Source organism: Lolium rigidum, chromosome 2 (assembly GCF_022539505.1).
Source record: "Lolium rigidum isolate FL_2022 chromosome 2, APGP_CSIRO_Lrig_0.1, whole genome shotgun sequence".
Taxonomy (NCBI): domain Eukaryota; kingdom Viridiplantae; phylum Streptophyta; class Magnoliopsida; order Poales; family Poaceae; genus Lolium; species Lolium rigidum.
Genome location: NC_061509.1, coordinates 210,761,652 through 210,833,740, shown reverse-complemented (window position 1 = coordinate 210,833,740; position 72,089 = coordinate 210,761,652). Strand labels below are relative to the sequence as shown.

The window sequence follows — 72,089 nt, the reverse complement described above, 5'->3', positions numbered from 1 at the left end:
ATGATGCTTTTGAAGTGAAAATTAAAAAACCTATGGAAGTTTGTCTGCATAATAGTGGTAGTAATGTTATTAGTATAAATTTTTTGAACACCATTATTTTTAATGCTATGGAAAAACCCAAGCTTGGGGAAGCTAGTTTATATAAAAATAATCTTTTTTGCTCCTCGGCTTTGGATGAAGTATTTTGCCTTGATAATGCTTTGTCTCCAATATGTGGTAATTCGAATGATGCTTGTGATATTCCAAATCCACCTGTTGAAAGTATTCCTTTTAAAATACCTATGAAAATTGTTGAAAGGGTTATGAATGATCGAGTATGTAGGGGATGGATCAGTCCATCCAAGTGTTCACTTGTCTAAACTTACAGAACTTTGTGAGTTATTTGAGATTGCAGGTTTATCAAGAGAAAATGTTATGAGGAAACTATTTCCATTGTCACTTAAGGACAAAGCAAAGGAATGGTATAGGCTCGCTGGATGAACAACCATCGAATTGGAAACAGACTTGAATCTCTCTTTTACTCTAAATTTTATCCTCTTCATGAAGTGCATCTACATAGAAATCGCATTTATAATTTTTACCCTCATGATGGAGAAAGCATTGCTCAAGCTTGGGGAAGACTAAAAACATTAATACTCAAATGTCCTAACCATGAGCTTTCTGAGGAAATAATTGTTACTAATTTTTATGCAAGGCTTTCAAGTCATTATAAGCATTATGTAGATGCATGTTCACAGGGTTCTTTCACAAGTAAGAAGGTTGAAGCGAGATGGGATCTTCTTGAAAGAATTCAAAGCAATACTGAAGATTGGGAGAATGACAAAGGTAAAGAATCAGGCATAAACTATGAATATGAATGCATTAAGTCTTTCATTGAAACTGCTGGTTTTCAAAAACTTAGTGATAATTATGGTCTTGATTCTCAAATTATTGTTGATTGTTGTAGAACCTTTGCTTCTCATATTAATGTTCCTAAAGAAAATTGGGACGTGTATCATGAACCTTTAAAAGACACTTGCATGGAAAATGAAATTGTTGTTAATGATTGCAATAAACATGCTCAATCTTCTGAAAATACTTTTTCTTATAATAATGTTAATTTTTGTGGAATGCATAGACCTAGTGGAATTAATCAAATCGAAGATGAATATTGTATCCGTCATAGGAATGAATAAACTAGAATGTAGTACAAGGCTCTAAAAGATCTTGGTGAAAAAGTTTGTGACCTCCATCCTTTTATTTGTGAACTTTGCTATGAAGTGGGTCATTTTAATTTTCAATGTTCTGGTCATGATGACAGTATTTCGAATTTGATGAGTACTTCAAGTCTATATTGTGATAACATGATCGCTCCTAATCAGCATGATGAACTTACTTTATTTTTGGGGTGTGAAGAGTTATTAAGAAAAATTTCTTTGTTACATATGAGTGATCTTGATATGAATAGTGTGTTGCATGGATGTTATCTCTATTGTGTTAATAATTTCCGTGTCAACACCTACATACAAAGTGTTATAAAGGATGGGACTTTACCAAAATATGACAGGACTAATATGTGTTTTGTTCTTATTAATGAAAGAGAGGTATCCTCCCAAGTTTCTTCTATTGTTTCTAATAATAAACCAGGTTATGTGGAGAAGCTTCCTTTCAAGCCTCTCCCTCCTAAAAAGGAAAAGAAGAAGAAGAAGAAGGGAACGAAGAAGAAGAGGAGTAAAAGGAGAGAGGAAACATTATCTTCTCCAAAACTTGTTGGTCCTATTACAATTGATAATTATAATTCTGAATTCGATGATTCTGAACTTGATGATGAACCTATGCCTGTTATTTATATTAGTGATCATGATTGGGAAAAGCACACTTCTTTTGATATTGAAGATCTCTGGGACACTAATTCTGAAAATGATGATGTTAATAATTGCTATAGTATTAGTACTATCCATGTTTCTTCCCATGATGATATAGAAAGCTCAAGGCTTGGGGATGAGGTGTTTGAAAATCCTTTTGCTACTGATTATATGTTTGATACATCTTCTTCTAGTAATCATGATGGTATGTTTATAGATGAGCACACTTTGGAAGATAACTATTCTATTTCTTATGATGCCACTATGCCTCCAATCTTTGACAATTATTATAAAAAATACTATGACATAGGTTATAATTACAGTCATCCTCATGAAACTTGTCATAGTTATGGAGGGATTACCCAAAACCATCTCTCTAATATACAGCTTGTCTATCATATTCAAGTTCGTTATGATGATTGTGATATTTTCAGTCCATCTACTCTTGAGGATAAAATTCGTTATGATTATTCTATGCCTCCAATTTATGATGATATTAATGATGGATGTGATAGTTTTACTCCCACTATTACTAATAAAATTGAGTATGCTTGTGTGGAGAGTAATGATACTTTTATGCATGTGGATCATGATAAGAATGCTTTATGCGATAGCTATATTGTTGAGTTTATCAATGATACCACTGAAAATTATTACGAGAGAGGGAGACATGGTTTTATATATCTCAATAATATTAAGTCACCTCTCTTTTTGTTGAAAATTTTGAAGTTGCACTTGCTTTGTCTTTCTATGATAGTAGCTTCATGCTTCAATAATTTGTTTTCTTACAAGATTCGTTTGCATAGAAAGTGTGTTAGACTTAAATGTGTTTGGTATTTTCTTTTTGATGCTCTTTTATATTCAACTCTCATCTTTATAAGAGCATCATGAAAATTATCATGCCTAGCTAAAAGGCTTTAAAGAAAAGCGCTCTTAGGAGACAACCCATTGTTTTATTTCTGCAATTTTTGTTTTATATTTGAGTAAAGGTGCTTGTTACTACTGTAGCAATACCTTTGTATATTTATTTTCTTGCATTGTTGTGCCAAGTAAAGTCTTTGATAGAAAGTTGATACTAGATTTGGATTTCTGCGCAGAAACAGATTTTTAGCCGTCACGAATTTGAGCTGTTCTCTCTGTAGAAAACTCTAAAAATCTTGAAAAAATTCATGAGTAATCCTCAGATATGTACGCAACTTTCATTCAACCGGAGCTTTTCCATCTGAGCAAGTTAAGTGCCTCAAAAAATTTCGTCTTTACGGAGTGTTCTGTTTTGACAGATTCTGCCTTTTATTTCGGATTGCCTCTTTTACTGTGTTTGAGTGGATTTCTTTGCTCCATTAAATTTCAGTAACCTTGGTTAATGTTCAGAAGTGTTGGAAATGATTGTTTCCTTGCTGAACATGTGAATTTTTGATTATGCACTAACCCTCTAATGAGATTGCTTTGAGTTTGGTGTGAAGGAAGTTTTCAAGGATTAAGAGAGGAGGATGATATAATATGATCAAGAAGAGTGAAAAGTCTAAGCTTGGGGATGCCCCCGTGGTTCATCCCTGCATATTTTGAGAAGACTCAAGCATCTAAGCTTGGGGATGCCCAAGGCATCCCCTTCTTCATCAACAACTTATCAGGTCACCTCTAGTGAAACTATATTTTAATTCTGTCACATCTTATGTGCTTTATTTGGAGCGTCCGTGTGCTTTTATTTTCGTTTTGTTATCTTAGTTCTCTGAATAAATCGGATCCTAACATGCTTATGTGGGAGAGAGACACGCTCCGCTTTTTCATTTGAACACTGGTGTTCTTCGTTTTATTTTTCATGTTCATGGCAAAAGCTGAAAGCCGAACACTTATTGCTACTTGGTTGGAAACATAAAATGCTTCATGTGGTAGTTGGTATACTGTCTTGAATATTTTGATACTTGGCAATTGTTTTGAGCTCTCAAGTAGATCATGTTTAATCTCTTGCATCATGTAGTTTAAACCTATTAGTGGAGAACTACCGTAGAGCTTGTTGAAATTTGGTTTGCATGATTGGTCTCTCTAAGGTCTAGATATTTTCTGGTAAAAGTGTTTGAGCAACAAGGAAGACAGTGTAGAGTCTTATAATGCTTGCAATATGTTCTTATGTAAGTCTTGTTGTACCGGTTTATACTTGTGTTTGCTTCAAACAACCTTGCTAGCCAAAGCCTTGTACTGAGAGGGAATGCTTCTCGTGCATCCAAAACCTTGAGCCAAAACCTATGCCATTTGTGTCCACCATAACTACCTACTATGTGGTATTTTTCTGCCATTCCAAGTAAATACTTCATGTGCTACCTTTAAGCAATTCAAAACTTTATTACTCCTTATTTGTGTCAATGTTTTATAGCTCATGAGGAACTATGTGGTGTTTTATCTTTCAATCTTGTTGGGCAAACTTTCACCAATGGACTAGTGGCATATACATCTGCTTATCCAATAATTTTGCAAAAAGAGCTGGCAACGGGGTGCCCAGCCCAAATTAATTAACTTTCATTAATAATTCTCTTCACATGTTTTGCCCTGATTTATCAGTAAGCAACTTAATTTTGCAATAGACACTCCTCCATGGTATGTGAAATGTTGGAAGACACCCGAAGATTCGGTTAGCCATGGCTTGTGAAAGCAAAAGGTTGGGAGGAGTGTAATCTATAAATAAAACTAAAATACATGTGTAAACAAAAGAGAAGAGAAATGATCTACCTTGCTGGTAGAGATAACGTCCTTCATGGGAGCCGCTCTTTGAAAGTCTGTTTGACAAGGGGGTTAGAGTGCCCACTACCACTCGTTGACAACAACAAACACCTCTCAAAACTTTACTTTTATGCTCTCTATATGATTTCAAAACTTGAAAAGCTCTAGCACATGATTTAATCCTTGCTTCCCTCTGCGAAGGGCCTTTCTTTTACTTTATGTTGAGTCAGTTTACCTACTTCTTTCTATCTTAGAAGCAAACACTTGTGTCAACTGTGTGCATTGATTCTTACATGCTTGCTTATTGCACTTATTATATTACTTTGTGTTGACAATTATCCATAAGATATACATGTTGAAAGTTGAAAGCAATTGCTGAAACTTAAATCTTCCTTTGTGTTGCTTCAAAACCTCTTATTAAGAATCTATTGCTTTATGAGTTAACTCTTATGCAAGACTTTTTGATGCTTGTCTTGAAAGTACTATTCATGAAAAGTTTTTGCTATATGATTCAATTGTTTAGTCATTATCTTTTTGTTAGCAAACTATAGACCATTGCTTTGAGTCACTTCATTCATCTCATATGCTTTACAATAGTATTGATCAAGATTATGTTGGTAGCATGTCACTTCAGAAATTATTCTTTTTATCGTTTACCTATTTCAGGGCGAGTAGGAACTAAGCTTGGGGATGCTTGATACGTCTCCAACGTATCTATAATTTCTTATGTTCCATGCTAGTTTTATGACAATATCTACATGTTTTATTCACACTTTATAATGTTTTTATGCATTTATTGGACTAACCTATTAACAAGATGCCACAGTGCCAGTTTCTGTTTATTATGTCTGTTTATTGCAGAAAAGGCCCAAAAACCAAAGTGTTCGAAAAAATCTAGAAAAATCACAGAAATTCTATTTCGCCAGAAGACCCACGGAGCCAGAAGGGCCAGGCCAGAGGAGGCCCACGGCCTCCTCCCCATACCTTGGCGCGGCGAGGAGGGGGGCGGCGCCGCCCTATGGGGTGGGTGTAGGGATTCGTTGCATAGAAAACAAAAAATTTCCTACCGCGAACACGCAATCCAAGCCAAGATGCAATCTAGAAGACGGTAGCAACGAGGGGATTATCGAGTCTCACCCTTGAAGAGATTCCAAAGCCTACAAGATGAGGCTCTTGTTGCTGCGGTAGACGTTCACTTGCCGCTTGCAAAAGCGCGTAGAAGATCTTGATCACGGCGCCACGAATGGGCAGCACCTCCGTACTCGGTCACACGTTCGGTTGTTGATGAAGACGACGTCCACCTCCCCGTTCCCAGCGGGCAGCGGAAGTAGTAGCTCCTCTTGAATCCGACAGCACGACGGCGTGGTGTCGGTGGTGGTGGAGAAACCCGGTGGAGCTTCGCTAAGCGTGCGGGATGTGGTGGAGGAGAGAGGGCCGCTAGGGTTTGGGAGAGGGGGGGCGTCGGCCACTAAGGGGTGCGGCCACCTTGTGGTCTTGGGGTGGCCGGCCCCCTCCCCTTGGCCCCTCATTATATAGATGGAAGCCCCAAGTGTTGGACTACAAGTCTTCGAATAAGACCCGAACCCAAAACCTTCCATGTGATAGGGAAACCTACCCAAGGTGGGAATCCCACTTGGGGTGGGATTCCCCCTTCCATGTGGGGGGGTGGCCGGCCCCCTTGGTGGAGACCAAGGTGGACTCCCCCCTCCTAGGGTTGGCCGGCCATGGGAGGTGGAGTCCCTTTGGGACTCCGCCTTCCAAAGTGGTTTCTTCCGGACTTTTCTAGAACCTTCTAGAACCTTCCATAGAACCTTCCGGATCATTTTAAATCTTATAAAATGACTTCCTATATATGAATCTTATTCTCTGGACCATTCCGGAACTCCTCGTGATGTCCGGGATCTCATCCGGGACTCCGAACAAATATTCGAACTCCATTCCATATTCAAGTTCTACCATTTCAACATCCAACCTTAAGTGTGTCACCCTACGGTTCGCGAACTATGCGGACATGGTTGAGTACTCACTCCGACCAATAACCAATAGCGGGATCTGGAGATCCATAATGGCTCCCACATATTCAACGATGACTTTAGTGATCGAATGAACCATTCACATACGATACCAATTCCCTTTGTCACGCGATATTTTACTTGTCCGAGGTTTAATCATCGGTATTACTCTATACCTTGTTCAACCTCGTCTCCTGACAAGTACTCTTTACTCGTACCGTGGTATGTGGTCTCTTATGAACTTATTCATATGCTTGCAAGACACTAGACGACATTCCACCGAGAGGGCCCGGAGTATATCTATCCGTCATCGGGATGGACAAATCCCATCGTTGATCCATATGCCTCAACTCATACTTTCCGGATACTTAATCCCACCTTTATAACCACCCATTTACGCGAGTGGCGTTTGATGTAATCAAAGTACCTTTCCGGTATAAGTGATTTACATGATCTCATGGTCATAAGGACTAGGTAACTATGTATTGAAAGCTTATAGCAAATAACTTAATGACGTGATCTTATGCTACGCTTAATTGGGTGTGTCCATTACATCATTCATACAATGATATAACCTTGTTATTAATAACATCCAATGTTCATGATTATGAAACTAATCATCCATTAATCAACAAGCTAGTTAAGAGGCATACTAGGGACTCTTTGTTGTTTACATATCACACATGTATCAATGTTTCGATTAATACAATTATAGCATGGTATATAAACATTTATCATAAACATAAAGATATATAATAACCATTTTATTATTGCCTCTAGGGCATATCTCCTTCGATCTCCCACTTGCACTAGAGTCAATAATCTAGATTACATTGTAATATACCTAACACCCATGGCATTCTGGTGTTGGTCATGCTTTGCCCTAGGGAGAGCTTTAGTCAACGGATCTGCTACATTCGGATCGGTGTGTACTTTGCAAATCTTTACTTCTCCATCTTCGATGTACTCGCGAATCGAGTGGTAACGCAGCTTGATATGCTTCAGCCTCTTGTGTGACCTTGGTTCTTGTGCATTGGTGATGGCACCCATGTTGTCACAGTAGATGACTAGTGGGTTCAATGCACTAGGAACCACACCGAGCTCTACAATGAACCGCTTCATCCATACCGCTTCTGATGAAGCCTCTGAAGCCGCTATGTACTCTGATTCTGTTGAAGACTTCGCCACCGTGCACTGCTTCGAGCTTGCCCAGCTGCTATCGCAGCACCATTCAATATAAACACGTACCCGGACCGTGACTTAGAGTCATCGGGATCGGTGTTCCAACTTGCATCGGTGTAACCGTTTACAACGAGCTCTTGGACACCTCCATAACAAAGAAACATATCCTTAGTTCTTTTCAAGTACTTCGGGATATTCTTGACCGCTGTCCGGTGTTCCATTCCTGTATCACTTTGATATCTCGCTAGTCAAACTAACGAGCATGTGCGATATCCGGTCTAGTACATAGCATGACATACATGATAGATCCTACTGCCGAGGCATAGGGGATATTACTCATCCTTTCTCTTTCTTCTGTCGTAGCCGGTCCCGGAGTCTTACTCAAGACCTTGCCCGGTAACATAGGTAAGAACCCTTTCTTGCTTTCGTCCATTCTAAACTTCTTTAGAATCTTGTCCGAGTATGTACTCTGTGATAGCCCTATTAGGCGTCTTGATCTATCTCTATAAATCTTGATGCCTAATATATACGATGCTTCACCAGGGTCTTTCATTGAAAAACTATTATTCAAATAACCTTTTACACTGCTTAATAGTTCTATATCATTCCCTATCAATAATATGTCATCTACATATAATATCAGGAATGCTACAGAGCTCCCACTCACTTTCTTGTAAATACAGGCCTCTCCATGACACTCGTATAAACCCGAAGTCTTTGATCACCTTATCAAAGCGTCGGTTCCAACTTCTTGATGCTTGCTTCGAGTCCATAGATTGAACGCTGAAGTTTGCATACTTTGTCGACATTTTTAGGATCGACAAAACCTTTGGGTTGTACCATATACAACTCTTCCTCAATGTCTCCATTAAGGAACGCCGTTTTGACATCCATCCGCCAAATCTCATAATCGAAAAATGCAGCTATTGCTAACAAAATCCTTACAGATTTTAGCTTCGCTACGGGTGAGAAAGTCTCATCGTAGTCAACTCCTTGAATTTGTCGGAAACCCTTTGCGACAAGTCGAGCTTTATAGACAAGTAATATTATCATCAGCATCTGTTTTTCTTTTGAAGATCCATTTATTCTCGACAGCCTTGCGGCTATCAGGTAAGTCTACCAAAGTCCACACTTTGTTATCATACATGGATCCTATTTCGGATTTCATGGCTTCTTGCCATTTGTTGGAATCTGGGCTCATCATCGCTTCTTCATACGTCGCAGGGTCTTCATCATTGTTATCCACAATCATGAAATTTAGACAAGGATCATACCAATCAGGAGTGGCACGTTCCCTTGTCGATCTGCGAGGTTCGATAGTTTCCTCGTTCGAAGTTTCATGATCATTATCATTAGCTTCCTCTGTTGCCGGTGTAGGTGGTACAGGTACAACTTCCGATACTTGCGCTACTCGATCAACGAGTATAGATTCATCAATCTCATCGAGTTCTACTTTTCTTCCGAGTCACTTCTTTAGTGAGAAATTCTTTCTCAAGAAAGGTTCCGTTCTTAGCAACAAAGATTTTGCCTTCGGATCTGTGATAGAAAGTGTACCCTATAGTTTCCTTAGGGTATCCTATGAAGACGCATTTCTCCGCTTTGGGTTCTAGCTTGTCCGGTTGTAACTTCTTTACATAGGCTTCGCAACCCCAAACTTTAAGGAACGACTGACTTAGGTTTCTTATTAAACCATAATTCATACGGTGTCGTTTCTACGGATTTTGATGGTGCTCTATTTAAAGTGAATGCGGTTGTCTCTAATGCATAACTCCAAAATGATAACGGCAAATCAGTAAGAGACATCATAGAACGAACCATATCTAAGAGAGTTCGATTACGACGTTCGGACACACCGTTTCGTTGTGGTGTTCCCGGCGGTGTCAATTGTGAAAGTATTCCGCATTTCTTTAAATGCATGCCAAACTCATAACTCAGATATTCACCTCCACGATCAGATCATAGAAATTTAATCTTCTTGTTACGTTGATTTTCTACTTCACTTTGGAATTCCTTAAACTTCTCGAAAGTTTTGGATTTATGTTTCATGAAATAGATATACCCATATCTACTCAGATCATCTGTGAAGGTTAGAACATAACGATAACCACCGCGCGATGCTACACTCATTGGTCCGCATACATAGGTATGTATGATTTCCAATAAGTCAGTAGCTCGCTCCATCATACCAGAAAATGGAGTTTTAGTCATTTTTCCCATTAGACATGCTTCGCATCTATCAAGTGACTCAAAGTCAAGTGATTCAAGTAATCCATCGGTATGGAGTTTCTTCATGCGTTTCACTCCAATATGACCAAGACGACGAGTGCCACATATAAGTAGAATTATCATTCAATTTAATTCGCTTAGCATCAATGTTATGTATATGCGTATCACTACTATCGAGATCTAACAGAAATAAGCCATTCTTTTCAGGTGCTCGACCATAAAAGATATTAATCATAAAAATAGAACAACCATTATTCTCAGACTTGAATGAATAACCGTCTTGCATTAAACAAGATCCAGATATAATGTTCATGCTCAACGCGGGTACAAAATAACAATTATTTAGGCTTAAAACTAATACCGAAGGTAGATGTAGAGGAAGTGTGCCGACAGCGATCACATCGACTTTGGATCCATTTCCAACGCGCATCGTCACTTCATCTTTCAGTAGTCTTCGTTTATTCTTTAGTTCCTGTTTCGAGTTACAAATATGAGCAACCGAACCAGTATCAAATACCCAGGTACTAGAACGAGAACCAGTGAGATAAACATCTATAACATGTATATCAGATATACCTTCTTTCTTTTTCTTGACAAGGCCGCTCTTCAGATCAGCCAGATACTTGGAGCAATTACGCTTCCAGTGTCCTTTCTCCTTGCAGTAATAGCACTCAGCATCAGGCTTAGGGCCGTTCTTAGGTTTCATAGGAGGCGTGGCAGCTTTCTTGCCACCCTTCTTGAATTTTCCCTTAGACTTGCCCTGTTTCTTGAAACCGGTGGTCTTGTTGACCATCAACACTTGGTGCTCTTTCTTGATCTCAATCTCAGCAGCTTTTAGCATGCCAAAGAGTTCAGGTAACTCCTTGTTCATGTTCCGCATATTGTAGTTCATCACAAAGTTCTTGTAACTTGGTGGCAGTGATTGAAGGACACGATTAATCCCCAGTCTATTAGGAATCACTATTCCCAAGTCACTGAGTTTCTTCGCATGCCCGGTCATGGCGAGCATGTGCTCACTAACGGAGCTACCTTCTTCCATCATGCAGCTGAAGAAGTGTTTCGATGCTTCATAGCATTCCACGGCCGCATGAGTTTCAAATATAGCTTTCAGCTCATTGATCAACTCATGAGGATCGTGGTGCTCAAAACGTTTTTGAAGATCGGCTTACAGACTGCACAGGAGGGCACACTGAACTTGAGAGTACCGAGTTTTCTGAGTCGCGTAAACATTCTTTACTTCATCGGTTTCAGTTTCTGCAGGAGGGTCACCTAGCGGTGCATCAAGCACAAATTGCAGATTTCCGCCGACGAGGAAGATCCTCACATGACGGAACCGGTCGGTGAAGTTGCTACCGTTGCTCTTAAGTTTTTCTTTCTCTAGGAACTGGTTAAAATTGATTGGGGACGCCATCTCTACAACATATATTTGCAAAAGTTTAGACTAAGTTTATGACAAATTGAGTTCAAATTTTAATTCAACATAATTAAAAAATCTAGGTGAACTCCCACTCAAAACAATATCCCTCGCATTGTCTTAGTGATCACACGAACCAAATCCACCGCACCTAAGTCCGATCATCACGAGACAAGGTGTGATTTCAATGGCGAACACTCAAAGTGTTCATCATATCAACCATATGATTCATGCTCTACCTTTCGGTATCACGTGTTCCGAGACCATGTCTGTACATGCTAGGCTCGTCAAGGCCACCTTAGTATCCGCATGTGCAAAGCTGGCTTGCACCCGTTGTATGCACTTGTTGATTCTATCACACCCGATCATCACGAGATGCTTCGAAACGACAAGTCTTGGCAACGGTGCTACTAAGGATGAACACTTTATTATCTTGAGATTTTAGTGAGGGATCATCTTATAATGCTACCGTCGCGATCTAAGCAAAATAAGATGCATAAAAGGATTAACATCACATGCAGTTCATATGTGATATGATATGGCCCTTTTCTCTTTGCGCCTTTGATCTTCATCTCCAAAGCACGGACATGATCTCCATCATCTTCGGGCATGATCTCCATCATCGTCGGCGTAGCGTCAAGGTCAATGGCGCCGTCTTCATGATTGTCCTCCATGTAGCAACTATTACAACTACTTTGAAATACTACTCAACATGAAATTTAAAGACAACCATAAGGCTCCTGCCGGTTGCCACAGTACTATAATGATCATCTCATACATATTCATCATCACATTATGGCCATATCACATCACCAAACCCTGCAAAAACAAGTTAGACGTCTCTAATTTGGTTTGCATATTTTACGTGGTTTAGGGTTTTCGAGAGAGATCTAATCTACCTACGAACATGAACCACAACGTTGATACTAATGTTGTCAATAGAAGAGTAAATTGAATCTTCACTATAGTAGGAGAAACGAGACACCCGCAAAGCCTCTTATGCAATACAAGTTGCATGTCGAACGAGGAACAAGTCTCATGAACGCGGTCATGTAAAGTTAGTCCGAGCCGCTTCATCCCACTATGCCACAAAGATGCAAAGTACTCAAACTAAAGATAACAAGAGCATCAACGCCCACAAAACCATTGTGTTCTACTCGTGCAACCATCTATGCATAGACACGGCTCTGATACCACTGTAGGGATTCGTTGCATAGAAAACAAAAAATTTCCTACCGCAAACACGCAATCCAAGCCAAGATGCAATCTAGAAGACGGTAGCAACGAGGGGATTATCGAGTCTCACCCTTGAAGAGATTCCAAAGCCTACAAGATGAGGCTCTTGTTGCTGCGGTAGACGTTCACTTGCCGCTTGCAAAAAGCGTAGAAGATCTTGATCACGGCGCCACGAACGGGCAGCACCTCCGTACTCGGTCACACGTTCGGTTGTTGATGAAGACGACGTCCACCTCCCCGTTCCAACGGGCAGCAGAAGTAGTAGCTCCTCTTGAATCCGACAGCACGACGGCGTGGTGTCGGTGGTGGTGGAGAAACCCGACGGAGCTTCGCTAAGCGTGCGGGATGTGGTGGAGGAGAGAGGGCCGCTAGGGTTTGGGAGAGGGGGCGCCGGCCACTAAGGGGTGCGGCCACCTTGTGGTCTTGGGGTGGCCGGCCCCTCCCCTTGGCCCCTCATTATATAGGTGGAAGCCCCAAGTGTTGGACTACAAGTCTTCGAATAAGACCCGAACCCAAAACCTTCCATGTGATAGGGAAACCTACCCAAGGTGGGAATTCCACTTGGGGTGGGATTCCCCCCTTCCATGTGGGGGGGTGGCCGGCCCCCTTGGTGGAGACCAAGGTGGACTCCCCCCTCCTAGGGTTGGCCGGCCATGGGAGGTGGAGTCCCTTTGTGACTCCGCCTTCCAAAGTGGTTTCTTCCGGACTTTTCTAGAACCTTCTAGAACCTTCCATAGAACCTTCCGGATCATTTTAAATCTTATAAAATGACTTCCTATATATGAATCTTATTCTCCGGACCATTCCGGAACTCCTCGTGATGTCCGGGATCTCATCCGGGACTCCGAACAAATATTCGAACTCCATTCCATATTCAAGTTCTACCATTTCAACATCCAACCTTAAGTGTGTCACCCTACGGTTCGCGAACTATGCGGACATGGTTGAGTACTCACTCCGACCAATAACCAATAGCGGGATCTGGAGATCCATAATGGCTCCCACATATTCAATGATGACTTTAGTGATCGAATGAACCATTCACATACGATACCAATTCCCTTTGTCACGCGATATTTTACTTGTCCGAGGTTTAATCATCGGTATCACTCTATACCTTGTTCAACCTCGTCTCCTGACAAGTAGTCTTTACTCGTACCGTGGTATGTGGTCTCTTATGAACTTATTCATATGCTTGCAAGACACTAGATGACATTCCACCGAGAGGGACCAGAGTATATCTATCCGTCATCGGGATGGACAAATCCCACTGTTGATCCATATGCCTCAACTCATACTTTCCGGATACTTAATCCCACCTTTATAACCACCCATTTACGCAGTGGTGTTTGATGTAATCAAAGTACCTTTCCGGTATAAGTGATTTACATGATCTCATGGTCATAAGGACTAGGTAACTATGTATTGAAAGCTTATAGCAAATAACTTAATGACGTGATCTTATGCTACGCTTAATTGGGTGTGTCCATTACATCATTCATACAATGATATAACCTTAATAACATCCAATGTTCATGATTATGAAACTAATCATCCATTAATCAACAAGCTAGTTAAGAGGCATACTAGGGACTCTTTGTTGTTTACATATCACACATGTATCAATGTTTCGGTTAATACAATTATAGCATGGTATATAAACATTTATCATAAACATAAAGATATATAATAACCATTTTATTATTGCCTCTAGGGCATATCTCCTTCAGTGGGCCCCTCGGGCACCCCCTCGCGCCGCCCTTTCGCCTATATTAAGCTTCATCCCCGAAAACCCTAGAAGGACCGGTGATTTCTCTAGAAGAGTTCCGTAGCTCCGCCGCCACCAAAAACCCTAATTCGAGGGACAGAAGTCTCTGTTTCGGCACCCTGCCGGACGGGGAATTGCCCCTGGAGCCATCTCCATCGACTCCATCGCCATCTTCATCGCCGTTGCTGTCTCCCATGATGAGGAGGGAGTAGTTCTCCCCCGAGGTTGAGGGCTCTACCGGTAGCTATGTGGTTCATCTCTCTCTCCCATGGTGTGATCTTTATGTGATCATGAGCTTTGTAATCTAGTTGAATATGTAGATGTTACTCTTTTCTATTATGCACTCTAGAGGTTACTTTAATATGAACTCCGGAGTCACTCTCCACTGTGTGATGGTGACAGTGTGCGCATCGTGTGTGATTCCTTTATAACGTTGTGGAGCTTGTTTACTCCGGCTTGAGGTGTGCTTTTGAAGCCCTACACAATGAATGGTGTTTGTTATCCAACAAGAGAGTGTTTGAGAGTAGCATTTATTTATTCAATTATGTGATCATTGTTGAGAGTATCCACTAGTGAAAGTATGATCGCTAGGCCTTGTTTCTAAGCATTGAAACACCGTTTCCAACAAGTTCTGCTACATGTTCGCTTGCTGCCATTTTTATTTCAGATTGCAATTACTACTTATAATCATCCATATTACTTGTATTTCACTATCTCTTCTCCGAACTAGTGCACCTATACATCTGACAAGTGTATTAGGTGTGTTGGGGACACAAGAGACTTCTTCTATCTTAATTGCAGGGTTGCTTGAGAGGGATATCTTTGACCTCTACCTCCCTGAGTTCGATAAACCTTAGGTGATTCACTTAAGGGAAACTTACTGCTGTTCTACAAACCTCTGCTCTTGGAGGCCCAACACTGTCTACAGGAATAGAAGCGTGCGTAGACATCACCAATCTCATGCAACTTGGCCCAACACTACCGTATGAGTGGAAACTTGATTTGGGCTAGAATTGACACTATGTTTGGATGCCAACAATTTCGGTTGGGCTCGAGTGGAGAAACGAGAAGCACTACGTTTGGTAGGCTCTTTTGCGCTCGGAAGAAACATATTAGCGTTTTTGTTTGTGTGCGGAATGAGGAATGTGATCACCTCTTTTCCAAATGGTGAGGATACCAGCCCTTTTCAGCATCAAGCACACATTCTACCACGTACCAATCAAATATTCAACACGACATAACACACACATCTAGCAAGTACGACAATATTCAACATGGCATAGAAGACTCAGTTCGACAGACAGCAGACATGGTTCAAGACAGAATTAAACAGAGTATGACACAAATGCAGACAGAGAGTTCAGTGTTTAATCATGGCAAGGGCTGGATGATGGTGAGGACACCTCTGGACCACCTCAGTCATGATGTAGTTGAAGATGGTGACCTTGAAGATGTCGCCCCTCATCACCTTGAACGCCAGGAAGTAGCCGATCTTGATCTGGTGGGCAATGAAAAATCCAGGCCACCCCTAATCGAGTGCCCTTCATTTCCCTAAGGTTCACCATCCGTGAGCAGCCGGTGTTTGTCTTGAGGATGATTGTCCTGGAGACGGTGCCAAGGTAGGGTGGAAGCCTATCGGTATTGGCAACATTTCCAACCCCGAAGATAACACCATCTTGGCAAAGTGGGTTGGTCCAAGGTCGTCATGGAAATGCACAACCTTGACAGGCCTCCCCCTAGGCCTCTTGGCAGAGCTAGATTCTCCAGCTGCTTTGTTGGAGGTGCCCTCGCCAAAAGGGATGTCAGGTCCACCCATTAGCAGTTGGAGCACTTCAATATAAACAAACAATTTCAATGAGCACAACATTTTGCAGGCCAACCCTCATATGATCCTATGGTTGAGAGACCTAATGAGAACAAGACACAAAAGGGCTCATACCTATGAATACCACGACCAAAGGGATTGTCCGCAAACTATATCTAGTGTACAGGCAATGTTCTTGCACAAAGAAGCACTAGGTTTACGGCAAGCCCCTTGCCTATGTTTTGTGCCACATCCTAAATCACTGGCCAAAGGAGCAACAACATGCCAATAATGATGCAAGCAAAACAATAAGGCCTCATACCCATGAACACCATATGAAAAGGAATTGTCCCCAAACTAAGTCTAGTGTACAAGCAATGTTTTTGCACATTGGACTAGGTTTAGAGCCATCCCCTTGCATGTGATTGTGCCACAAATTAATCATTGGCCATAGGAGCAACATGATTAGAACAATGATGCATGCAAAACAATAAAGCCTCAAACCTACAATCACCACAATTGATGCTATTCAACCAAGAAAAGTGTTTGTGCTTTTCTAAAAGGTTTGATAGCATCAAACCTGATGTCATTTGGTTCACAAGTTCATATCATGGGCCATAACATCGAACATATGACATAAGGGATGACCACATGAAGTTATATCAAGTTTCAAAGTACAAACATTGGCTAATTATGGTGCATTACAAGTCAGGTTATCTTACATCACTCATTACAAATAGCCTTAATCCTCTTCAGTTTTTCCAAGTTAATAGACCTACTTTAAGCAGGTCATACATGACATACTCTAGCTTTTTTCTTGTCTTGTTTTAGTGCCTTATTTTCTTCTATCAATGCATCCTCTTTCTCCCTCCCACTCCTCCTTCATAGCCCTCGATGCCTCTCTTTCTCCCTCGCACTCCTCCTTCCTAGACCTCAGGATTTGTGCTTGAGTTATGTGAATGTTCTTCAGCATTGCTATCTTGTTTTTCAAACCATCTAGTTAATTCATCTTGGCCTCGATTCTGAACAAACTAGGGTACGGTCAGGCCTCATAGAGCATATCACTAGCTAGTGGAAGAGATGTTTGATCAGAACCTTATGCAATATGGAACAACAGACTTCGATCATGGCCCTAGGTTCTGAAGAAACATCTCTCCAGTGGCTTAGCGCTACCGTGTAATCATTGACATGAATAGTATAACCCCAATCTATCACAATGTCAACCTAAAACCAAGATCTAGCTAGAACGACATGTTCTTTGCTACCAAAACAAGGTGCAAGAACATCGCTCTACCGATTTGAAGCCAGTAATGTAGCTAGAAAAAAATAAGAGCAAACTATAACCCAAATAGAATCAGATCTAAGATGCATGTGGCGAATAACCGTAGATCGAACACCGGCGAACAGCAGATCTATGAACAATCAAGCCTAAAAGTTTTAGATTAGGGTCTTACCGCCATGGATGTCGTTGCCGAGTAGAGCTTGAATCGGGAGAAGAAGCGGCCCGTCTACGCGAGGATGATGATGGCGTCCCCGAATGTCCTCTCCTCAGGCCTCCTCGCGGCGGTTTTGGATCTACCGGCAGCAGTAGAACTGCTGGTGGCAAGAGAGGAGAGAGGAGGGAGAGGTGTGGGTGAGCGAGAACCGCCAAGAGTTTCAGGGGAGATGTGCGGTGAGGGGAATTATGGCGCGCCTTCTCAAGGCGTCGTGGCATCTCCCGCGCTTCCCGACGCGTGCAACATTTCCACCTCCGGCGCTCGCCAGCGCCGGCTACGAAAAAAAGGCCGAATCAAGCGTTCTCGTCGGACCAAGTTTTTCCTACATCTAGGCTGCTTTAAGAACCGTGTTGTGCAGGGATTCCTTTTCCACCTAGGCTACCAAACTACCGATTTTAGAGAGTGGACTTTTAGAGCAGGTGCTTGGTGAATACCCATATCCACACCGTCTATGTTGCATCAAGATCCGTGCAAGTTCTTTTTATTCCCTTCTCAAACAATTTCTCATTTTTGTATCTCTCACACCACACATTGTTTGAACTCGAAAATTTGCAGATCACTTAAACATAACAATTGGAATGTGGAAAAAATATTTTAGATTTTTTATGTCATTATCTATATATGTATTTCAAGAATTTATTTTGAAATTTAAATAATTTAAAATTTAAATTTGCACAAAAAAATTCCGATATATTTTTCCGCCATTCTATTTGTTATTTTTGAATGACCTGCAAAAAATCAAATCGAAATATTACATAATTTGAAAGATACAAAAAAGATAAAGTGGAAAAATGTGAAGGTGCGCAGCTCCATTGAAGTTTTCCCTTTTATTGCCCAACTCATGCGAGGCAGGCCGGCATCAACTCGGCCATGGGCGACTGCTACCTGGTGTATGCTACCTGGTGTACGAGTACGTGAAGACCGCGTCACCCTGGACCTCGCCCACGGCCTCCAGTACATCCACGAGCACACCTGGCCGCGCGTGGTGCACAAGATGACAAGAACATCAAGAGCAGCAACGTCCTCCTTGACTCCCGCATGCGCGCCAAGATCGCCAACTTTGGCTTCGCCAAGACCGGCCACAACGCCGTCACCACCCACATCCTCGGCACGCAGGGCTACATCGCGCCCGAGTACCTCGTCGACGACCTCGTCACCACCAAGATGGACATGTTCGTATACGGCGTCGTCCTGCTTGAGCTGGTGTCCGGCCGCGCGCGAGGGAGAGGGTGTTCCGCGGCCGGGAGAAGAGGCTGGAGGCGCGGGCGGCGGCGGCGGCGTGAATGGACGCGGTACTCGCACAGCAGAGCTGCCCTCCCGCAGCCTGGCGGCCGTGATGAGCGTGGCCAGGGCGTGCCTGCAACGGAACCCGGCCAAGCGGCCGACCATGGTGGACGTGGCCTACACTCCTTCCAGGGCAGATGAGTACTTCGCCGACTACTCTGACGAGCTTGTACTACTCCGTCGTATCAATGAGCTTATGTTGTAGTACTCCCTCCGTTCATAAATAGATGATAAAGATTTATTTAAATTTAGATGTATCTATACACAAAATCGTCTCTAGATACATTTAAATTTAGATAAATTTTTGGCATCTATTTATGGACAGAGGTAGTATATATAAAGGTCACACACGTGGGAAACATAGTATGCAACTAGTGTAGGATAGGACCAGCTAATAACGGGGAATTCTATAGGCTAGTGAGATTATCATGTGCCCTATTGTAGCAAAATTCTGTAAATTAAGCAACGTGAGTAGAGAGTAAAGTAGGAAGTAGCAATTTTTAGCTTTGATCAGGTCTGCCAAACTCCATCCACGTACTCTAGACAGTGGTGGATCCAAGATTTCAGGTCGCCAAGATGACGACAGCTCTAAACACTCGCATAGCGAAATAATTCGGAGATTGTCTTCATTTGATGCCACCACTGCTACTTGTACACCGAATTTGAGTATTAATTCGTTCGTTCGCCGGTGAATTATTAATAATGGAGTTAATTCTCCATAGCGTGAGTAGGTGGCCTGTTGAGGCACAACTGGCCTATATATGTGCTCCCTTGCATAAATCAAGAGGTGAGCAGTGAGGGTGGGGAGAGATGTCACGGAGCTTTGCATTGTTTTTCGCTGGTCGGAGATATGTGTAGTATTGGTACTAGTTGAATGCCCGTGCGTTGCCATGGTTCAATAAATTTAAATCTACGGAAAGATCATTTGTCATATTTAAGATGTTATTGCTTTTAGGTCAGCGACACTTCCCCTACTCCCGTGTATGGAGTCCCTCTTGCATGTATTCCTATCCATGCAATATCTCACTATGTATCTCTCTCCCACATTCCGGGGTTATATACGGTCCTCCAACTATAACTCCCAAAATTATGTGTTGTTGCATCCTACTAACCCTAATCTTTACTATTAAATTGCAATAGGTGACTGGCTGGTGTCACAAACGGGCCAAAGTTTTTTTTCTTTAGGCCCGATGTCTCCTGAATATCCTAGGCCCAATCTCTACTATTAAATTGCTATCCGTCGTTCCTAGGTGTAAGTCATCCCTGTTTAACGCGGTTCATCGCTTCTTCCCGCGAGCACAGACGGGCCGTGGCCGAACAAAACTCTGAATCGTTTTCCCCAATCTACTCCTCTCTGTTACATTAGCATCGTGGATGCCTCGGTGGCGCTGGCACCTAGCACCGACCGGACGGCTCTTTGCCGCGTACGACCGCACCGCTCTTCAGATAATCCCGCGTCTCCGTGGACGGCGAGTAAATCAACTCAACACACAACAGCTAGCTGCTCATGCAAAAGCTAGCTACGTAGAGAGAGACGTAGAAAACTGATCGATAAGAATTGTACTAGCTGGTCAAGTACAGCAATGCATGGCCCAAACATGATCAATCAATCACCCCGTTCAATCTTTCCTCTCCTCATCATGCCCAAGCTAGCTACTCTGTTTCTCGTGTCTTCTGGCCAGATCGATCATAAGCCTTACAAGATGGAATGCAATGATTTATGCACCTCAAGCTGCACCTTTGGGTTTGCTCGGAATTTTGGGTCAGCTAATTCAGGTTTTTAGAAGTGACGCCTCAAATTTGTCCAAACTGTTTGATACCTGATAATTCGGGTACTCGGAGAATAGGTTTCGAGTTCATGTAATACTGAATTACCCGAGCCAAGATGCAAAGCGTTTGATCTAAAGATGGACGACGACGACACATCGGCAAAGTTGGAGGCTTCACCTCATCGTTGCTTCGTCGCTAAGCTCGTCCTCTCGATTGACTGAGGGACTTAGCAAGAGGTCCGCCCAGCAACGGCTGGCGGGACAAGAGGGAGGCCAGTGGGCGCTACACCGCTCCACGCCATCACGGTTGTGGCCTCAAGGGAGGCGGGCAGTGTTAGTCAAGGGAGGAAGCCAGCACTGGACTTGTTGCTATCACGATGGCATCATGACACGAGGGAGCTAGGTGGCCGGCCAGCGGCCTCATTGCGGGCACTGGTGCCGGATAGATCTTGTTCCCGCGTGAGTTGAAGAGGAGGTGTAGCTTAAAATTATGTGAGATGGAGGGCATGGTGGTGCAGACCTTGGGTAGTGGCGTAGTGCGATGCTAGGGTTGGAGTGGGTTGTCATGCGGGTGTTTTTATTGTTCTTTGGCTAGGATGAAAATGCAAAGGTCATAACTGGCTACACTAAATTCGGGGCTGTTTGGGTATAGGAAGTACAAACCTGAATTTTCTGAGTAAATTACGTGTATTTATGTCACCATTAGATATGGTGGAAGAGATGCACCTATCTGAAATTTCGAATTCAGGCTTGGGTATCGGGTTTTATGCCCACCATGACATGCACCTATCCTATTTCTTGCACCCGCCAAGTTATGAGACTGATATGCACTAGTGGAAAACAGGGCTTCCGTGGGAGCCTTTTGTCGCGGGCGCGCCTGCACCCGCGACAAATGGCCTGGCCACGTCGCCCCGAAACCATGTGGAGCGCGCGGAGGCTTTTGTCGCGGCCTTTTGTCGCGGGCCGTATTACGACCCGCGACAAAAGGGGTAGGAGCGACGTGGCCACCCCTTTTGTCGCGGGTCGTAATACGGCCCGCGACAAAATGTCCCCCCCCCTATATATAGAAGCAGCCAGCCACCCCCCACCTCATTTTTTCCTTGGTGGTGAAGGTGGAGGTGTATGCTAGCTCATTTTTTCTACATGTGCACAAGAGGTGTTTGATGGAATGCTTGTGAGAGGGATGCCACTTGGTTTTATTTGATAAGATTTCTCCTCTTTTTGATCCAAAAAGGTTAGCAACTATTTTCTCGACTATATATATATGCATAGTCCGTACAATACTAATTTTAGCAAGGTGATTGCATCTGATACATATATAATTGTACTTATGATGCAGATGAGTCATCCATGGATGTACGGTAGCCGATGTGCTCCCGCTTTCAGAGAGGGCGTGAATTCTTTCCTGCTTGTGGCCGAGGCCAACAAGTCGAAGCAATGTTTTATGTGTTGTCCATGTCTAAGGGCTACGGAACTGAGGAGGTCATTGAGTTTTGTGTTGACTTTCTTCCTGACCTTAAGCCGATTGGTGTTCCTGAATCTCGGTACGAGGGGAGGCTGACTGGAAAAGGCACACTAGGAAGGAAAGCAACGGTGTGGAGGGACAAGATTTCTTTCAATCAAGCGCACTACACAGTTCTATACAATTCCAGCTTGGTGGCTCCGTACATCGAGAAACATAAGAATGTTTTACGAGAAATAAACCCGGGCCAGCCCGAGTCCTTGATTACACGTCAACACATGAATACCTTCGGCGGTTGGTTGCAAAGACATCTCATTAATGACCCATCTGCGGTGGAGCAGCTGTACTTGTTGGCCAGGTTACCATCTTCAAACATATGTACATTCCAAGGGTACGAGATAAATGGGAATACATTTTACACGATCGATCAAGATAAAAAGAGCACCAACCAAAACAGCGGTGTCCGCTTCGATGCAACAGACGAGAATGGGCAGACCACCACATATTATGGATACATAGAGGAGATATGGGAACTTGACTATGGTCCCACTTTTAAGGTCCCTTTGTTTCGGTGCAAATGGGTGAAGCTCAGCGCTATACATATTGACGATAAGTACGGTATGATAACAGTGGATCCCAACAATCTTGCGTACACTGGACGAGCCTTTTGTCCTAGCCAGCGAGGTGGCTCAAGTTTTCTACGTGAAGGACATGTCTAGCAAATCAAGAAAAAGAAATCAACAAAAGAATACATCAATCGAGGAGCCAAAGCGCCACATAGTTCTTTCGGGGAAAAGAAACATCGTGGGAGTGGATGACAAGACAGACATGTCGAGAAGATTATAATAAGTTTAAAGAAATTCCGCCCTTCACGGTGAAAATTGACCCAAGCATCTTGCTAAATGATGAAGATTCTCCATGGCTACGGCGTAGAAGATCACAACACTAGATGGCGATGTAATAATGTATTCTTCATATATAGTTCCCAAGACAATCTCTACATTTATGTAATAATGAGAACCCTTTCCCCAACACTGTTAGAGGAGACATCTTCGAGAAGCTGCGCCACGGGAGATTTCCCAACCCTTTCCTTCATCCATGGGAATGAAACTGTGCTTGGCTTGTTGATCTGCTTGGCAAGGCGTATCGATGCTCCTTTTATAGGCACGACACCGCTTCTACTTTGTCTTATTCCTTCGACAGGCCGTCGTGCGCTACATGCTTTATCTCATCGAGCAGTGCGTCCACCCACGCGTCCTTATCCTCGCCGACACCTTTAGTCGCGGTTGCAGCCACCAACCGTGACAAAAGGTTACCGACACATCCTTATCCTGCCGACAGCTTTAGTCGCGGTTGCAGCCACCAACCGTGACAAAAGGTTACCGACACATCCTTATTATCCTGCCGACATCTTTAGTCGCGGTTTGAGCCTCCACCCGGGATGAAAGTTTCGCGCGCCACTTCGTTCCCGCCTATTTTCTTCCCGCATTCCCGCCATTTTTCCACTATATATATGTAGGCTTGGACTCTCATATCTGCAAACCTCATCACTCTCTCCCATGGCTTCCATCGTATGTCTAACACCCCGGGAGGCGGAGGCGCTTTGCGCCTCGAACTACCCCTGCCCGCCCGGCTACCGCGTCCCGACCGGCTGGTTGCCGAGCGTCGGAGGCGTACCGGTCCCTCCTATCCCTGTAGGTGTGCCACGCGAGATGGCCATCACGAACCACTACTATTTCGAGCTCACGCCCGAGCAGCGGAGGAATCCCCGGTGGCATCCCGACTACAGCCCGACTTGGGACAGCTTCTTCATCAATCGGCGTGAGAGGGCGGTTGCCGAGTACGAGGAGGACGGCCCGCCTCCTTCGAACTTCAACGAGGCCGGCCGTCGGATGTGGTGGCGCGGCCGGACTCTCCAGAGCGTCCTGGCCTATCGTGGCCCCCGCCTGCGCTACCCTCAATCCCAGCCCACGCGTGGTCATCCGCCGAGGTTCGACAACCGCGACCCCGATGCTAGCGACGATGACGTCGGCGACTTTGATGACTACAGTGGCGACGTGTATAGGACTAGGCACGACTATGATTGAATGGCTCCAACATTCAAATCTGGCCATGTATCTTATTTTTCAGTTGAGCTCGTACTTTAATTTCAGTTCAATCGTAATAAATTTCGTGTCAACCACTTTATTGAACAAAAACAACCGACAACGACTTTATAAACTAAATTTAAACTAATAGAACCGACAACGACTTTATTGAAATTACAATAAAATAGATAAATTACTAGTCTAGTCTCTACTCGTCGTCGGAGGTTGTCTCCGTCCAAAGGTCATCCCACCGAGGGTCGTTTTCGGTCCAAGTTGTATTCGAGTTCTCGAGCTCGAAGGCGGCGACGGCCCGACGGTGGCGCCCGTTGGACCTGCGTTGTGCCCTAAGGTTAGCAAAGAACGCGTCGGGGGACCGCGCCCTCCACCGGCGCATCAACCGCTCGTCGCGCTCGGCGATGGCGATCCTGCGCTGCACCCGGCGATGCCGGCGACGGTCCTCGTCGGTGACGAGGCACGGCGGTGGCGCGAGGAACTCCGCCTCCTCTAGCGATTCAACATCCGGGAAGTTCATGTCGTGCCCCGGCCGCCGAAAGCGCCACGCCGCCGCGTCGTAAGCGCGCGCCGCCTCTTCCGGCGTGTTGTACGTGCCGAGGGTGAGGCGGAAGCCACCGGCGCGTATCTCGGCGGTGAACCTACCGCTCGGATGCACTCGAACGCCACGGAAACCGGACGCCCCTCGACGACATGGAGGCATCCCGGAGATGAATGAGTGGAGGCGGTGGCAACTTGTGGTTGCGCCCGCACTCGTCGCTCTATATAGCGCACGCGGGGCATGGCACGTGTCAGCGGTGGCTACACGTCGCACGCCGGCGTCGGCGGGGTGAGGCACGTGTCAGCGGTGGCTACACGTCGCACGCCGGCGTCGGCGGGGCGAGGCACGTGTCAGCGGTGGCTACACGTCGCACGCCGGCGTCGGCGGGGCGAGGCACGTGGAAGAGGTGGCGACACGTGGCACGGGGACGCGACACGAGTGGATATGATGCGTTTTATATGATGCGAGATGCAAATAGTTATATGGATGTCATATTCATGTTCATTGGATTTTTCTGATCAATTTTCATATATAAAACTTTTCTTTTTGAGTTACCATTTAAAAGTTATTGAAATAATAGTTTTTATTAAAAAAAACAGAAAAACAAAAAACAGAAAAAAACAGAAAAACAAAAACGGTTGCAGGCCTGATCCGCGTCCAACGGCTCCAGGCCGTTGGATTCAAACGGCCGGAGCCGTTGGATGCGCTTCACGCGGATCGGCCGCCTCCCCTCCCACCCCTTTTGTCGCGGGTCGAGCCACGGCCCGCGATAAAAGGACCCCTTTGTCGCGGGTGGTGGCACGACCCGCGATAAAAGGGGGGCCTTTTATCACGGGTCGTGCCACCACCCGCGACAAAAGGGGTTAGGTATAAATACCTAACCCCGCGGGCGGAGCCCCCACCCGCGACACCCGGAGGCCATTTTCCTTAGCAAAATCGCGCCGCCAGGCTGCCCAAATCCACCGCCGCCGCCGGCCATCTTCGCGCCGCCGTCGCGCGCCTCCCTCTGCCGCGCCACCGTCGATCTCCTCTGCCGCGCCGCCGCCGCCGTCGCGCGCCTCCTCGAGCTCCCTCCGCCGCGCGCGACTTCCCTCGCCGCCGCGCGCCGCCGGCCGATCTCCTCTACCGCGCGCCCCCGCCGCCGCCACGTGCCCGTGCCGGCCCCGCCGCCGCGCCGCCGCGCCCCCTCCGCAGGTACAAGCCGCCATGTGCGCAGGCGCCGGCGCCCCCGGCCGGCCCTCTTTTTTTTTAATTTTTTTTTCTTAGTTAGATAATTAGTAGTAATTAGTTAGTTTATATTTGTAAGTAGTAATTAGTAGTAATTAGTTAGATAATTAGTAGTAATTAGTTAGTTTAAATTTTGTTGTATATAGACATTTTAGTATGTAATTAGTTAGTTTATTTTTGTAAGTATTTTGTTGTAATTAGTTAGTTTATTTTTGTTGTAATTAGTTAGTTCAAATTTGTAGTTTAAATTTTGTAAGTATTTTGTTGTAATTAGTTAGTTCAAATTTGTAGTTTAAATTTTGTAAGTATTTTGTTGTAATTAGTTAGTTTATTTTTGTTAAATGTAATTAGTTAGTTCAAATTTGTAGTTTAAATTTTGTTGTAACCGCCGACACCCCTCTCGCAAACACACCCCTCTCGCAAACACCCGCCGAGACCCCTCTCGCAAACAACCGACGTCGACTCCCTCCCCCTCGCAAAAACCCGTCGCCGACACCCTCCCCCTCTCGCAAACACGCGCCCTCTCCCGCTCGCAAACACGCGCCGACACCCCTCTCCCCCCTCGCAAACACGCGCCGCCGACACCCTCTCCCTCTCGCAAACACGCGCACTCTCCCTCTCGCAAACACGCGCCCTCTCCCTCTCGCAAACACGCGCCGACACCCCTCTCCCTCTCGCAAACACGCGCCGCCGACACCCTCTCCCTCTCGCAAACACGCGCACTCTCCATCTCGCAAACACGCGCCGACACCCCTCTCCCTCTCGCAAACATGTGTCGCCGATTAGGGTTAGGGTTTGGTTTGTGTTTGATTAGGGTTAGGGTTTGGTTTGTGTTTGAACATTTACTTATCTATTTAATTCTTTTGCAGAAACAATGGATCAATTCGAACGGGACTTGGAACAGGAAGACATATTCGCGGACATAATCCGCGATGGTACAGAAGCCGACCGAGCCGACTCCGGTGATGGAGAAGCCCGCGGCTCCGGTGATGGACAAGCCGACGGCTCCGGTCATGGAGAAGCCGACGGCTCCGGTGATGGAGAAGCCGACGGAGCCGGTGACGGAGAAGCCGACGGCTCCGGTGACGGAGAAGCCGACGACGGCTCCGGTGACGAGGTATTAATGGAATTCTATATGTACATATGTATTGAGGCATTAGTATAGAGGCATTAATGCAATTCTATATGTATTCTCTTAGGCCTCCGAAGATAAGATAGAGAAACGAGGCCCGGCAAAGAAGTTGACCAAGAAAGACCACTTCACAATTGAAGCTATATCACCGGAAGGCCAACCGGTGGTACCCGAGAATGTCGGAGTGAAGTTCAAAAATCAGTGCGGAGTTGTGGTTAGAGATCGTATCCCGATTACTGTCAGAGAATGGAACAAGACGAAGAATGTGTCCGAAAATCAGGTTGCCGATAGGTACAAAGACACACTTTTCAGAGACCTCATGGCACATTTCACTTTGCCAGATTTGGGATCGGAGTCTGAGAATGCTAAGCAGCGAGCGCTAGTGAAGAAATGGGCTCTTAAGAAGATGGGGGAACTTTTCCGGGCGTATAAGAACCGGTTATGGAAAAATTATAAGAAAGACAAGAAGCCTCCATTATTCGAGAACTACCTAGCGAAGCAGGAGCATAAGCGGGAAGAATTTGTGAGGTACAAAGAATCGGAGGAGGCTGTGAACTCGTCAACGAAAAACAAGAAGAATGCAAGCGAGAAGAAATATCACCATCATACGGGGCGAGGGGGCTACGGAAGAGCCATGCCTAAGTGGGATGCACAAGAGGCTGAGATGGAGCTGAACGGGATCACTCCAGAACCCACGCGAGAAGGATGGGACACAAGGGCTCGAAATTGGTTCCTCGCGCATGGCCGTGAGTATGACATGAAGACAGGGAACATTGTTGAAAGTGACACCAGGGTTAGGGTACCCGGGCAAAAATGGATTGAAGTGACGACAGATATAAAGGCGGGAAAACTAAAGTTTGCTCCCGATAGAGAGAAAGACTTGCGGACGCTTGTCCTCGGTAATCCTGAGAAGGGAGGACGAACAAGAGGCTTCGGCCCTAGTGTTCCGTGGTCGCTTGGGTTTCCGGCCGACGCGGAGACTTATAGAAGCCGAGCGAGAGCTAAACAACACCAGCTAGAGGTGCAGAATGACCGGATGGCCGAGTTCCAACGCCGACTTGACCAGCAGCAGCGGGAGCTTCAGCAGCAACAGCGGGAGATAAATGAACTAAAAGGACAGCGCCCGCCAGATAATACCGCTGAAATATCTCGGCGACGAGACAAGCAGCGTGGCCGACTCGGAGGCCCCTCCTACACGGATGATGATAGATGCCGGTCCTGGCGACCCCTTGGATGGAATCAAGGAGCAAACACCTTGTGATCTCCATGAGGTGTTCGGGAAGGTTTCGTTAAGGTGGCGGTCGGCTATGTCTTACCGGCATTTGGACCTGAAGGTGAGCCGGCAACATGGCATGGCAATCCGATTCCAGCTGGCTATGCTCGTGTCGGGGTGGATTCAGTTGTCCCGTCGTGGGAGACATTGGAGCTCGATATCCCCGGAGGTGATGGGGGGCTTACACTCGGAGAGGTCGTCGGGAGAAATCATTATCCGGGAAAAGAAGAACATCGAGCTGCCAGGCTGGGTAGCACCTAGTACCGGTCGTCCCAGCAGGTCACCATCACCTCCTCCAGGTGATCGCAGGCCACCATCACCTCCTCCTACTGATCACATGTCACCACCATCATCACCCCGTGGGTACGACGTCGACCACGACATCGGTAGTCCATCTCCATCTCCAGCGCCGCCGCCTCCGCGCGCTAAGACTCGGAATGCACCCAGCCGGAAGCGTTTCAAGAGTCCTGTCCGCAAGAGGTCGCCCCTCCCAAAAGTACCAAAGGTTCCTCCCCCCCGTCCTTGGGATCTTACTGTCGAGGAAAATGCGGCCGCTGTTGCGAAACACAACTATGATCATTTCCATAAGCCAAAACCTCCAGCACCGAGCCATACACGAGAGAAGCAAATAGAATATGCTACTAGTTTTCCGAACACACCATCGCGAGTATGAGTTACACGAGAAGAAGGATGACTATACACGCACTCTTGCGAAGGTAATTGACCAAAAGAAGGATGAAAAGGCTAAGGAGAAGGACATTGCTGGCACGAGCAAATCATCGGCTAGAAGTGCAGATGAGAAAAGGTCAAGTTCAACAAGTGCACCCCTCAAGGCCAAGCAAACGACAAAAGGCAAAAAGAGAAAGGAAGTTCCCCTCCTCGGTGCTCAGCCCAAACAATCGATCCCAGCACTCAAAGTGCTTAATGTTCCCAAGCTGTACCAGGAACATTATGGTGGTATCGATATGGAAGAAGCTGCAACCCTAGCGGCTGCCTGTAAAGTTTCCGTGGAGGAATTGCTGCTTGCAGCAGATGCTGACATACCCACTGCTGATATAGCTCCTAAATTTGTCTACGGGGCCGATTTGGTCAGCAGAGAGCAGCTGCATAAACTGCCAACACATATGCGGAATTTGCATCAGTGGTACCTTGATGCATGCAAGGAGAAAAAAATGTACATCGTGGCGAGTATACCATGGGAATATTACTACCGAAAGGAGGAGATCCATATTGAGATGAATGAACTCTGACAGTTATTCAATCTAGAAGCCCTCGACAAATCTCTCATGAGTTGCTATTGCTTGTAAGTTATTAACTACATATAAGTTCATTTTCATTCAGTTCATGTTCGTTTTCATTGCATATATATACTCACTATATCTTATGGGTTCTCTTTTGCGGCTGAAGATCGGTGAGTGCAAAAGTAATAATATTATCAATGTTGGGTTTGTTGACCCGGATAAAATACATGTTGAAACGGTGAAGCATAAACGCGAAGAAACGGGGGAAACCTACTAAGGTTTTTGGGGCAGCAATATTTCGTGATTCAATATTGTTTCCTTACAACTACGAGTGAGAGTCTTAATGATCTTTTATGCACATTCAATTTTTCTTACTCGATGTTAAGTGTAATTCCTGACGTATATGCATAACATGTGCAGCTTCCACTGGATTCTACTAGACATTCAACTCTGATAAGGGAATAGTTGAAGTAAAAGACCCATCGAGTAGATGCCTGGACGGGTTCCGGGACTTGCGAAGTTGCTCCAAGTGTAATTTCCTTCATCGCCGCGCTTTATCTTTCGTGAGATATCAATTAATTATCCACTCATTCAATCATTCTTTTGCACTGGCAGGGCTTGGCAAGCTTTGAAGAATGTTCATAAGGAGATTACCTTTGCAAAGAAGCTAACATTTAATCCGTCATCGTGCCCCCAGCAGCCACAAGGGACGAATCTATGTGGATACTACGTTTGCGAGTCCATTCGCATGTTAACCATCGAGAAGCAGAACAAAAATAAATTTGACGTAAGCAATAACATTCACAACTTTATTTATTATCATCAATATTTCGTTATCAAGACTGATATAGTCATACTCATCTCATTTTCGTATATAGGTCGACTTCATGCGGGACAGACTCCAACCAAAGGAACACGCACTAGGAATCGCGGAGGAACTGGCGGGACTTTTGGTTAGAGAAGTAATAAACAAGAGTAAAGTCTATAAAAAACCTTGAAGTCATAGATGGTGTCCGAAACGAACCTCAAACTGCAAATCCCCGAAATAAGCACCCTCAACTCACTAATCCCAGTTTATCCCTGCGTGATGGTATTCGAAGGAAAAAAAACGCTGACGTGGCGGGTTAGCACATGGATCGGTTGACTCGACGGGTGGTTGTCGTCTTAACTGCCATGAATCAGATCGAATCGAATCGAAGGGGGAGGGGAACGGAAGTAGGCTTTGTGGCTACAGAGTGAGAGAGGAGATTGAACAGAGGACTCTGAGCTAGCCGCCGGCGGCGGTGGCGGAGGATGTGGCGCTCGGCGATATTGTCCCCATCCAGTGCGTCTTCGCCGCGCAGCTGTGGCTGTTTGTCGAGGCGTTCGCCGGTGCTGTACCGGGAGGATCCCATGGCGCAGGAGCACATGATCCCGCAGATGAGGGAAGAAGCCATCGCGGTGGATTTCATGAAGTGCCAGGAACCCAATGAGACGTGTGCGATGGTGAGCTAGTTCATCTTCTCTATTCGTCTCTCTGAAAATGCTTCATTTTTTTAATTGATTTACTGTTAGTGTCTGTAGTTGGACAGACTGGAGGATGTGTATACGCTGAGTGGTGTGATCAAGCAACAACTCTATTTCTTCATGATTTGCTTGGCAATCTATGTGGAGGTTGCAGAGAGAACTTGAAGCTTGAGCTCAACCGAGACAAACGCTACTATTGCTGCACAGAGAGAGGAGAATGACTGAAGAATGCCCAGATAGATGCAATTAGGGAAAAAATTAAGAGTGCAATGTATGTCAGGTTTAGTCCGAGGTTTGACGTGAGGCTAGATGTAGCAATGTAATGCAATACTGTAATGTATATCTGGAATTGTCTCTGAATTTGCAACCTATGAATTCCGAATTTTCATTGAATTTTAGCAGAACTTGTGTGTATTGTCATTGTATGAACATTGCAAGAAACAATTGCAATATTTATGACACTGCAGCTTGACAACAAATAAGCTGACTTATCTCAAAAAAAAAAAAAAACAAATAAGCTGATATTGCAAGATACAATTGAAAGAAACATTTGGAAGAAATGGGCAACTTAAAAATGACAGAAATAAGATGGCATCTAACACAACATTACAGGTTCAGTTTCCTGTAACGTTACATGATCCTCGGATTGTCATCACAGGTTTAGTTTCAGACAAAAATAACAAGTATCTTAAATATTACATGATCCTCACATCATTGACAAAGGAATATCTAGTAGTTCCCAGATGCAGTAAGATATTCCTTCCATTTTCCATCAAGTAGTCTCTTCTTTCCTCTCTCTTTAGGGGCAGTAGCTCCCAGGTTGCTTGTGCTTCCTGTTGCATCTGCTGCTCTTTTTCTGGGACTAGTTCTGATAGGGGAATTTGATGTTGGTGTTCTTGTTGCTGCAGGAGCTCTTCTAGGACTAGTTCTGGTAGGAATAGCTGCAGATGCAAGTGCTGATCTGGTAGCAGGTCTTGGAGGCTTAAATTTTTTTGCTCCTGTTGCTTGTGCAGATGAAGTTGTTGCTGATGCGCTAGCAGCTGCAGCTTTTGCCCCATCCGTTTGAGCTTGCTGGAAAAAATGAAACACATAAATTGTCAAATTTAACAAGAAACAATTCACATGAACATGAAGAAGAACGGTTGACTTGTCAAAATTCACAAGATGAGCATTTACCTCTGATTGCTTCATTTTCTTGCCAGATTTAACAAGATGAGCATTTTTCTTTTTTCCCTTCTCGGGATTCTTATGACAGCCAGATTTGTTGTGGCCAGTAACACCGCAAAATGAGCATGTGATAACTATACCAGCCCTGCTCATTTTCTTCCCTTTTGGTGCTTCACCTTCTTCCCTTCTCCTATCATTCTTCTTCGGTCTACCAGGCATCCTGACATATCCAGGTGCTTGTGGCCTTGGCTTTGGTGATACTGGCCACTTGTCCTCTCCTTCAACAGGCTCAAGGCAATGCTCGTATATCCTGTTGAAAGCTTCAATGGAGTAGCAATTGTCAATGAATTCATCAATTGTCTTGCCACATTTGTAGATTGCACAAATTGCATGACAACATGGTAGCCCTGCCAACTGAAAGTAACCACATGAACAAGTTCTGTTCTGCAGATTTACAGTATATCTTCTTTGTCTCCCTTTGAGATGTTTTACTTCAAATCCTTCTTTCCCATTCCACATAACTTCCAAGAATTGGGTCATTTTGATGCTTATTTTGAGCTTCTTGAAGATTGCTGGGCAAATAGTGCCATGCATTTTTTCACCCTTCTCTCTCTGTTCTTGAACTCTTACAAAGACCTTTCCCCTGATCTTCTCAAGCATGGTAATAATTGGGTAGAACCTAGCATCAATTATTGCATGGTTGAAAGACTCACATAGCATCAATTATTGCCTTTTATCGCGCCTTGCTTGTCGCGGCTGGCCGCCCGCGACAAAAGGCCCTAACCACCCGGATCAAAAGGCCTGTTTTCCACTAGTGATGTATGCCTGGTTGGATATCCTACCAGCTATCAGTAAAAAATGGATCCAAAGTTACAAAAAAACAATCACACCGTCACAACTTTAAAACATGAGTGCATATGGCATTGTGTCTACATGAAATTAATTGAAAATTCGTAGCAACGCACGAGCACTCCGTTTTTAATTCTCACATTAATATTTGCTGGAAAAAGTAGGTCTCCTTTGCAACAAATGGGCACTGCCATTGTAATATACAATGCATTGTTGCCGATAGCCTCCCGGATCCCTTAGCTCCCAACCGTTATCATGTAACACTTTTAATCCACAACGACAGTGTTAATTTGTAAATATGATGTCTCTGACCATATCTCCCATTACTTACTTTTTGCATGACGAAAACTATATGCTTCTTTGTAGAGGTGAATCTATGTTTTTTAAGATGCCAATATTAGCACATATTTTTGGCGGTTATACTTACATTGTAGTTCCATATTTCAAGCAAAATTGAACAAACTTTCAATCTCATGTATGCAATTTTTATTATATAAGATCGATCGAATTAATAGATCACAATTGAATATATGGTGATGCTTTATCACTATATCCCTATCTATTCTATCTACATCCTTGTTTTACCAGACAGTCGTAAAGCACTTCTCTCGTGTACTCATGTAGCCAGTGCAAGCAAATCGTCCCATAAACTTAACTCGTATTCATGCATTCAAATTTGCACCATGACGGAAAATAACAGTGCTTAGATAATGCCATGCATACCACTCGTACAATGACACCATGATTAGTCACACACCATACGCTCTCTCTTTGTTGGTGAAATAGGAAAGCATACATATATTGTTTTTAGTAAAAAGCAGTCGTATCTGACGTCCGACGTCCGATTGGGTAGAAAGAGTGCTATATATACACAAAATGACCTAGTTTATAAGAAAAACCAGGTCCAAAAACCACACAAGTGAAGAGACCATCATCCACACAACGCAGCCACCAACGCATCAAATATACCACCGTGTCCGGGGCTGCCGCCCCGAAGTACCAGCCAGAACGAGCTCCGCATTGCCCAAAGACAAACCAGCCATGTCGACAAACTCGTTGTCCACACAGATATCTAAGTTGCCACCCAAGCACCATGCCTTCAGTGTCGCCGCCCCGACGTAGCAACCAGGACGACCTTCGCATAGCCCGAAGACAAACCAGCCGGGTCGACGACCTCGCCGCCCACGCAGCACCAGAACCGCCACCCAAAACCAAGCAGTGCCACGACCCAGCCCCATAGGACCGCTGCAACTGCACAGGAGACCAAGGCCTCCGCCTTGAAGAGCCATAACCGTCCGGGGCCGCCGACCCGAAACACACCTCCCCTGACACTCCTTCAAGAAGGTAACGACGCGTCCAGCGCTCCCGCCCGCTTCAGATGAAGCTTAGGTTTTCACCCGGAGGTCGTCGAACCACTGGCGTCGGATTTGATTTTTGCTCCACAATGATGCAATCAAGAAGGAGAACAACACCCGCAGGCGGCGGCACCGACCGAAGACGGTGTAGGGCTTTCGCCCCGAAGCTCAATCCGTCCGCAAAGCAACAGGAGAAGCAAGATGTTCAGTCCAGTCCTGCCGCCAACCACCAAACTCCACCACAAGACACCTCCACCGTTGCACCTAAAGCAACGGCAAACGCCATGCCCGGCAACGTCCAAGCTGCCGCCACCGCTCCGGGGCCGCCGCCCCGGCATCCTCGCCCGCTATTGGCAGCTCCCTCGCCCATGCCAAGCGGCCCTAGAAAGGGCCACCTCGTGCAGGAGATGCCCGCCAGCCTCGCATGGGGCCTCCTCGTTGCCCCCGAACGGAACCTCCTTTCCGCTCCCGCACGAACAACCGACCAGGAAGCGAGGCCTCGCCGAGGATGCCTCTAGTCCATGCCGCACGCACTCTGCCAGGCACAAGGCAAGCCGCCTCCAGCCCCCTCCAAGCGGTCGCTAAGAAGCAGAGGAGACGCCCAGCAACCACCATGGTCGCGGCCTACCCGGCCCAAGCAGATCCTAGATCGGGCCCGCCTCGCAGCCGCGAGCCGCAGAGCCCCGGGCCACCGCAGGCCTCCTCCGCCGCGACCTCCATCGCTGCCGCCCCCGGTTCCCCCTTCCGCGACATCCATCGCTGCCACGACCTTCTTCCTTGAGCAAGAGCTTGAGGTGCATCCCGATGTTGTGGGTTCCCCCTCCCGTGAGCATGCCTCCGCCGGCCGGAGAGAAAGCAGGGCCTGCCGCCACCGGCTCCGCGCGGGCTTTGCCCGGTGGAGACCACCGACGACGGCAAAGGAGGCGGTGGTGAAGAGGTGGTGGTGGCCGGCGCGATTTTCCACCGCCCGTGTCGCCCAGGAGAGGGAGCGATGTGGGGGGCCTAAATATGATGATACATTAATTATATTACATATATTTTCGATCGTAGGTGATTCATTTGAAATATAATCTTGAATTTTATATCATGTACTTTCTCTCCTTTAATCGACCTAACGAATGTAGGTATGTAGACCATTTGGTGTGCACGGCTCCCGTCAATTTATTACGACCGGAGAGAGTAGCACAATTCGTAGGGCTCAAAACTGAATCAAGTGGAAACGGAATTTTGTGCACAATTCTTTAGCATCCGAAATTGCAGCAGGTAAAAGGATTAGGAACCTCATTCACATCGTTGATACACATCTACACTTCCCCACACAGTTTCTCTAGTAGAGAGAGGCGAGAGAGCGCGCTGATGCGCAGCCTAGGATCAGGAACAGGCCGAGGAGCGGGAGCCCATGCAGCGCCGGGAATCAAAGAGGCATGACGGGAACCTATAGGCGGGGACTCTGCGCTCGCATCGTGCGCCTTTTTTTTGTTGTTGAGAAAATCGCATCCTGCGCCTGCCGCGCTCGCTCACTGCTGTAGGCCCGGGCCAACTTGGCTGCTGCTTGAGGCAAAACCGTTTTTTCTAGTGCTGGAATTTTCTTCTGCAAAACGTACAGCTTAGTTCGATCCCAATATAATAGTGTATAGATTGTGTAGTAATCCAGTCGGAAACTTACCATACACGAGTTCTTTTCGGAAACGACAGTGTGTGCATGAGTCGGGCTTTGAAGCTAGATTTGGATTTGGACTGTTTGCGATCTATGGTTGGGCCTGGAGAAAAAAAGCTCCTCAGCCCGTTTGTGACACCAGGCAGTCACCTATTGCAATTTAATAGTAAAGATTAGATTACTTAGACTACCCATAATGGGAGTATCATAGCTAGTATCATGCACCGCATGCATGCAAAATGCTGATGTGTCGCATCAATTAATGATGAAAAAGATGATAGTAGTATCATAAGTAGATACTGTATCATAGCACGTAGAACTAGAAAAATTAATTTCAAACAAATCTTGTACACATGTTTGTATTCAGATTCTACAAATCAATAAATATTGTAAGCTTATGATACTAGTACATGATACTATGCATTGTGGAGATAATATCATACGCTAGTATCATATGCATGATACTACATATGATACTTCCCATTGTGACTACTCTTATAGTGGGAGTATCATAGATAGTAACATCACATATTTCAATATATTTTTGCGACATAGCATAATAATAATTGAAAAAAGAGATTGATGTGGTAACTAGCTATATTACCATAACATCACACTTCTCAAGACAATATGAGTCTATAACCTATTAAATATGACCTTGCATTATACCACTGTTACTAGTATAGAGATAGTAACATAGAGTAGTAACACACTATGACTAGTCTAAAATTATTGTACACCGGATGTTTGGGCTCGAGCCACGGAATATGAGAACATGAACGCAATGGCAAATTAGTACAACCGGAGAAGCGCTAGGCCATTGATAATGCGTGTAGCCGTTGCAAGCTGTTGCACATGATTTGTACAATCGATGTAGTCGGCGGCTTGATAAACAGATCACATGTTGACTCATATCCCGGGTCGCTCTCCTCCCGAGCGACTCCGGAGGCACCCCGCCCAAAACCCTAAAGGGAGCCACCGAAGGTCGATCTCCGGGCCACCGCTTCTGCCGGCGGCGGCGCCGGCGCCCGTCCCGTCGAAACGATGGAGGGCAGGGGAGGTGCCCTTCTGCGGTGCTTCACGGGAGGATGTGGGTCGCCGGCAGAGGGCATGGGCGGCGCGGTCGGGTTGGTTGTGGCCTGAGGCCCTTCCGCGTAGCGTCCATGGGGTGATGGTAGCGCGCCGCCGGTCGTTGCGGTGACCGCGGCTGGGGAAGATCGGGATCCGATCTGGGCCTTTGGGCTTGGATCGGGGCATGTGATTCCCAACCAGGCCAGGTTGTGATCTGCCGGTGGACTTGATCTCATCGGTGTTCTGCAACTGTGCTCGGTGATGCCCTTTCCTCTGGTGACGTCCCGTTGGTCGGTGGCTGGCGGTGGTGTTCCCTGCCGGCATCTCTGGAAGCAACCATTGCCAGCCTGGAATGGTCGCCGGCGTGGGGGCCCGACCTAAATAAAGGCGGCGGTCCTAGGGCCTCTCTTCGGTGAAGACGAAGACCTACCAGAGGCCTAGACTCGCGATCTGGCCGGTGTGTTGAGTTCCGGAAGGTGCCGCCGGTAAGTGTAACAGTGCTTTTATTTTCTAGAGTTTGCTGGATCGGTGGTATTCGATCGTGCGCACCCATGCTTTTATTCCGACCGTTTGGTCTGGAGGGAGAGGCGCGAAGCTCTTTTCTGTATTGACACCAAGTGACAGCTGATCCATGGTGAAGTTAGAATAAGAGAATATCATGAAGGCAGGATTGGAGGACTAGCTAATGGAGGTTCAAATCTTTGCGCTGGGGCTTGCTTGGTGTTCCGGACTTCGCAGCAGTGGTATGGAAGTGGGGGCGGCAGCACATGCGAAGTTCGGAGTCTTACTTTTCAGGGTGAAAACTCAAGGTCTAGCCTTAACTGGTTGATAAGGGCATGGAGTCTATGTGGAGCCCAGATTCAGGACTCCACCAGCTTATTTATCCTAGTTTATGTAATGGTCATATGTGGGCCAATTAGGGTTTTTATTGTTTTGAGTTAGTTTGGTTTGGGCCTGTCCAACCCAAGTTAGGGAGGCCCACTTGGGCTGGCCGGCCACCACCCCCTCATATAAGGTGGAGGTACGGCTAGGGTTTAGGGTAGAACAAGTTTAGACTAAAGTTTAGAGTTTACCCCATTGCGTGTGTTCACGTGTATCATCCCTCTGGGGGTACGGCGCTGCCGTTTATCTATTATATCCGCTGCGAATGTTCCTGTGTTCATCAATGATTGTCTAGCTCAGGTTTGAGGCGTATCGTTCATCGATCTGTTGCTTGCTGGATTCGTCCCTCTTCTCCAGGCTGCGTTCATCGCGTTGTTGGGAGATTTTATCTACCATTGGTCTCGCTGTGAAAGATCGGGCAACACACTAGGTGGATCAGCTGGGATCTACCTTATCACTGGTTGTGCCTGGCAATGTCCTTGTTGAAGGCATTGTTTTGAGAACAAAGACTATCTTCAGGGTGAACACCTAAGATCTTTGATCGGGTGACGACGGCGCTGGTGCATTGTTCCCTTCTTGGAGGCGTCGCTTTTGAAGAGTCTGATTTTCGGATGTTATCTTGGTGGTGGTTGTATTACTGTTGTTAGGGTTGTGATGATGTAGCAGGACTTTTATTTCTTAGTTTTCTTTTTCTCTTTTTTGGCTGTGTGCATCCGTAATGTTTTAGGGCATTGCGTTGTTGTAGATGCTGCGTGTAATTGGCATCCTTCGATATTAATATATTTCCTTTATCGAAAAAAATGTTGACTCATATGCACTACATGTACTTGGTTACTTTTAGATGGCTGCTACATGCTACCACCCTCACTGACCCGTCAACTTGTAGGATCCATTGATCCTTTTGTTTTCTTATTGTACCAAACTACTTTAAAATAAAAATAAATAGAAAGTTATATGGATCAGCCGATGTAGAGGCTAGGTTTTCCCCTATACTTCCTCGGTCATGGGGAACCCCTGCTCCTGCCAATCCCCGATCTCATCCATCTAAAGGTATAAACGATGCCCCCCATAGGGGGACTCACAGCGATCCTCGATTCTGGATCGTCGGATCTTTCCATCAGCTAATCTCGGCCGTTCATTGTTGGCTCAGAATCTGCTAGCTAACCCCATGCAACGGCCAATTGTTACCCGCCTCCGGCTGCATGTGGGCCCCACCTTTGCCGGACCCGCACGTCAGCCACTGCGGCTATGATCTCTGGCGGTGTGCATTAGCGTCGGGAAGTGGATCTCCACCCCGCAGGGGTATTTTCGGTATTTCAACATTGTGGGTATAAAAGACATCATCCCACGGAGGAACCCTAGCCCACTTTCCCCCTAATCCCCAGCGATGGCGGCGACTGCGGTGGCGAGCGCGTTGCAGACGAACCTCCTCCGATCTGCGGCACGACGGTCATCACAGGCGATGGAGGATTCCTCCTCCTCGTCCATGGAGCGAGAGGGAGCATATCCTCTTCCGTTCCCATCCTCTCACTTTTTCTACCCATCCTCTAGGGTTTCTTGTGGGCGGCGGCGTGAGGAGGCAGAGGTGGGAGCGCAGCGACGGATGGTGACCAGCGGCGACGAGGAGGGGGCCGAGGTGGAGGTGTGCTCGGCCTTTATCCTCATCCCCTATGCAGTTCCAGTCTCGAGCCTCAAACTCTAGACGCCGCCCAGGAGAGGAGGCAAAGGTGATTCCAAGGACGACAGCGGCATGCCCGGTCGCGGCGGCGACCTCCTCTACCCCAGCATCAACACCAGCCGGCCGACCTCGAGCAGCACGGCGGCAGAGCCGGTCTCCTTCTCCACCTCGACCCCAAACCTAACCACGACTCCGAGCGCCCCGGCCTCAACATCTTCCTCTACCCCGACCCCAACTCTGAGTGTGGTGAGTCTGGATCCGCCCAGATCCAGGACTGTGAGGCCACATCCCCTCTCACTCTTGTAGTTTTGATTGATTTTTCTTTAGATACGCAAGTTGTGTGCAGCGGCATTTCTAAAGCATCCAAAGACTCCTAATGTCCTACAAGTGCACCTGCCATTTACTTATCAATTTGTATATTCTGAACATATGATGAAAAGAATTTGCATGGGCTAGCCAGAATTTCTTCGCAGGTAGTCTTATCAGATGGTTCTTAGCCTTTTTGTATAGAATGGAATAGGCACCAACTCTGCTTCTGGATCTTCTATGTTACTGTGTGATCTAATTTTAGATAACTTGATCTGGACTTTTTGAGGAAGCAAGTCTGGACCAGAACCATGATATGTCTCTTTTGGAAGAAGTTGGTTCCTCTGCATAAATTCTCTCTTGCTTCACATATCATGGGGCATGGTATAAATTTCACTCCTGCGTTCAGTTAGTTTATAATAGGTAAGTTAATTTTTTTCTTCAAAATGGGGTAGCCCCCTGCTTCTGCATCAATCGATGCATATGACTCTTTATTAAAATGAGTTTGTAAATTGGCCTTGTATAACTTCCCATAAGCTACACCATATGAAGTTGGATCATGCTGAACTACTATTTGTTCTTAGCTAGATTTCAGTATGCTCTTGTATATATTGTAGTGTTGTTTACATAGTTCAGCACTTCAGCTACCGGAAGAATGTGGAATACAAAGCTGTTTCGTTTTACCTCACATACTGCTCTTTTTACAGGTATGTTCACCAGGGCAAAGGAATGCTTCAGCGCCACCAGTTGCTCAATGAGTTTGAAGCCTTGTTTGAGTCTGACAAGGAGAGATATGCAAATTTTGAAGACATTCTCCGTGCTGCCAAGGTAACATTGGCCACATGCCTAACCCAAGTGCTTGCCAGTTGAAATTTATATACCAGCTAATCTAATTTTCTTCCTTGAGTTCAATGTAGGAAGCAATTGTGCTGCCCCATGGGTTTCCCTGGACATCAGGCCTAGGCGTGGTGTCTGGGACTATGTACGGGTGAATGTTAGCGAGTTGCCAAGTTTGTGCTTGAGCTTGATTTTGAGCCTTTCAATGCCTCCTTCCCACGTCCTTCCATGACCCATTGGAAATGGGGTGCAGTTCCTTAACCGTCACCTATCTACCAACCTGTTCCAGGACAGGGAGAGCCTCTACCCACTACTGAACTTCCTGAAAGCCCATAACCACAAGGCACGGTAAGCTTCCAATACACAGAACCTGCTAAGTGATATACACATCATAAGTTTTCATTGTGATAATTGCTTGAAATCACCTATGGGCCATGAATTCCTTTAAATAACCACTTTATGAGTTGATCCATGCTTCTTCAGTAACAAAATGCCGTTTTCAATTACAGACAATGATGCTAAACAACAGAATTCAGAGCCTTCGTGGGCTCCAATCAGCCCTTAGAAAGGCAGACGAGTATCTAATTGTTATCACCAGATTTTGGACAAATCCAGAGGTGGGCCATAAGAGAGATGGGCTTAGAGGACTACACGTGGAAGATCTCTGAAGCGGCCTTGCACGGAGAATTTGGGCTAGTTTGCCCGTGTATCTTTAATTATAGTAGGTCATATCTTAGATCAAGGTTTAGAATTTGTATCGCGCACGGTGGGATATTCCCACGTTAGAAAGTCCGCTGGACTATAAATATGTATCTAGGGTTTATGGAAAAACAACAACACAACGTTCACCCCAAAACAAACCAATCTCGGCGCATCGCCAACTCCTTCGTCTCGAGGGTTTCAATCAGGTAAGCGACATGCTGCCTAGACCGCATCTTGCGATCTAGGCAGCACAAGCTCCACGTTGTTCATGCGTTGCCCGTACTGAAGCGTCTTTGATGGCGGGCAACGTAGTTATCATAGATGTGTTAGGGTTAGCATAGCTCTTCGTATAAACATGCTTACGTAGTGCAACCCTCGCATGTCTAGCCGCCCTCACGCCTATCTCAGGCGTGGGGGCGGCACCCTGCTTGTTCATCATCTAGTAGATCTGATCCGTTACGATTGCTCCTTGCTCCGCAAGGATTAGTTTAATATCTGCAATAGTTAGGCCTTACGAAGGGGGGGAGGATCCGGCGGCACGTAGGGTGGCGTTCGCAAGTCCTAAACAGGATGTTCCGATGATCAACGTCACGTTGGTTGTGTGGCCTTGTTTAGGATCGGCTTACGAGCACCGTGCGTGGCCGCGAGGCCCAACCTGGAGTAGGATGATCCGATTATGCGGTGAAAACCCTAAATCGTCGTAGATCTCATTAGCTTTATCTTGATCAAGCAGGATCACCAAGTATTCGTGCACCCCGTACGGATCATGGGTGGATCGGCTCTTTGAGCCGATTCACGAGATAGCTCGAGAGCCGATCGAGGCTCGATTTAATGTTTACGTGTATGCCATGCGGGAACTAAGCGAGGCATCCCCATCACCTTCCCGACCAGGTATAGGTCAGGTGGCATGCCCTTGCACTTCGCATCGCCGCGTGTGACCGGAAGAGCATTGCGGGCCGTCGCTCGGAGGGGTCTCGGCCGGCCCGCAGCTCTAGGCTCTTCCCGGCTCTACCGTGTTGACGAGGCCGCTGCCCGCCGGTGGGTTTTGGCGATCAACACATTCTGGCACGCCCGGTGGGACCATCATCTACATCAACCACATCGCCATCTACATCTGAGATGGTGGCGGACGGCACGCCAGTCACCTACGAGGAGCTGCCTGCTGAGCTCAAGAAGAAACATGACGAGATCAAGGCCACCCTCGAAGCCGACCTCATCGGCTCTTTTCGGAGAACCCGTACCCATGGCATCGGATGGAAGGGGTTCTCACCACAAGGTGCACTCGATGGGATAGATCTCTCGCCCCGTCGGAGGAACGCACCGGGGCCCTTCGGCGAGGAGATCAACTACTTGGTGGCTCACTCGCTACACCGCCACTCGAAAACTTGGTCAACGTGTTGGAGCGTCTCGCTCGCGCGTGATCCAGGAGATCATGAGCCACCGGTACTCGCCGTCGGGACCAGCTCTCGGGACGCACCAAGGAGAGTTGCCACTCCGGTCCCGGTCCACCGCTGCCATACGCGTTGGCAGCACCAGCTGAAGTGCCGGCTACACCGGCATTCGTCGTTTACAAGATCGGTGGTGACCCTAGTGACTACCAGTTCTTGGCTGAGGCGCCCAAGGAGATCCCTCAAGGATACGCGTGCACGTATGTGCCAGATTGTGGCAACTGGCCACTCTCAAACCAGGCCACAACGTCAGGGACTCCGGCGCAAACAGGAGGAACGTCAGCAACAGAGCTTGAGAAGCAGACGTGGCTAACTAAGTACGCCACCCCGACGAAACTCCCGAGCCCAGCTCCTGCAGTTGGCTCAGAGCTGGAAAAGCAAACATGGCTGGCTAAGTACGCCACCCCGGCGAATCTTCGAATACATCTCCCTGCAGCCGGCACGGTGGATCGGATCGGTACCATACCGAGAGACCGGTTCGGCATTATGCCGAAAAGGAGGGCAATCGGCTATTCCAAGCCGTACCCCGACGAGTACGAGATGATCCCGCTGCCACCTAAATATCGGCTCCACGACTTCTCCAAATTCGGTGGATCGGATGGCTCCAGCTCCATCGAGCACATCGGCCGATATTTGGCGCAACTAGGACCGGCTTCGGTGTCGGATCAGCTACGCGTGAGGCTCTTTTCACAGTCCCTCACGGGATCGGCTTTTGGATGGTATACCTCTTTGCCGGCAAATTCCATCCGAGTCTTGGAAGCAATTGGAAGAACAGTTCCATACGCAATACCATTCGAAGCTTCCGAGTCTAGCATTGCCGATCTAGCACAACTACGTCGAAGCGCGGAGAAACGGTGACGAGTACATCCAGGCGCTTCAGGAATCTTAGGAACCGATGTTATTCGGTTCGTATAACTGAAAAGGAAGCGATCGAATTGGTAGTAGCTGGCCTTGCAACACAGCTCAAGGACATGGCCTCCCAAGCGAGATTATCCCTCGCCGGCGCACATGGTTCGAAACTATCGGCATATGAACAGCGCCACCCAGACCTGTACCAAGACAAGTTCAAGCGTGCAGTAGTCATGGTCGATACAGAGGAAGGTGAAGTGCCTGCGGGAGACCAAGAAATAGCAGTGGCTGAGTGGACTCGGGGAGGAACCCCCGTATCCTGCAAATGGGTAAAGCCACCAGGGCCGCCCAGGGGATTTGATTTTGACGTGACCAAGACTGAACAAATCTTCGACCTCCTGCTTAAGGAGAAACAGTTGACGATTCCTGAAGGTCTCAAGTTCCCTATGGCGCAAGAGCTAAACGGAAAGCCGTACTCGCAAATTCCACAACTCGCTTTCCCATGCCACCAACGACTGCAGGGTGTGGCGTCAGCACATCCAAGCGGCGATAGAGAAGGGGCGTTTAATTTTCAACCAATACGCCATGAAGGTAGACACCCAGCCCTTCCCCGCCGTTAACATGGTAGAAGTCATCTACCCCGAGGGCTGCCAGCCAGGTCCCACGTTCAGCATCAACATGGTGGGGCCTGGGAACCACTCTGGCAAAGATGGAGATGAGGGCAGCTGCTCTCATAGCAAGGACACAGAAGAGGCCGCTCCACGCGATCGGCTCCATCATGATGGCAAGCGCTACGTCACAGAGGGAGAAGTGAAGAACATAAGATATCGGCGACCTCTCTCCGATCACCTCCTCAACAAATATGTGAGTCAGTATGACCAACGCCGACGGTCCAACTATGATGATGAAGGAGATCGTCTGGCTAGAGAAGCCAGAAGACATCGTCGGCAGGATCGCGATGAGGAGGAGCACGAGCGCCGTGCCGCGGACAGGCCAAGGGAGCAAGATGACAACGCCAGACACTGGGATTGCCCTTTCTTCAGACACTGCTGGGATTCAGGAATGAGCCGATTGCCCACAATCGGCAATTGCCCAGAATGCAACAAGAAGAAGAAGGAGGCAGCCAACGTGTCTGTGTTTGAGCGCTTAGGGCCTCTCCCACCACCAAGCAAACGCGCTGAGTCACCTCGTTGGGCAGATCTTGAGGATTCAGAAGACGAGGGACTAGAAGAAGAAGAAGACAGGTACCACCGTCCAAGGTGGTGCCCTGACGGACTCAGCCGTTCACAGAAACGCAGGGTTCAGCGGTTGTGCGGCCTGGAGGAAGCCGAAGGGTTATACTTGCATACGCTAAGGAAGGCACGGCCTGATCTGGCTGCAAAGGTTCAGCGAGCCCTGAATGAAGAGGGTCGTCCACGGAGAATGGAGTGGCGTCCCAAGCAAAAGAAAGCCGATGATGAAACATCGGCTGGCACAAACATGGTGCTCGTCTTGCCGACAGAGCTTAGTGCTCCACGATTATACGATGCACTCAAGGTGGATGACAGCAGGCGCATCAAGTCAGAGGTTGGGTTGGTTTTATCCAGCCCTAACCGAGTAGCAAGATTAAACCAATGAGCAAACCGTGCGAGGCTGATCCTTGTGATCGGCCCCAAAAATTTTATGGAGGAACATTACAAAACCTTCATCGAGCAAGCAATGTGGAGGCCGATTCCCGCAATCGGCCAAAATTATCTTCTGCACATATTCTGTTTATGGTCAGCAACGATCTACTGGGCAGCGGCCACGTCGGCGAGATGGAAGTCAGCATGAATCTTTGCGAAGACGACGTGCAAGTGCAGTGCCCTGGCTTACCAAGAAAGCCGATATCTGCAATCATTTGGCAGATTCGGCTCGGGGGGCATGTAGTCAGATGAACATGTGCGGATAAACATGTGCAGACATGCGTGCGGTGGAACATTGGGGGCCGATTAGGAAAATTCGGCCAAACAAAAAAAAAAAAAACAACACAAAAGTTTAGCCGATGCAGATACGTGGCCATCGACTCAAGAGGTACAGCTACAGCTGTTATGAGCAGAAAGGGTCAACGGAGCAGGAAGTGAGTCACGAAAAGAGACTCTAATGGAAGAGCTCCTCAATTGAGTGACTTGATAACTTCGATTTTCTCTTCAAGAACCTCTGGTTTCCTCTTTGCGAGCAATGTGCGGATCAGGTTAAGGATGGGTTGCATCGGATCCACCACGGGGAGGAGCCGATCTGACTTGCAAAGCGCGAAAGTGGACCGAAGAAGCTCGGGGGCAGCTCACCACCGAAGGTTCTCTCGCTCTGGAGAGCCGATTTTGCTGAAATCGGCCGGTTCCGCGTCATGACTTGGAAACCGATGGCGACACATTTGGTTAGTCCATCGATATGCTCGCCTTGATAAAGGCTCGGGGGCAAGCGATGGCGCAGAATTTGCCGTTCTTAAGAAGCCGATTGAGATTTCATCGGGCTGAAAACACAATGGTATCGACTTCGGGATCAAGTCGTTTTCGGCGATAATTCGGTTCCCTCGTGAGAACATCGATTTGCCTAGTTGTCCGCCAGAACTCAAAGGGATGGGGCATTAAGTTACCGGTGCGTTGTCATCGGCTTGTTGGCCATTGGCTAAGTGACGATCGGTGGGGTCAGCAGAAGAGAGAATCGGCTCAATCAAACTCAGAAGAAATCGGCAGAATTAAGATTGGGGAAGAGTTCTTCAACGATAAACCAGATTTCTTACATAGAAGAGCTGATTGCTCTCAAAAGGGAGTACTAAGGGGATACATTGCCCCGTCTACTGTTGCTGATCCTATTCTAGAGGTCCTATTCTACGGGCCGTCACTGCCCTCGTCGTCACCGTCGTCAGCGCTGTCGGCGCTGCTCCCGGCGAGCTCGTCGTCGCTGCTGTAGCGGCCGCCGGCAGGACCTTCGTTGTCCTCGTCCTCCACGTCGTCGTCATCGTCGTCGCTATCATAATCACTGAGATTCCCTGGCCAGGGGCAATGGCGCTTGGCTGGCGGCGCGTCGGAGAGGCTGTCGTCGTCGTCCTCCTCTTCCTCTCCCTCCTCCTTCACCTCGGGGGAGGTAAAGTCATCCCAGGAGAAGCGATCGTCATCGCTCTCCTCTTCCGATTCCCCGTTGGCGAGGAAGCGGAGGTCGCTCTCCCCGTCCGTCGAGGATTGGTCATCCTCGGACCAGATGGAGAAGTCATGGTCTGACTCCTCCCCGGCCTCAATGGCGCGACGGATGTTGGCCGCATAAACTTCTTGTGGGCTCGGTGCTGGCATCGGCTCGGGAGAAGAAGACTCGAAGGAAAGTCCCGACGAGGCAGAGGAAGAAGAGGACATGGTGCGCAGAAGGGTTGTTTTTGGAGTGCCGATGGCTGGAACAGAGGAAGAGGATAAAGATGACTATTTAGTCGGCACGGTTAAATAATGAGAAACTTGGTGGGAATTACTGCCATCACAGTTTCCGAAGGGGTAATGTCAGAGCTGTCAAATTTTGCAGAGAAGCTGAAAGGACAGGGCATAATGATGACGGAAGCTGCAAATGGCTCTGTCCTGCCACGACATGACCCTTCGAAAGGAAAATATAATGATTTTGGAAAAATTATTTCCAAAACCAGGGGGGCATGTGTTATCACCAGATTTTGGACAAATCCGGAGGTGGGCCATAAGAGAGATGGGCTTAGAGGACTACACGTGGAAGATCTCCGAAGCGGCCTTGCACGGAGAATTTGGGCTAGTTTGCCCGTGTATCTTTAATTATAGTAGGTCATATCTTAGATCAAGGTTTAGAATTTGTATCGCGCACGGTGGGATATTCCCACGTTAGAAAGTCCGCTGGACTATAAATATGTATCTAGGGTTTATGGAAAAACAACAACACAACGTTCACCCCAAAACAAACCAATCTCGGCGCATCGCCAACTCCTTCGTCTCGAGGGTTTCAATCAGGTAAGCGACATGCTGCCTAGACCGCATCTTGCGATCTAGGCAGCACAAGCCCCACGTTGTTCATGCGTTGCCCGTATCGAAGCGTCTTTGATGGCGGGCAACGTAGTTATCATAGATGTGTTAGGGTTAGCATAGCTCTTCGTATAAACATGCTTACGTAGTGCAACCCTCGCATGTCTAGCCGCCCTCACGCCTATCTCAGGCGTGGGGGCGGCACCCTGCTTGTTCATCATCTAGTAGATCTGATCCGTTACGATTGCTCCTTGCTCTGCAAGGATTAGTTTAATATCTGCAATAGTTAGGCCTTACGAAGGGGGGGAGGATCCAGCGGCACGTAGGGTGGCGTTCGCAAGTCCTAAACAGGATGTTCCGATGATCAACGTCACGTTGGTTGTGTGGCCTTGTTTAGGATCGGCTTACGAGCACCGTGCGTGGCCGCGAGGCCCAACCTGGAGTAGGATGATCCGATTATGCGGTGAAAACCCTAAATCGTCGTAGATCTCATTAGCTTTATCTTGATCAAGCAGGATCACCAAGTATTCGTGCACCCCGTACGGATCATGGGTGGATCGGCTCTTTGAGCCGATTCACAGGATAGCCTGAGAGCCGATCGAGGCTCTGATTTAATGTTTACGTGTATGCCATGCAGGAACTAAGCGAGGCATCCCCATCACCTTCCTGACCAGGTATAGGTCAGGTGGCACGCCCTTGCACTTCGCATCGCCGCGTGTGACCAGAAGAGCATTGCGGGCCGTCGCTCGGAGGGGTCTCAGCCAGCCGCAGCTCTAGGCTCTTCCCGGCTCTACCGTGTTGACAGGCCGCTGCCCGCCGGTGGGTTTTGGCGATCAACACTAATGAGCATCCCTGAAGACACCCCGTCCTCTGAGTTCAACCACAGGTTATTTCTTTTTATAAATTACCTTCACCATGTAGCTTAGGTTGAACTACAAATGGAAATAGTTTCTCAAGATTTCGTCATGATTTGAGTGCAGGTTCCAAGAGCTATATGTACTGTGCGTAGCTATTTTGCTTTTGTTGGTTTGTGAAATGACTGTGTCCTGATGATTACTACTTTCAGGGTTACAGGGAGGACGAGAGGTTGTACCTTGCCAACGATTCAGATGAGCAGTCGTTGCTTTGTGACACCTTGATGCTTAGCATTTCAGAACATGTATAGAGTCTAGGGATCTTTGTCTTTAGTTAGATTACCTTGCTCACTGGAGTATTCAATATTATAGGATGGGGAGTGGCTAATTGGTAAACAAATAAAAGGACAAGAAATAAAGAGGTTGGTTGGTGTTTTCTTATTTTCGTCGATTCTTGTTATGAGAAATTAAATTATATTTTTTTGACTCTGCAATTATTCCATCTACAGATTATACTGTTGTCTAACCATCATATATTTGCAGGATGGTCAATGTGGTGGATAGCGTCAAGGAGGTTGCCAATACGATCGAGATAGTGGATGCGGTTCGGCAGAAGAAGAAGTTGTGTCATCATATTAGAGGTCGCATGGACTGTCCTTATGCCACGCTGTCAAAACTTGATGATGCTGGTGCGAGGAAGGACCCCATAGATTGAATTACCATGTCGGTGTGATTGTGAGAGTGCAATGCCTATATTCGTATTGGAGAGGGAAACTATTTGTTTCCTATTCGGCCATCTCCATTCCTCCCCGGCTAACCGCCGCTTGGGGAGTGTTCTCTCCATCTCCTCTAGTGAGGGGTTGAGGGCAACAAGCTTCAGCGGCTTCAGTTACTCATGTAGCATGGTAATTCCATCTCATCCCTGTCCTTTTGCTATTACTTTTCTATTGCAGCTCATTAATTTCGAGAATGCTCCTAGCTAGAATGTGTATTCTCTGTCATGTTCCATGTTGGATGTGTGTATGTATGCATGGAGATACTTGGTGTACGTTTGGTCTACTTTCTTTTAATGACCGGTGTATTGTGTGTGATATCATGTAAAGATAATGTCCATCGTCGTCTATATGCACATATAGCAGGGGGTTTGGTTCAGCAATGCTCGAGCTTTTTGACATGGTTTGAGGAGTAACCAGTAGATGGGTCTTCTTTTTCTTGCACACAGTAGAATCTAATATTGTTAGTTCATAATTTGGCTTTGCAATCACACTTCTGTTGGGTATAAAAACATTTTTGCCGGAGTAGGGTCAGCAAACTCCCTCGATCTTTTTCTTTAGTTTAATTAGTTGCAAGGTTGTGACCATTACTCATAGCAGAACTAGGATTTCCTAAAATGGCCTTGATGTACTATGGTTAATTTGAGGTTAGTCTTAGTAATATTCTTTTATCCTTTCCATTTTCTCCTTTCAAATTATTAACTTTCATGTGTTATTTGCATGACCTGCTGTTTTACTATGTTGGTAGATGCATGACTTGCTGTTAGAAAGGCATGACTTGTTGTTTTAAAGGAACACATGGACGACTCTCAGTCCTCCGCTGGAGAAGGAGCGCAAGGCTGCCGCTGCACCGCGCAACATCGAACTGATTCACAAGGTGCAGGTCCTAATTTCATATTTATCCTTGTTCTTTCATTTGGTCTGTATTTTTTGCACTTGTTGCTGCCAACAGTCAGGTCAAATTGGAACAATTTTTGTGTCTTCACATCGAGTTGCTAAGCTTAACCTTGACCATGTTTTATTTCTGTAGATTTTGTTTCTAAGCTGACAGGGCTGAGCTTTTCCTGCAATCGTTAGGTTCAACACTTGATCCATGTTGACTGTTTCTTGTTATATCATATAAGAAATAATCCATGAGTTATTTCAGCTATATACATCCCATGATTTTGCTCTTGGAGTTACTTTTAGTTCTTTCTGAGTAAATCTTATGGAAAATTCAGGCATGCATCATAGAGAAATAATAACTATAAGTGTGTGTTATCCAGTAGTCCAGAGAAATTTTTTGTTCATTAGGAAATTTTGCAGCTACGAATGTGTCTTCAAGTTATAAGCTTTATTATCTTAGGTAAAGTTGTTGATGGGAGACAAGTTTCTTTTCTATGCCGCGGAGGGTGCGCAGCTGTGAATATGGTGCATGGCATCAGTAACCAAAGGTAAACAATCTATCTCAAGGATTTTACCACTATCGATGTAATGAGCACACTTCTGCTTGGTAGAGGCAAAGCTCATCTATAAAACATTTATTTTCTCATTAACGAATACCTGTAGGGCAGGATAAGGTCTTTGTTCAACGAGGAACTTTTTTTTGGTTCTATACGTTTTTTCAAAGACGCTAATATTAAAAGAAAAAGATAATTGTATTCTGGTTTAGTATATCTGTATGTTATAGATATTTTTGTGAATTCAGCTTCTAGAATCCTCACAATTTCCAGTTAATGTTGAACATCTTCTTAATTTTGCATTTAATTCTATTTTTCTTTGCAGTATGTCTATTGATAGAAATGTGATGTAGAACACCTTACATTACCCTTTGTTTGCATCAGAGTCTCGATTAAATCCCAGCTTCACTGCTCAGGTAAAGGACTATTTTTCTCTTTTTCTATTTCATGTTTTTCTCTGTTGGTCACAGTACACCACTCTGAACGTGGTCCACCTAAATACTTAGTTGTTGCTTTTAGCTTGGTTATAGCTATACCCGTCAAGTAATGTGTGGTTTATATTTAGCTTTCCAATCATGTTCATGTTCCTTGATGGCACAGACCCTTCAGGACCAGATGTTATGCAGTAATGGCTACTCAGTGATTCAGTTTTACTACGCTTTGTGCTTCACCGAAGATATCTGTAGTTAAACACATACATCCCTAATTCATGCTTTGGATGTATTCACCTTTACCTTGTGGGCAGCGAGTATTGTCCATTCAGTATTTTTTTCTGTATCATTTCATTTCTGACATGCCTCGAGTTTTATTCACCTTTACTGGTGACAATGCCAGGTGAACCTATTGAATCTTCTAAGAAAATTGCATTTTAATTTCATGGATCTGTTGGCGTATAATTCATGGTCAATTATCCCTATAGATTAGAGAGTATAGAGTATGCACTGTCTTATTTACAAGGCATGCACATACTTCAGCTGGCCTCTCCTAAGAGTCATATTCCGGTACTTGAGGAGAAATAAGCTCTTGGCGATCCCTGAATCCCTGGTTTTATTAAAGTGTGAATTCATTGTTGCAGTACTACTTCTGATTTTGGTAGCAAGTTGCTGTACATACCCATCACGGTACAATCCTATTGTAGTGTTCCTGAAATGTTGCGTTCTAGGTTTTGGAATGGGCAAACCATAGAGATAATTTCCATGCTGAAAGTTGGGGAGCGGCTATGTGGGTTTCTAAAATGCTTTGATCTAAGGAAGTGTTGGAGTTACATTCCATATGCACTGATACCGCTCGATGGGGACTGTTTGCCAGGGTGCTTTATGTGGTCTACATGTCCTGATGTTTTTATAGCAGTCCTGATCCATCTGAAAATGTCATCAGCATGTTATTGTCTGTTTTCCTATATGCAGATTGTTGCACCGAAAAAGTGTGAATCAGATGCTTGGTGCTAATGTTGTTAAAGCTCACGAAAGGTAATACACTTTGGGACTTGATCCAGTTTTCTTTCCTGACTTGATGCAGTTGATATGTTGTCATCATGAATATTTTTGGGAGGTATTCCATTTGGTAGATCGTCATAATTATGCACCCATCTTTCCAGTTTTAGCACAGATATACAACATGTGATTCAGATCAATATGACTCAATCAATTGGGACTGTGAGGTTGTGTGTGATTAGTTAAGTGCCTTGGTATACTTATTTCTTTTATTTCTCTTATATGTAATTTTGCTTGTTATTTATGCAGAGAAGATCAGATTTTGATCATCAATTGCCCAAGTGCCATTCAATTCTTCTTATGTTTATCACTATCAATTGAAACCTAAACGATTTTTTTAGCCTGGCCTTACATGCCCAAATGGTACTTTAGTTTAGTGATTTGTGTCATGGTCTCTATAGACCATGCGGCAACAATAGCCAATGCAACTTAGGTGTATGTTTCTGTTAATGTTCTTTCTACACTTCTATTGCTCTTGAGTTTTGATAGAACCTTGAGCATTGGTTATTACAATATGTTATCCTATTTTCCTGATTGTATGTAAGAGTTTGCTACTCCATTAATAATATATGCGATTTATCCATATTTGATCTTATCGACTTTGTTTTTTAACCTAAAAAAATTTATTATTATTTTCACTTCTAAATTTTTTTGTCTTTATATAAAATGTAAACCGATGCAAATTTCACGGGCCGTGCGCTAAGGCGCACATCTATTACTTGATTAGCTGTGTTAGTGCTTAACATGCACACCATTATTTTCTATACATTTACCTAGCAAATGACTAAATTACAGAACTATCAGCCTTTGTCTACTGGCCTTACATTTAATCTTGATAGTAATATGTACGATGTTTAAATTTGTGCAAAGTATAACGGTGTATGGCAGATGTATTCTCTATGTAAACTTCCACTGATATTTCTTCTACCATGTACAAGATCAACCCTGAAAAACTATTAGTCAATTTTATCTTTCACAAGCTCATTAGATAACATTTTCAACCTAAAGTGAAAAATGCTAGAAATAGCAGGTCTTTTATGCTTTCTATTGTTCCTAATGTTAAGTATTTAACTAGATATATTTTTGTGCTTCAAAATCATAATGTTAAGTATCAATTGGCCAACCATTTTTTTTTTCATCATGAGTGGTTGTTGATGCGGATTGCTCGATGTTGAGTCCACCTGCTGAGGGGCGAGACAAGATGAAGGGGATCATGTGCCAAGTCGTGCACCAAGATTCATATTGCAACTACATATATACCCAAGGTTTTTTTGGGGTGCAAATTAGGATAGAGCTGTACTGTATATATTCCGAACAAGATCCATATTACAATTGTACACTGATTCGTAGAAAATTGATTACTTAAATAATTCCAGTCTCAACCAAAATTATTCTTCGAAGTTGATTTTTTTATCTTTGAATAATGGATCATATTGTATGAGATATACCTATACCAAATGTTTTTAATGTATATGTACTCCTAAATATTATCGACTTGAATAAATACTAATTTAATTTGTGTAGTGTACCGGTTTTATATTTGGCCGTAGATTTGAATTTGCTGAGAGATCCAAATATTTGATTCATTCATTTGTTTTAGAGTCCAATGTCTTGGCCTGTGATATAAGGGATCTGCTTAAACACCAAATAGGGTCTTTTGGTGGCCGACAGTACTTGTGAGTGTTGTAGAGAGCTACAAGTGTGCCCTTAGATTAATAGTGTACATTTAATATATGTGGTTTTTTTTCAAACGTGTAGCAGAATCAAGAATTGTTAGTTGCTATAATATATTTTTCTGGTTGTATAAATGTTTTTCCTTTGTAATTTACTATGGTTCGCTACATGTTTTGTAAAACCTAAGAAGATTATTATTATTATTTCATCTATACATGAGTCTCACGGGATCGTGCGCCAAGGCGCACATCTAAATCTAGTTAACATTAATCGTAGGATAGTAAGAGCATCTCCAGTCGCGTCCCCCAAACCGTCCCTCAAACCGCGCCGGATCGAGCGTTTGGGGGACGTGTTTTGTTCGTGCCGCGTTTGGGGGACGTCGCTCCCCAGCCGCGTCCCCCAAACGCCGCCCCCAATCAGAAATTCAAATAGATGCATTCAAAATAGATCGTTCCCGCCGATTCGTCGCGATCAGAGTAGCGGCGATCGATCAAAGTACTGGGCGCGCGATCATATTACAGACCGGTGGTGCATGCAAATTAGAAGAAGGGGTTGGTCGACGGCGTCGTGTCCTGAGTCGACGCAGGCCCGTCGAGCACGACGACCTCGTCGCGATCTGCCTGTTCCTGTGCATGGTGCGTCCGCTCCGTCGCCGACGCGGAGGCCGACGCAGGTGTAGCAGTAGAAGACGCGTCAGCCTGCTCTTGCTGCGCTGCCGCTGCCGCCGATGCCGATGCCGCTGCCAGGGCCGCCGCGTCCGCCGCCGCCATTTTGGCTTCGATTTCGTCGAGGATCTGGCCTTTGAAGAAGTTGTGCGCCGCTCGCGTCCGGGGAGACATTCCCTCTGTCGACGTTCTCAGCAGGGACATGTCGTCCCTGCGTTTCTTGAGCTCCAGCTTCTCCTCTTGCCTCTTGAGCAGCTCCGCCCACCATTGGTCGGCCTTCTTGTCGCGGGAGATAAAGGTCGAGGAGACGTCGGCGAGGCATTTCGTGATCGACGCCTGCGTCTTCTCAGACGACGCAGCGTCGGCCAAGGCGGCCTTGGCAGCCTTGTTGCCAATAGGACGCCCTGTCGAAGTTGCCAGCGGCGCGTCCCGGATCAATGGCGTCCTTCCCCTTGGACAGCGACAAGCGCGTCAGCCGCCATTTCTCATTCATTTTGAGCTTGCCATAGCAATGCATGAGCACGAAAGACTTGTGACCTTCCGAGTTCTTGGCGTACAAATCCATGGCCCGATCAAACTAACCAAAGGAAGCAGAGTCATTTCATCGAACACAATGTGGGCGCTACGGATTATGGAAGAAACAGTCGTACCAGTTGGGCGACGTCGGCGCCGCTGTCGCCTCTGGTCTCTAAGTCGTGATGGTACCCATGGAAGGAGTTCACCGACGCCTGGATGATGGCCCATCGCGTCGACATTGCCTTTTGGCTCCTCTTCATTGTCACTTTCTGGTAGTCGCTGTTGATGAGCTTGCGCTCATCGAACTCGGCCTTGATCCTCGCCCAATACTTCCCGCCTTTTTGGTTGGCGCCGATGATGGAGTCATGGCTCACCGTCGCCCACGACTCGCACAGACAAAGATCTTCCAGAGGCATCCACTTCGGGCCTCGTGTGCCCGACGCTTTCTTCTTCTTCTTCTTCTTCTTCTTCGTCCTCACGCCGCCCGCGTCTACCTCCACGAGATCATCGTCACCGGCACCCTCGTCGTCCTCTTCGTCGCCGCCCTCTTCGTCCTCATCGTCGTCCTCCTCGTCGTCCTCCACCCCCTCCTCTTCCTCGTCGTCCTCCTCCTCAACCCCGTCGTCCTCCTCAGCACCGGCGCCGTCGTATTCGAGCGGACCCCTGCGGCCGGTGAAAGGGTCGCCGTCCGGACCGGGTCCTGGCTCGCGCTGCTCGTACGCCGGGGAGTAGAGGTTGTTGGGGTTGAAGCCGCCGTGCGGCAGCGCATCCTGGTAGTGCGGCGACAAGTTAGGCGTCACGCACCCGGGAGTGGCGGAGGGGCCGTCGTTGTAGAAGGCGGCTTGCGACGGAGAGATCACTCCGGGAACGTACACCGGCATGGACGTACTCCATGGGCTCGCGTTGGTGGCGGCGATACACCCGGCCATTACGTGCTGGTGCTGGCGCGCCGCCTGAGCCTTCTTCTCCAGCTCCACCGCCCTCCGTCCTTTCCGCTCCGCCGTCGATAGCTTTCGGCGCAGGCAATCTTGCTGCCATTGATCTTCGGTAATTCCTTCAGGCTTCTTCTTCGCAGCCAGCGCCTTCCGCGGCTTCGTGAACGGCGCTTTCGCCCCTATCGTCGCATTGCCCGGCGGCTTCTTGGCCACTTTCTTCGCCATCTTTTTGGGGGCTGTCGGCGGCGCCATGGAATGGGGAGAGGGTAGCGGCGGCGGGTGGACGGCGGGAGGGAGAAAGAAATCGGCGGGATAGGAGAAATGAATAGGCGGCGGGATATGTTTTGGGAGGCCTGTGCGCGGCGGTATAGGCGCGATTTGGCGGGAGCGGCGGGATTTGGCGGGAGTGTGAGACGAATTTTCCCTGTGCCGCTGACGGGTCGGCCCCGCGTCGGTTGGCCTCGCTTTTCGCTGTGTCCGGCGTCCCCGGAGCGTCCCCTGTGGGACGGAGACGGGCTCGGGGCGCCGGACACCGAATGGGGGCGCGCCGGACAAAAAAGGGCTTTGGGGGACGCGGCTGGAACATATTTTCTGTCCGGCGCGCCCCAAATCCCTTTGGGGGACGCTTTGGGGGACGCGGCTGGAGATGCTCTAATGCTCCATAGTTGATCAGCAATGAGTTGATGATGTAAATGTGAAGGTCAGCACAAGTGATATACCCTAGCTGGTGGTTGAGATAGTTTATAGAAAGTAGCTAATAACGGGGCATATTATGTTATGTTGAAGATTAGTTGGATTATCACGCGGTCTGGTACCGACGTATGTGAATGTGAGTAAAATAAAGTAACAAAAGGCAAGACACTTTTGGTTTAGGTCTGACTACTACTCTCTCCCCATTCATGAATCATGAATCCTGAGGATTGCATGTTGCCAACTTGATTCAAAATATGTGTAATCGATAAAACCTCACTACAACAGGACATGGCTTTGGTAACACTGTCTTGTGTTACTACATATCCAAAATAGAGCTACTAGATCATGTAGGATGTGTTCCATTAGGCCGTGTTACTAAGTGGTATCGACAGTCACCAATAGTAGTTGTTACCATATGTTAAAAATTGTGTTACAATTTACATGATCGTAACATGCACACTACGTGTTACAACATGCAACGGTAACACCTTTTCATAGCTATAGTGTCACTAGTAGTAACATATTTTCTGCGGACGTAGAGCATTGGTGGTAACATATTTTGGTAACTCTAGTAACATAATTAGTAAAAAATAGCTTTGAGACACAACTAGTAACATAATATCCAAATATTATAACACTAAATTTACACTTATCAACTAACCTAGTAACTCAATTTGTAACTATCATAACAACTTGAGTAACACTACTACTCCCTCCGTTCCTTGATATAAGGTGTATAGTTTTCTTGCACGAATATTAACACAAGGCTGGGAGGGCAAATTTCGTTGCTTAATTTTAGACGTTAGTACCCCTAGGTAAAAAAAATTGAGGGGGGGGGGGAACTTTATCATAGCTCATAAGAGTTTACAGAGTTATGATTACATAAATCCCTAATAGCCACTGGAACCGGAGCATACCAAACACTGCTACTATTCCTGTTCCTAGCAAGTTGAGCTAAATTATAGGCAGCTCCATTACATTTTCTCCCGGCTTTAGGAACAACACATGATGGCATCAGCCTTCTAAAGACCTCAATGTTATTATACACCGCGCAGTCAGATTCCAGTATCGTAGGTATCAGGTTGTGAGCTACCGCGAGGTTCATGCCCTCCTAGATTATTTGAGCTTCAGCTTCTTCAGCGCTTGAGCAATTGCCTATGATCAGAATTGCTACAAGGATAATTGATCTGTGATGATCACGAAACTCAATACCATAGGTTGATTCTTGGGAAGAAATGCAAAAGGCAGAGTCCACGTTGACATTCAACTCGCCACTTCTCGGAGGGCTCCAAAAGGATTGGTTGTCCTATTTACTCCTAGGATAATCTTGTATTGAAGTAGGTAAATTCCTATTGCAAACAGAACAACCACTAGACAAACCTTGATCAAAGCTAATGTTCAGGTTATGGAGGAAGCTGTTGTTGTAGCCTAGAAGGAAGGCCGGAGATCTTGCAATAGTTTCCTTCCCCTCACCATGGAATATGTCATTCCTGAGGTGTCAAGACCTCCAGAGCAGCATTAAGATTTGGCTTCTCTGAACATGTTTAGCATTCATTAGAAGGATTTGCAGCCAGTCGGTGTCCGAATAAGAGAAGGAACGTTTCGGAGGTAACTGCCAGTGATTCCTCATCTCGAGTCTCAAGGCTCTCGCTTTGGTGCATTTGACTACCGCATGGAAGCAACTCTCTTCTTCTGAGCCACAGAAGGCACAAATGCTGACTGTTGCAAGCATTATTTTGAATTTGTTTTTCATAGTAGCAAGACTATCACATGCCACTCTCCACCCAAAAAATGTCACCTTTTTTAGGACATTGGCCTTTCAAATAACCTCCCAGATCCTCCTGCTATTGTCCAGGTTCTCGCTGTTTCCCGCTCTCCACCTTACATTGTTCTTCAGGTTATGCCAATCTGTAGGCGCTTTTCACCAAAATGATCCCATACGTCTCATAATTCCAAGCCACTAAGTCATCACAAGGCGTTACGGGCAGTTTTAAGTTTACGATCCAATAGGCGTCTTTCATGTAGCGAACTTTGTTAACAAGGGTCTCATTCCATGATTTACCATCCGGTTTCATCAGTTGATTAACACGCCGGATTCTTGACTTCGTTTTCCTTGGGGTGGCTTTCATCTTACAATCTCTCGGTATCCAGTTGTCCCTCCAAATGTTCACATTCTTCCTGCTGCCAATTCTAGTGATTAATCTCTCATTAACCAGCTCAAGACCATGCTCGATCCCATGCCAAGATGGTGAAGCATCTTGCCTAAAAAACAGTATCCATTATATTGCCACGAGGGTAGATAGATTTCAACTATCTTGCACACAAGCTGTCTGGTTTAGTAATTATTCTCCAACATTGTCCAGCAAGTAAGGCTTTGTTCATTAAGGCAGTATCTGTGAATCCTAAACCTCCCAGGTCTTTAGGGCTGGTCAGTATGTCCCACGCCGCCCAATGTACGTTTCTTTTCATTTCATCCTCTCCGCACCAAAAATTATGGACGAGCTTCATATAATCTTCTTGGAATCCGGTAGCCAGCTTGAAAATGCTCATTACATGAATGGGAATGGCTTGTTGATGATGTTGGGACTCTAAGTGTAGAGTGTTGTGTCAGCGGGGTATATTCCCCACAAGGGTGACTCGAGGGTTTATATCGAACTCTCGGTGAATGGGTAAATAGGTACCTCTCTCTCTCTTCTTCTAGCAATCCCACAAAATAAAATAAAGCCTGTGTCCCCAACTCCACCGTGGAATTATCTTTAGGAGTAGACATGACTTTTCTAAGGGCATGATATACCAGAATTGGCTTACATTATATACATGTCTTGACTTGTGTTATTAACGAAGAGTTAATGATTATTAACTACTACTTATCAGCTTCTATTTGGGCCAATATATAACAAAAACATTACAAGAATAATCAGTGCCTGGGCCAATAATAGTATCTTCTATCTCTAAATAGGAATCCCCCACTACCTTATTTCTCTTAACATGCAGGCTACCCACATCAGCATATCTCTAATTGGTCCACCTCTTATAGCTGATGCCATGTCATCTTCTGACGCCATTAAAAAAAATTGGGCGCGCCGTTCAGTCCGTGTCTGTTCGTTTCATATTCCCCACATGGAGGAGTTATCACCAAACGCAGCCACGCTCTTCTCTAACTCTAAAATTACTTTACCAATTATTATTTTCCATCCCCCTATTCATCTTCTACACCACCAGATCCCGTTTCTCTGGTGCGGAAGAAACTGGTGATGTTCCCATCTCCTTTATCTTCCACGTCTAAGAGCTACAGCACTAATTAATGGAGGGTGGCTCTCCAATATAAATTCTGCACTTGCTCCGTTTCCATCCTCTCCACACCTCCTGCTCGCCTCTTGCTCGAGAGCTGCTCCGTATCCGTCCTCTATTCGAGATTTTACAGATTCAACATATTTCTGTCTTTGGGAAACCACCGCTTTGAATAGACGAAATTGAAGTTCTGTCATCTCTCCCCACGGAAGATGGGTGTTTGGTCCTCTGTTTGGTTCAGCTAAGTATCAAGGGAAATGGGATAGCACCCTGCAAGGCTCCAAAACGGTACCAGCTTACAGATGTGCGTTTCACACTTTTCTTTCTTCTGTATGTTGTGCGATCCAATATTTAGTTTCTCCTTTCTTTCTGTGTTGTGACTCATTCATGTTATATGATTACTGATCGTCCTTCTGCACTGTAGGTATTCGACAGATGCCGCTTACAAATCTAATCGAAATTGTTTTTTATATCAAGCAATTTAATCTTTCACATGTCATAATTATTCTTGAATTGAAGATTTATCAGTGTTCCCTGACATTAGCTCCTTTGTTGTCCCCTTACAGGAATCCTCAGTTCTGTCATAGTTTGGCTGCTTAACCCTTTCCAAGTTCTTATTGACTATCTTACGTGTAACGATGTCAAGTTTCTTTTTAAGAAACATACAGGATGTGTCCCGGCCTGCATTTCAGAAACCATTTGCAGAAACAATATCGATGTTGGCACATGATGATTTCTCTACTGCCATAAGCGTGTAAAATTGTATATCTCCACGTTAGTGATCTGAATCTGTGTGATTCTGCTTTATTCCGGGACAGGAGAAATTTACTGTTACATGCAAACTGGTTGCTTGTAATTCATCTACTTTTGTATCAAATAAAATTTCAAGTATTTTTCACTCTCTCAGGGTGATGTGTATTGTATTAATGGAAGGTAAACTACATTGTGTTGTTCTTGCCTTTGTAGAAGAGATTGTTGAATATACCAATTGCATGGAGCTTGATACCTTATAAGAACTAAATCATACCAGCAATTTATGTGTATTACTTTACAATAGCAATGATGCTTTATTCTCACTTGCTGACTACTGTCATCGCTTATTTGTAAGTTTAAACAGTATACCCAACACTCTTTCTATTTAGCATAGTAGTCTATTACAAATAGATTGTGTTTGACACATTTGCTGCCGACTTTTCAAATGACCATGCTTTAACCAAATAGTTTATTCAAAATAATTTATATTATTTGGCTTCATTTCCGCAGCAACGCGCGGGGTGTTATCTAGTATCTAAATAGGAGCAACCCACTAAGTTGAATTCTCTCAACATGCAAGTATGCCACATCACTATTTTCAGTTTCTGATTAGTTCTATGCCACGCCAACTTCCTGCCACGTTCCATTCCAGCATTCTGTTTACCTATGTCTTGACGACACCAAGCATGCAGCATGCAGCCCACCATCGTGGAGATAGCAATCCATCTTTATTTTGCAGCCACCGAACAGCTGTCGTTCTGGCTTCATCTTCCCAATCAGTCTCCCTAGCTGATGGCGCTCTCTATTCCTCTCCATGAATTGATTTGGTCAGGGGATTCGAGAAGGTTGCGCATATTTTATTTTCCATTTAAATCACTGTGCTCCCGTATTGTTCCATACTTTTGGTGGTTCTTTAAAATGGGGAAAGAGTGAAACAGAAACGGCTGGTGCCAGATCCCTTCGTATCCTCCACTATGTCTACCAAAGGTATTGTTTGATGCATCAAGAGACATACAAGACGCCTGCTCGGACTTCACCCCATATATTGACCACCGTCATTGGCAGTAGCAACCTTTTCCGTTCTTCCTCCTCATTTATCGGCACCACAAGTACTATAGCATCTAACTCTGCCACCATTCCTATATATCAGTCGCCACGCGGTTTGGCTGAAATTTGGTGTAAAAGAAGCCCAAACTCTTGCTCGAGTATCTTTCACATAGAGCCTTCTGCAAGCTCGATCTGGACAAGCTCGGCTGGAGTCTCTGCCATCAAGGGATCGGCCACATGTAGCAACGATGCTTGTACAAGTTTCTATCTGGTTTCTCAGTTTTCTACTCCCCTTAATTGTTTACACTGTATTGATCTATACAGCCAGTTGTATTCAGAATACAGTATTCTTTCAAGATTTTTGAAACAGCACGTGGAGTACGGACAGGTGAGTACATCTATGCTTTCTGTGCAATGAACTGATGCTTCTACTAAGCCTACCTTCTGTAGTTGTGCTTTACGAAGAAACAGAACACTAGACCATTAGATGATTCACTGAAAATGCATGCACATGCTGCATTCTTTTATCATCGAAGATTGCATAGTCCACTCAGCAGTCTGGAGCATTTTACAAATGGTTTATACTTACATGTCCTATAATGAATTAATTAACTGCTACTGATTTCAGAAATTGCTGTTCACATGTTACTACCATGCAATTTTTAGTCAATGCGTCTCATTTATTTTGGTTTTTCAACTCCCCCGTGGTATGTATGCACATTCATTTTCAGCGCTAAGGTTCCAAATTGAAATGATCTTTTATCTACATATTATTGTAAGAAAAAATTACAACAATAATTGTGTAACTGTATTTTATGTGAAATTTTTTAGTCATGTTGATTAAATCTGACAATTTAGATATTTACGAAGTTTTCATCAAAAAAATTGAGTTGTTTATCTATGATATTTTTTGAGAATGATGATTCATTTTTCCGTCTATCAATGTTTAGCAACATATTTGATAATACGGCAGTGCAATTGTTTCCAAGAGGGAACCCATGCACTTACTCCAATGATTCTTATTTTCTTTGTTGTGCATAATTGTCCAAATATTCTAAACAAATATGCCGCCGCAACGCGCGGGGCATCATCTAGTATTCACAATCCTGAAGTCCTAGAATAATAAGTGCCTGGGCTAATGATAATATATTCACAATCCTAAAATCATACAGGAATAGTCAATGGCTGGGCTAACTATATCATAGATTGAGTGCTTTGTTTTCGCTTTTAGTTGGAGGTTTGTAGCTTCTTGTATAGTAAGAATGCCAACATCGTTGCCCATTATAGTTTTTTTTAGCCGATGCCGTGTAGCTAACAAAGGTCATTGTGACCTTAAAATAAAGAGAGGTCCATCATCTTTTTTTTGAGAGAGATATCCTTACGTTGTAGCTAACAGAAGGGGAAAAAGCCCATATCCCTTCCTAAGCAAAGAAGCCCATCATCTTCGTGTGAACCGCACGAGAGGAAAGGTTGGGTTCCCTTAGAGCATCCCACTCCTTGGCGCTCCCCACGCTTAAATCCGGCGAAATTTTCGTCCGGATTGAAGGAAGATTTGGCGTGGGGAGGAGTAGTTTCCCAGCCGCGTGCCCAGGCGAAGACGATGATGCGAATTTGAAAAACGGAAACTTGACAAACTACGGCTAAAAATGGGCGACTATAGACTAAATTTAATGATATTTACTATATAACGGGCGGAGTTCATACATAGAGGCCGAATTCTACTATATTTCGAATTCGGCTAGGGGAATTCAACTGCTAATTTTAAAACACGGCGCTCTACATGCCGAAATGGCGGTAGAACACCGTGTAGTCACCGCCATCGTCGTCAGAGCCGTCATCGTCGACCTGCGGCGGCGCGGCCTGGCTGCTGCTGCCCTGGCCGGCGTCTCCCCACCGGCCGCTGGTGCGAGGCGGGGATGGCTTGTACCATTCGTCGTCCGAGGCCTCGAGGTCGACGAAGGGGACGGCGACGCCGGATGGAGGTGTCGCAGGACGGCGGTAGCGCGCGACGTCGTCGGCGGCGGTTGGAGCGGCGCGGGCGGCGAGTTGGCGTGCGGCGGCCAGGTCCATCAGCCGCCGCTGCTGCTCCGCCTCCTCGCGCTCCCAGTCGCGCCTCGACCACGCCAGGGCGGCGTCCTCGGGGAGGGCGTTGTCGGCGGGCACCAGGTCGTTGAGCGACCTGGCGATCGCCTCCGCCACGGCGGCGTCCTCCGCGCGCTTCGCCTCCTCCCCGGCGAGCCTGTTTGCGGCGGCGTTGGTGGCGGCCGCGGCGTCCTCCTTCTTCGCCACCTTCCTCTTCCGCCCACGCTGCGGGGAGCAGGGTTGGTCGCGGATGACGAGGGCGCCGCTGTTGCGCCCTCTGGTCGGCGGCGGAGACGCCGGCTCCTTCTTGACGCGCGCCGGCGTCGACGGAGACGTCGCCTCCTTCTTCACCGGCGCCAAGGATGGCCTCGGCGCCGATCCGGAAGACGACGAGCTGGCAGCCATGCGCCGTGGCTGCCAGACGTTTCCCCGGCGGCGGCTCGCCGATGCCCTCGATGCAGGGGCATCGTGAGCACTGGGAAGTTTCCGCCCTCGATGTGCTCGAGGACGGCCTCGAGTGTCCGGCCCGGCGCGCTCCACCAACGTCGGCGGCCCGCGGCGTTGTTGCGCGGAGGCGGAGGCGGCGGGCCGTCGTAGGCCGCCAGCTCCCGCTCCCACCGCCGGAGGAAGTAGGAGTTCCACCGCGTGTAGTTGTCGGGGTGGTGGCGCGGGTCGGCGCGCTCCTCGTCCGTCATGGTCATCCGCGCCTCCTCGATGGCAACGTCGAGGGCGTGGCCCCGAGGCGGCGGCGGGATTGGTACGCCGCCACGACTTAGCCGCCACCCGCCGCCGGGAGGCCTCGTGTCCGGCGGGCAGGGGTACCCCGCCTGGTGGAGGAGGTGCCCCTCCCACGCGTGGAGCGAGCGGCGGGGGAAGCCATTGTTGGCTGCGCCGTCGTCGTCGGAGAACGCCATCGGGAAAGTGGACGGAGAGTGGAGGGAGATGAGAGCAGGGGTACGCGTCGCGGCGAGTGGAGCGGCCTATATAGGCGCGGCTGGCGCAGGGGATTAATGCCGCGTGGAATGCGACGCGTCCGCGGCGAGCTGACCGGCGGCAGCCTTTACAGCGCGCGGAAGACGATGCGATGAGGACGACGATCGGTTTCTCTCGCCGACAAGTTGGGGCCACCAGACGCGCGGGAAGTTTCCTCGGTGTTTCTTTCGTTTCGTCCGGACTCCCCGAGCGCTCCCCGGGGGGCCGGGGATGGCGTGGGATCGCCGGATGGATTTAGGCCCAAATCCGGACGAAATCGAGGAACCGGGGGCGCGACTGACCAAATTTCGCCATCCGGATGACAAAACGCGGTCCAGGGGGCCTCCAGGACCGCGTCAGGGAGACGAGTGGAGATGCTCTTACGCTGCATCAAATTAATGGCGACGCCGCCGCCGGATCAATTCAGCTTCTATTTACTGCATCTTCAATCGCGGCTGGGGACCCCTTGGCGCCAGGGAACCGGGATGGCCGTCCCGCTCACTCCACCCGCCCACAGGGCCGGGCCTGGCTCCGGTCGACGAGAACACCATGGGCAAGCTTAGTTCAAGGACAACTCGCCATGTTGTTAATTCTAATTTCAATAGTTCTTTTAGAAGACGCGTGTCTCATGTACTATCAAAGCAATGGAATTCTATCAAAGCTTCAATTAATCAGTTTCCTGTGAATTGGTAGCGCTAGATATGGTGAGTTGGAGCTTCACTGCTAATAAGTGTTTTTCTACCTTATCGGTTTATCAATCTTTTATCTCTAAATAGGAGACCCCCACTACATGATTTCTCTCAACATGCAAATATACCACATCATCAGTCATCCACCTCAGCAATTTGCATTCAACTTCTTATCTTTTATTTCTACCACGATTAACTTTGTTTAGCTTGACGTCATCTCCTCTACTGCGCAGACTACAGTTACTCTCCACGAAATGCAGAAAGGTTGTACCGTTCCATCTCCTCTGTCATCTTATTCTCTCACAAATGCAGATGAAACTGAACAGTTTAATTTCTCCCTTTTCATCTTCTCCAACGAAGCATCGCATGTTAACAGATGGATTTGTTCTTTCCACTATTTAAGCAGCCGAGGTACACCTGTTCCGTCATACCCATATTAGATGAGATCTGTGCCCCTACCCATCCCTATACCAGCTGCTCCCCCCCGTGATTCCCTTCTAGCAGTCCAAGACCACCACGCCTTTGGTTGCTTTTCATGCACTCTTGAGCTTGATTCCTTACAAATCTCATGCCGGAATGTCGGCCGGCGAGAACCGGCTACGAAGCTGCGAGCACTATGAATCGCCTCCTGATTTATGCACCCTTCTCTCTCTCTCCTCCTCAATCCTATATTCGTTGAACGATTTGTTTCTCTGATGTTGATGTAGATAAATTCAAGGTTTAACTGATGTTCCAGGTGAAGTATGGATCTATGATTACATTACAAATTTACAATTTTTAATATTTCTTTGATTTATGATAGCCACTGCATCCAAGGAAGTAACGTTATGCCAATCTAAATCCCTGACATTCTCATGTTTAATTGTGCAGAACTGCAGATGTTTTTTATTTATGAAGACAAGATGTTTGCTGAAAATCAAACAGACCCAGCTGAAAATCAATCTGGGTTATTTTTGCTCCACTATCTACTCAATATGTCCTTTAATACATTGTTGTCGTCCATGATAAGACATTCGGTTAGTGTACCTGTTCGTAATTAAAAATTTCTAAATAGAATGAGTTTACAGTACTTGTCTTCCAGGTCTGCGGAAACTCTTCAAAGAATTCTGGACGTATGTTGCTGATAGAGTTATATCTTATGATGTGGAGCAATACCTTTGTATGAGGAAAATATGCATACTAAATTGATTTGTATGTATGGAATTTGGGCATCCCCTTTATTTTTTAATTATTAGCTTCCACTTTCGTGCACATGTGTTTGTAGTAGAAAAAACAACTTCAGATTATTTCAGGAGAGGTAAACTATTTTCCTTTCAGTCTGCTTCTATCTTTTACAATATATCACGGTTTATATTTATACATTTAAAGTTAGCCAGAATTCTACAAGTGATTGTGAGTGTACTTGCATGACCAAGCAGTTATGTATGCTCCTCCAGTTAATTATGGCACATGAACCATTCATGTAAGTTTCTTCATGTAAGTTTCTCCATAACAGGAACATTTCTTAGGCTTAGGTCGGATTTCTTTAACTGTTGTCCAGCAGACATGTCTATATCACTATCCCTTTCGTTTGAGACATCAGCAAGTTTACAAACAAATAGTGAAGGACGGCCTTCATTATTCATGTAGTAAGGATGGCCCTTGGTACTAAAGGAAACCGCACCTTTTCAATTAATATCATACCCAGACTTCATTTGTTGGAAAAATGTCATGGAACTTCACAAATGAATTAGTTACTACAATTGTTTCATCGGTTTGACAAGCCTCATGTGTCGCTCAGTTTCTGTATTTGTAGTTTGTAGAACTAACGCAATCTGGTATAATCAATTGAGTATGGCAGTCACTTCACGACAGAGCCTAAATTTTTATTGACAAGCTTTCTTCTTATACATTTGCAAAAGCTCAACACTACAATAATTAGAGGTCAAATTCTTTGTGACATTTTTGCTATCTTTTTTTGTCCTTTAACAGTGCAGCTCATCACTTTGAAGTGTTTGGCTTTAATATCCCGCAGCAACGCGCGGGGTGTCGTCTAGTTATTAGAGTGCTGGCCCTCATAACAAATGGATTTGGAAATATTACCTTTAAAAATTAAGATTTCCCTATGGCAGTTGCTGTATGAAGCTATTTTGACTAGTGAGAATCTAAGTGAAAAAATGGACTGGATCACCAATCTATTCCTTTTGTGATAATATTGAAAGTGCCAATCATTCGTTTTCCTCTTGTGATGTGGCTAAAGGGTTTGGGATGTTCTGGGTTCCTGTGTGGGTTCTAGTTGTTGCCCTAGAAACCTTTGGTAAAGATTGGCATGGTTGTATTCTTACAGGTTGGGAGACAAGAAATTTTGACTTTAGTAACTGCTGCTATTTGTTGGTCTATTTGGATCACCGGAAACAAGATAACCTTTGTAAATTATGCGCTTAAGTCTCATGTGGTCATGATCTTCATTGTTGGTCCATTTCTGAATTATTGGGTAGGTTTGTAAGCTGATGATGAATCTAAAAAGATCAAGATGGGAACGAAGCAGCTGATCAGCAAGGCGGCAAGATCAAGTAGATTTTTTCAGGCCAAGACAAGTTCTAGTTCTGGCAATTCAAGGACCTTGATTTAGTTTCTTGTGTTTTAGTCATCTGTGGTCTTGGATGTTTGTATGTGTGTGTTCGTTAAGTTCAAACTCGTAGCGTTTGCTTGAGTGTCACAGGGTTTTTGCCCTGTAGTGGGTGGTCGATAGCGAACACCTGTTAGCGGTTTTCCTGGTGATGCAAAGGCGGCCTCTTTCCGGTTTCTTGTTTCCTTGTGTGTACTTTGTTGCTACAAAGACTTTGTATCTTTGTTATGCAGTAATGAAAAGGGGTTGCCCGTTTGGAAAAAAAAGATTAGATCCGTAGCTCAGGCAGGCATAGTTTTTTTGCGGGTATTTCTTTTTGCGGGTACAGGCATAGTTGAAACTAAAACTGAAATTATACACATGCATAGTCTCGCAAAAGAAATTGCATACATATTCTTGGCGTGCATATATAGCTGTGAAAACAAACGATCCCTAAATAAATAGCGGTTGCAGGCGACCAACTTAAGTGACACACTTACTAAACAGATCTTGTCTGACCTTTTAGAATTAGAATGGAACACCGGATCCCTCGTTGATACGGAGATGCTTAATCTAGGACTCTGCAAAACACCCAAGCGAAAAGAGCCAACACAATTGGTTAGCCGGTCCAAGAGGGAGGCTGCAGGAAGATCACCCAGAAGGTGTCATCCTTGTCTCGTAGCTGACACCTAACATAATCTTCTAAGCAAGTCATGAGCCTGGCGCCTTTTCCTCTGTCGTTTCGTTAAGGAGCACATGAGCCTGGTGCCCTTAAATATTCAGTAGCAATCTCGCTGGATAAGAAATTCGTCAGGTTATCATAGACATTTGTGTAGTCCGGTGGAAAGAGGGGAATAATGAACTCTTCGCCTTTCCCATGGCGTGTGTGTACTAACTTTCCATGGATATTACTCAAGTCATGGACGAGCTCCTCACCAGACAAGTGAATGGAAAACCACGCGACCAAATGCTTACAAAGAGTCTGTTGTGTCGAACCAACAACCTCTGAGAAACCGAGAGTGGTCAAATGATTGTGACCCGGTGGAAGCGAAGTTCAGTAGGAGAAGAAAGAGCGGAGCTTTCTCTCTCGAAAAAGGGAAGAACGGAGCTGTGAACTTGCGACTTCCTGCGATCCTCGCTCTGAAAGCAAAAGAATACGAAGAAGAACCTTCCCTTTTAGTTCTCAGTTCTCCAGATCAGAAAATTATTATGTCCTTACATCAAATCTAGTTCCCTTGACGAATTTATAGCTGAAAGGGGAACACCTCTTTATCGTTACAATTTATAGCCGCGATATGTGAAAAGGCTGTAGGCAGACTATAGCGGGCTATATCCGAAGGTGGCGTTTTGGCTCATAGAAGCAAATGCCCCCATTATACAAAACAATTAAAAAATAATTTTAAAAATGTCAAAAAATTCTGACATAATTTTTTTTGTGTATATCGTGACATTCTTTGTTAGTGTACAAGTTTTCGTGGAGAAATAACATTTTATGTGGCGTGTACAAAAAAGACAAAAAAATGTCCTGTACGTAGTCGTGTTATAGCATCAAAATTTGTCTTTTTTACAGGAGCCATACATTTTTTTAGTTTCTTTTGAAACTTGTGCACGAAAATAAAATGTGTAGAGGTACATGAAATTTTTTTACTTTATAATTTTTTGACACTTCAAAATATAGATTCACATAGTGGGAGCAAATACTCCTATGAGCCAAAGTGAATATCCCGCTATACCCACCTTTTAGCATGCGAATATCTTTAGCACATCTTGCTCGAAAGGTTGTAGCCGAGTTATATTGGGGCTATAGTCGGTTATTTAAAACTATATTACAAATACACTTCAGCACTCATTTTTCATACTTGAAGAGGGTATTTGATTTCCCTATACCTTAAGCTATAATATCTCTGTTTCAATGAATAACGCGCACATATTTCAAGATTAACTTTGACCTAAAAATTGAGCAACAAAATTTTGATTATATTATACATAATTAGTATCGCTAGATTAACTTTGACCTAAAAATTGAGCAACAAAATTTTCTAATAATGCTAGTTTTATATCAAGAATCTTTATATATTTGAAGTAACTTTTCATTAAACAAAAAAAACACGAAAAACGAGTGCGCGTTATTCTTTAGTGCATTATTCTTTGAGACGTGGAGTATATATCTAAAAGCATCTCCACCGGCGGTCCCCAAATAGTCGCCGGCAGGGGCGTCGGCACTGTTATATGGGGGACGCCGGCAGTGCATCCTTCATTTCGGGACGATGTTCCCACACCGGCACATCCCAAATGGCGGCCCCTAATTTTTTTTTCTTTTTACAATATTTTGAAACAACATATCCGTCACATTTTATTCATACAATCACACAAATAGAATTAAATTATTCATACAATCAATCAAAGGAATAGTACTTAAATTATTCATACAATCAATCAAACAAATAGTATTTAGATTATTCATACAACCCAACAAACAAATAGTACTTAAATTATTCATACATGCAAAAAATAGAAATAAAATCATGCATTGTTGGCGGCTCCTCTTCTCTCTCACAAATACGCAGCTAGATCCGCCTTCAGCTATGCATGGACACCTGCATCTCGAATTTCATTGTGCATATGAAGAAAAGCAGCAAATTCTTGGGGTACATGCTCTACCTCAGCTAGTGGCCTTCGATAATCAAATAGATGATCATCCTGCACAGGTGCGTCGCGCTCGCTCTCAATGATCATGTTGTGCATGTTCACACATGTGTTCATCACCTCCCACATCTGAGCCTCACACAAAGTGAGAGCAGGGTACCTGACAATGGCGAAACGCTGCAGAAACACCCCAAAAGCACGCTCAACATCCTTGCGTGGTTCTTCCTAGCATATTGCAAAATAGGCTTCCATCTCGTTTGATGGAGAGTGAATTGTCTTCACAAATATAGCATATATCGGGTAGATACCATCAGCTAAATAGTGCCCCTTGTTGTATGCGTGGCCGTTTACCTCAAAATTCACGGCAGGAGCTTGTCCCTCAGCTAGCCTGGCAAACACCGGAGAGCGCTGCAGCACGTTGATATCATTGTTTGTTCCTGTCATGCCAAATCAAAAGCTCATGGTCTGCCACCGCCTCAAGAATGACACTGCACTCATCAGTATGCCCCTTGTAGATCCCCTGCCAAGCAAAAGGGCAATTCTTCTAGCCCCAATGCATACAGTTAATGGTTTCGAGCATCTAGGAAACCCTCTTGCTGCATTATTTTGCAGGATCCGAGCTGTATCATCTTATCTTGGTGCTCTCAAATAGTCTTTAGCAAACACCGCTATGATGGCTCGGCAGAACCTGTAGAGAGTCTCTGTATATGTCGACTCTGCCATCCGTAGGTATTCATTGGTTGTATCTAGAGGAGCTCCGTATGCAAGACAACGTATTGCAGCAGTGCACTTCTGAATTAAGGTGAAGCTCCAAAAAAAATGCGCAATCTTTCTTGGCCATGAAGTACTTGTCGTACTGCCTGACGCTGTGGACAACCTTCAAGAACAGCTCCTTGTTCATCCTAAACCGGCGCCGAAATTCCTTCGGTGAATGAGTCGCATCGTCGTTGAAGTAGTCA

The 72,089-nt window shown here is 45.8% G+C and overlaps 2 long non-coding RNA genes across 6 annotated transcripts; both read left to right on the top strand.

Annotated features, from left to right (window-relative positions):
* Positions 1–39,841: 39,841 nt before the first annotated feature.
* On the top strand, positions 39,842–41,375 carry LOC124688058. Its single transcript, XR_006998417.1, has 3 exons — positions 39,842–40,619; positions 40,904–41,024; positions 41,114–41,375. It is a non-coding gene; the product is annotated as an uncharacterized LOC124688058 (long non-coding RNA).
* Positions 41,376–48,862: 7,487 nt separating this feature from the next.
* On the top strand, positions 48,863–52,849 carry LOC124692898. Of its 5 annotated transcripts, none has more exons than XR_006999767.1 (4): positions 48,863–48,907; positions 49,088–49,297; positions 49,419–49,780; positions 50,441–52,849. It is a non-coding gene; the product is annotated as an uncharacterized LOC124692898 (long non-coding RNA). The 5 variants fall into 5 exon arrangements; XR_006999768.1 differs by having other exon boundaries at positions 48,866–48,907; positions 49,096–49,297; XR_006999770.1 differs by having other exon boundaries at positions 48,872–49,297; positions 50,441–50,725; positions 50,994–52,849.
* The last annotated feature ends 19,240 nt before the right edge of the window (positions 52,850–72,089 follow it).